Here is a 72,089-nt window from a genome sequence, read left to right as displayed (position 1 = left end):
ATGCAAGGGGTGGGCCAGTCTCCTAGGTCTTTAAAACCAGGTCCGGAGCCGGGAAAAGGCGTTCTGAGCTAGATTTAGATCCCTTGCATCTTTGGCGATGCCAAGGAGGGAAGATTTTCCCTTAGCCAGTTCCATGTAATCATGCTTGCCGTTTATTCTGTTGTAAATATGTGAATTCCTGTATAAAGTTTCAGTTTTCCTTCCTTCAGTCAAGTTTTGCCGGATCTCGTCTGTTATACCGTCTCGTCTCGGACGGTGGGGCACCCGGTGGTGGAGCCCGGTATACGAGTTATACGAAATCTCACCACGACCAAGAAGAACGAACCTATCTTTACTAATGACCACATACTTCAGTACGATTACGATTGTACGATTGTAATTGATTTGGTGGGCCTGACAACCCATGCGGTTTACAGAGCACAGAACAATTGTCCATTCATCCCTTTAAAGCGCTGCTTTACATCTCCTACCAACGCATAACTTTTTGTATAAATGAGCTATTTTGTATTGTAACGGCGCTGTTCTCTTTCATTCCAACACTCATTGTTTCGTAGGAAGGTTCTGGGCTTCCAACCTGGTAATTATCTTTTAACTCAAACTTGCAATATTATTTTGTGCCGAAAAATTGATGCAAAGATTCAATATAATAAATTTACAAACAATAACATTAATGATGACGTCATCATCAGAGGCAGCCTCGTTACCACCTAGCAAGTGCCTACCTCGATGACTTGACATCGGCGTCTTGTACACTCACGGTCACCAGGTTAACTGTGTTCCGCTACGTACTCGCCCAGTCACTTATTTTGTTAAAACCGGCTTCGGGCGGGAGTGCTTCTGGTTATTTACGGAGATGTCACTTGCGTTTACGTCTGACGCTGTCGTGAGCCTCCTTGTGAACGCGCTAATTTAGCCCACCCACTTCTCATCATTCTCAGGTCGTGCTCAGAAAGACTACGGCACGCATGAGCAGGGCTGTCAAGATATTTGCCTCACGCGCGTGCGAAAGAACAGATGAAGCGAATTCCGCACATCGTTTAGTACGATGCTGATGATATAAATTGCGAAAACAGCGATGTCTGCAGCTACAGGGATTCAGTACGAATCATTCCCGTAGAAAACCCGTTCTTCAATTGGTCGTCCTTGAGTAGCCGATTGTGACCTCATTGTTGCGGACGTTGAACTGACAACGTGGTATTCACACATATCCCCTTTAACAACTGACGCTGTGAAAAGCCGCTAAGCCTTCTTGCCAAAAAGTGGGACTTCGAATTGAGGAGGGGAGCAAATCGTCAATGTTTCAAGAGTACGAGGCAGAGGACGGTAATGAATAGTAGCTTTAAAAAATTGTTGCGTCCTCTTCTAGCATGTACCTTGTGATTTTCGGCAGCTTTAGATTCTTTCTTTGCTTTGCGGACACGTATGCCAAATCTCTTATTTGACGTCGTGTCGGTACGATTGCACTATCATGGTTGGTCACTTGGGCAGCATCATTGCACTGTATTTCGCTATTAGAAATAAGAGCAATGCCAGATTTGTTATTAAGGTAGTGCTTATGAAAAGTTTCTGTCACTAAATTGACTGTACTTGTTTTTCGTTTTGTGTTGCGCTGTCACTCACTCAAGCATTTCTCATAAACGGCTTACTTTCAGTGCCGATCGTCTCCAGTTAATTAAAAACAGAAATATTCTTTCTCACGAAAATAAGGAAAGTTTGCTGTCTTAAATTAAGGTTGAACAATGCCTATATTGCACTTTTTTTTTTGCTTGTGAAAGAGTTTTCGCGGGACACCTACCACGCTCTTCCTTCATAACCTACGCTTAGCTTTTCAACTCCATGTTTCCAACTTAATCTTTGTCGACTATATTTCTACTGCAAGCAGTCGAGAAAAATTTTACCTGTGCCCGTTTCTTGCGTGAACCAAGCGTTGCTCTCAAAAGTATTACCACCCTGTGCTCTCACTCTCCGCTTTTTCGCTGCTGGGTGCCACAATGCGCGCAGGAAACGCGATTGTCGTAGATTCTCTTGTCACAGTTAAGCGCACAGAACAACGGCTTTAGGTTTCCGCCAGAGTAAACACAGTGGCATTACTGCACCCTTACCAGCTACAGTGCTTGTCGCATCCACATTCCGCTAGGACGGAGCCTAGAAAGCGAGCGAATACGGCGAGCCCGGCTGGCCGAAGAGAAATGCCTGGGAAGCACGCGCGTACTTAGCCGCGTGCCGTTCTTACACTGCGAATGCAGCGTAGGCGCCATTTGCGCGCTCTGTATACGTGTGGAGGCCGAAACGAGCGGCGATTATCTTCGCGTTGCCAAGTCCCTGCCTCGACGAGAGCGAATTCGCTGCATGCTGCGGCTGTTACTCGAAGTTAAGAACAAGTGGGTTGGCCGTTTAGCGGCTGTTTTGAGCACAGGCGGTGCTCCGCAGAATTGCTGACTCTGCAATGTCGGTCGCTTTTATTTTTGCGGAGCCTGGTTAAAGTACACAAGGGTTTAGCAGCAACGTAAGTTTATATATTGAATTAAAATTGGAAGAAAGACTTATGTGGAAGAACGGGAGGGTAGTAAACGTGGTTTGCTTCAATTCGGCTTTGTAGGAGCTTATGAGAAAGAATTGTTTTTAGCTGTTTAATCGTTGGGACAGAATCTCGTTCTAAATTGAGCACCATATATAGTTTTTCTAGTACGTCATAACACTTTATTGTGGAGTGGTTTTGAGCAAAGACTCAATATTATTGAGCAAGCAAAAGCTTTAGAGGTAAATTCATGGTTTCTTCAGCATGACTGCGTCAGGGGTGCCACCCACAAGGTAGTAGATATAAGTTCTGTAAAGAATATTCTTTCAGGTATAACAGTTAAGCGCTGCATTGTATTCCGATACTTTAGCTTGGAGTGAGCATAACAATAATGCATTTTTTTTCAAACAACCTTATTCTGCGCGACATTGCGGAGTAAGAAATTCCGGCTCTGAGGGCGACTAAAACTGAAACGAAGCATCAGAACAGTGGCCGCATTTGCCCTCATTTCTACACATTACTTAGGGAGGCTAATTAAACGTGTCCAGTACCGAGACGCGCAGGTCGCTGCGGAGACGTGATGACGCGCTTCTCCACGCAACACGCCCTTCCTGCCTTCGATGGCTGACGTTTCAGGCAGTCGTTATCAGTGACGAATTCTTTAAGGGCCAAGCGCAGGATTCTTTTCCTAGTCATCGAGCTCCAATATGTGAAAAGCGCCGACAGCCAACAGCCAGGTTAGCATTTCTCTTCATTTCCCGGTAATGGAGCACGAATCATGACCGCACTAAAAACAGAAGAGTCGAAAGCGCTGAGGGAAAGACTCCGCACCACGCGCGCCCATCACAACAAGAATGCGGGCTTCCTCTGTGATTGAACGCGCCGCGCGGCAGCATAGCATTCGTGCCACGACTGCTCGTCGACTCCGCGTAAAGAATGATCGAAGTGTCTGGCGGCGGGTTATACATCGTCATTGCAGCCGGGCGTCGGTGTAGGAAGAAGGTGGTGGGAACACAGAGCTGCGAGAAGGGAACGAGCAGAGCCGTAGCGAGGGAGCAAAGCCACCGCTCGACGTGACGTGCTCTGGCGTCACGAATTACCTGCGTATAAGCTCGGCCACTCGCCCCCGAGCGGACGCTTTCCGAAGCGCCACCAGAATGAACGACACTCTCGCCGGACGTGATCGGAGCGCCAACGGAGTGAGTCGCATACCACCGGCACGCGAAATACGGGAGCGGAAAGAGATGAAGCCAGGGGTGCTCTGACCGCGTTTCCGGCGAGAAAGACCGAAAGCTGGCGCTGACGCACGATCTTGCGAACGGATGTTATTCATCTTGCGGGTCTTTTGGACGTCGGACGACGAACGGACCCTAGCGGACTTGCGTCCTCATGGGTTGGGGCCTCAGGTTGAACGGGTTTTGCAGCGGCGAATCGCGAAAGCGAAGGCATTCAATCTGCCCGTCAGTCCATTGCCGCGTTCCCTCCTTCGTCTATTCCTGCAAATTCTGTGCTCCTTTTGCACGTACGCTTTGTGTCAAAACGGCAACGAGAAGCAGCGACATGAGTAACGGCGTCTGAGTCGCTGATATAAAATGCAGCACCCGCATACTTGTGCGCTTCACGTACCATATCATTGTGATGGAAACGACGGTGCAGAAAACGCTTGAAATATATTCGCGCGAATTATGCCGAGCGAGAACATTCCCGACAACTTATAAGAACGCGAATAAGTGCCACGATTCATAAGTACATTACGCCTAAGAAGAGCTTATCTCTCACCGCGTCGTCCATAATGATGCACGTTGTTGCGTGGCCGAAATGCATCACGTTGCATCCATTGCATCTTAGTTCCTAATACGCTGCTAGATGCATTACTTTGCGCACGGACGACTACGTTTCGAGCTGTTCCTGCCGAAATAAAAGCTGCACTAATGTTCATCGCACTGTCTTGTACTAAACCAACCTCTCATAACCTTAGAGGAGGATGAGGAGAAGCTTTAATGAATACTGGAGAGGTCTGCCTGGTTGTAAGCCTAGCATGCTACTACAGCTCCTAACCGTGGTGTTTCGAATATGCTAATGACAGTGTTTAAAAAGGCTGTATGTATATTTTTAGGACAGACGGTGCTTACGGTGCTGAAAACTGCATTGCGCGTGTTTTTTGCACTCTGCATATCCCGCACTGGCGCGCCTATGAGTTTTGCTCAGCTGAATACGTGACACTGGCGTATTTCGGCAATTTTGAAAAGATGGTCCAATGAGTGCCGTTAAAAGTGTAATAAATGCAAATTTCGAGTGTGCTTCTTGCAGATTTCCAGGTTACTTGTTTGTGAATAATAATAATAACACGAAAAAAGCACAGGAGGAAGAAAAAGTACAGAAGCAAAATCAGAACAATTAAAATCAATTACATGTGGTTCACGACGATTCATCACGTGCATAGTGGAGCAAGCGCAGAACGTTATACATACACTTATTGACTGTCAACATTCTAAGCGAACAAGAAAGAGAAAACCTTTTTGCGCTAAGCGTAAAATTAAAACTTTGAACTTTCTTCTGATCTGCACACTTTGTACTCAAAAACAGTACAGTTTAATGCTGTTCCTAAATATCTCCGAAAAGAAAGCACGAATTTATACAACACGATTAAACCGACCAGCGGAGAGAATGTTCTATGGTGTACGCCTCTCACATGACAACAACAGCACATCCAGGAAGCGCTCCAGAGGTCCACTTTCCGAAGTGGTGGGCAGTCTTTTTGGAGCACACATGTTGATTTTCATTCCTATTGTGAATAATGCGATGCAAAAGTGTGTCGATCATAAAATTCGTCCATTGGCTGGGGGAAAGTTACGCCACCAGATCGTATAATTCCAACTGGCTGAAGGCAATTGACATCACCAAACCGAGTGTGAAATCACCAGAGCGGAAGTGACATCACTTCCAATAAAGGCATCAACATCTTCTAATGATAACTCATTACCAAAACATAACATGATTAGTTGTCCCTGTGAGTTTCTTTTGCAGGCTGCCAGCTTTAGATATCACTTTATCTTTGTATTCTATTTTGATATAACTGCAATCTTGTTCTGCCGTGGCTACTGACCTTGACCAGGGCCTTAGAATTATAATACTACACATCTTATGAGCATACCTGCAAACCTTAACTTAGCATGAACGTGACTGGGGCGACTGCCAGACGGCAGAGCGAAACATCTGGTTTAAATGTGGCAGCTGTTTTCAAAATCCAAGGAGGAAAAATAGTTGGTATTCATGGATCCTAAACGTTACAGGGACAAAGCAATGCTGCTGAAAACTCAATAAGTCTGCATCTTTGCGTGCTGTTACCAAGCTGAGAGGTGAATTCCTTTCTTGATTAATTTTTTTTTGTTCGAGATTTCATTGTCTTCGGGAGACACTGTTGAAGGGAAACAAATATACTATTTCACTAAGGTGTCTCAATATTTTGCATGTGTTGTTTATTAGCTCGACCAAATAAACTGACGTGCTTTTCTTTTTTCCCAGTGCTGATCTCATGGTCACGGTTTCTATTTCGGACACGGCGAGAGCATTTTGATGGAGACGAAATACACGAACGCTCGTGTGTTATCTGATTTCAGCGCATGGTAAAAAACCCCTCGGGGGGGGGCGTTCTAAATCTATCGGCAGGTCTCCACTACGGCGCTCCTCATAGCCCGTGTATGGTTTCGAGATGTTACGCCTCATCATTTACAATTATTTACAAATATATGGCATCAATATGAGTATGTTGAGTTAAGTGACCTGGGGTAGCACTTATGAAGGGTTAAAAATGGTTAGGCACAAGAAACAAGTGATGTCAAGGTCAAAAAGTAAATGCATAGTCCATTTTACGAATTTAATTACGCGTTGTTGTCATTTCATCATGTCCTTACGGTCTAACCTGATACAAAGTGATCACTTAGAAAGAAATCAAACAACGTTATTACGGCACTGGAGGATTTCCCCGTGTTTTCCCTGTTCCCGGCACACCTCTTTCTCCCGCTATCTCCGCGTACTTCGCCGTATTCACATTGAACATGGGACAGGTCTTACTTCCACGGAGTGGAGACAAGCTTACTCTGAGCGCGTTCTTAGGATTGGAACACGCGGATTTTGTTAGGACTAAGTATTCCTCGCAGTGAGGAAGGAACCTGTTTCGAGCAAAGGAAAAATTGAAACACTTGGCCCTAAATAAAAGGGCACTAAGCGACAAGTGAGAAGTGAAGAAATGAGAATAAAAGTGGCAGGATTTTAACGTAGTTAAACTGAGTAGACGTTCGAAAACATCTATTTAGCCTGGTTCGCTAAACCACTGGTTGGAAGTAGATAAAGACGACGATGTGCAATGCACAACGGGGGCGTGTTCTGCAGTTTAACACAATACGGAACCGGCTCAGGCGATGGCATTATGCTTTCGTGCAGTGGCCAGCGAAGCTGAACTGTTGGCGGCTACGCGGGTTCAAAACCTAGTCGCGGCAATAATTATTTCTGCGTGGGCTGTTCCTACGCTAGGTTTGGCCAAGGTCACCATCAAGGTAACCCTCCCATTGGCTACAGCTGGCGCGACGCTCCGCCGACCTTACCCGAGACTCCACTCATTGGTTGCAGCTAGCGCTGCGCCCCTCCGAACTGACCCAAGCTTTGCCGAGTTACTCCGAGCTTCGCACGAGGTTGAGACTGCGTTAAGTAGTGCTTTCGCACTCTCCGAGAGGACAGCGGGAATGCAAACAAGTGGAACGAGTACAGAAAGTGCGTAGTAAGTTTCCAGAAAGGAGACAGTGAAGGATCTTTGCCCTGAGCACTATAGAGAGCAAGTATGTATGAAAACGCATGCGCTGTACTGAATGGGTTTGCATTTATGGGTTTATGGGGGGTTTAACGTCCCAAAGCGACTCAGGCTATTAGGGACGCCGTAATGAAGGGCTCCGGGAATTTCCGCCAGCTGGGGTTTTTTAACATGCACTGACATCGCACAGGACACGGGCCTCTAGAATTTGTCCTCCATCGAAATTCCACCGTCGCGACCGGGATCGAACCTGCGTCTTTTGGGTCAGCAGCCGAGCGCCGTAGCCGCTGAGCCGCCGCGGCTGCTCGCTGTACTGAATGAGTGCAACAAATGTAAACACCTTTGAAGCCTTGATATCCGGATGCATAAGCCCATGCGCCTCATCATGTATTCAATAACATGCTGGGAAAGTTCACTAAGGGGGTCAAGTCAATGCCCTAACTCCAACGTGTTACTGTATAGGCGTAAGAAAATCAGAAATCAAATGGAATTGGGCAATATTGGCACTTATGCTAGCTTGCAGAAAATATAAAACAGCACCCAAAAAAAAGAAAGCTAGAAAAGGTGAGGCAAACAATTGAGACGTTGGTAAATTTTAAGCAGTGATTAACGCGCGAATTAATTTTTGTTATGGTTACCACCATTTGCAGCAAACTAACGAGCAATTCGCACCTGTTTACGCTTATCATGAAGCGAAGTGAAAGTTTGCTTAGCGATGCTTATGTTCTGTGTATTTCAGACTGCTAGACATCATATGCTGCGGCTATATTGTGTGCGCTGGCATGGAGGCAGGCATATCGATGTAATTTTGAAGCTGCTTTCCGAATGGATTTTTTTTTTCTTCCGTCAAGCAATTTGCATTTCTCGAGATAAGTCGGGGAACATTCTATGCCGATAGTGCACACCTGGTGCATATAAAACAATCTACAAATATACAACCCGCTATAGCGGCCTTTGGAGGACATAACCGGTTACGGCTTATTTTCTATTACTTTATCGTTTAATCAGAGCACTCAACTCTATTAAGCACGTTCTGAGAGCGAGCTTGCTAAAAGCGACAGCTCCCTATGGAAAAGGCACACGTTATACGCCTGAACGCAACTATCCGGCTCTCTTGTGTTTAAACGCAGTGCCCATCAAAAAAAAAATGAAAGAAGTAGAAAGCATGAAAAGGAATAAATCATCACGAAGGCTGCCTTTCTGGCGTTCCTGGCAGCGCAAGCAAATATCACGCAGCGGTACGCTCAAAGCAGCGTTTTCGTGTTTGCGCAGTGATTATGTACAAGATGCGAGCGCAGAAGGGGCATACGTCGGCTAATTTTCAAAAATCCACAAATCGGTCCGCCCGACGCGTTTGCGACGACTCTGATAACGCCTCTTTATGCTTTTGTTTTTTTTTGTCATTCTCTTAGCGTAGTATTCAGCTCTTTAGCGATGCCGCTGCGTTTGTCAACACAAGAAGCGGCGGCAGTGAACCTGCAACAGCGAGGAAACCTCGAGCATAATTCCAAAATCCACAAGGCCTGCGCAAGCCCACGACAAGGGAAGCGTGTTACTCTGCACATATACCGAAGATGCCCTAAGTGATGAAACGAAGCGCTCAGCATCGATGAAAACGGAGGGAAACAAAGTGGAGCGGGTGATATATGATGGCGGCGGTATCGGCGGACACCGGGCGAAAGTCATTTATGCGCCGCGCTTGATAACCTGTTTGTATCTAAGGCAATAACGTCCGGTTTGGACATCAAGGTGCGAGTACAAAATGCGCTTGTACACATCTAAAGAACAAGGAAATGCGGAGCATCCAGAGGAAGTGTAACAACAAAACAGCCTCTTCCGCGCTCTTTCGTACCGCTCATCTTTTTCGTTGCTCGTTCGCGAGCGAACGCGCAACGTTCTTGGCGATATCTAGCAACATTTATCAGCCGCCAAGGTGCCCCAGAGATACAGGCCATAGCCGCGGCACTTTTTGATCGATGTTCATGGGCGGTCGTCAGGCCTCACTCGCCGGTTCTTTTTGAGGTTGCTATTTTCTTGCTGTATTATCGTCTCGCAAGGAGTTCAAAAATTTCTCTCTCTGCCTTGAACCCTTCCCTTTCGTTTTTTTCTCCAGACGTGCCTGCGGCTATGGCGTTCTTGTCTTTGTTTTTTCTATCTCTGAGTCAAGCTTCATTTTCTTCCCGGATTCCTTCTTTAGTCGTTCTTAACCGTCGTATTCTTTTCTTTTCTCTCTCTCTCTCTTTTTATGCTTCACTGCCGCGAAAGCTCGACCCCAGTATAGCTGGTTGTCGTGATCGGCGCTCGTGAGGAACCTCGGCGTCGTTGCCGTAACCACCATCACCCTTTCCCTTTTTTTCCCCGTCATACTGTTGATCTTACGCCGATGCGAACCCAATATTAATGCTTCGCGCACCCGCCTTCCCGCTCCTTCCTCCGGAGGACATCGCCCTTCCTCGCATGGTAATCTCCGGCGTTCCTCCCCGAAGGCACGTTTCGCTCCGTGCGTCGTTCTCACAGACATTTGCCTGTGTCTTTGTTTTTTCTTACCGTTCTACGAGCGGCCTTTCCTCTCTCTATCATGCGCTGTTGTGGGATTTTCCACTTTACTTCCTCATGCTGTCACTATTCTCTACTCCGAGTGGTCTAGTTAAGTTTAGGTGAAAAATCAATTTATATATTCACCAGTGTTTACGAACGACGTGGTAACAAAACTTGCTGTCAGGGATTTATTTTTTTGCAAATGTCGGCAACTATGTTAGAGAAAAGATCACTCGACCTTTTATTCACTTTTTTTGTGCACCTTCAGGCTGGAATTGGTGGTTCTTTGGACACGAACGAAAATTAGGGCGCCGTCTTTTTTTTTTCATAGAGAACAAATTCATTCTACCTACTCAGATTACTCACATTACTAATTACGGTTCTTTGCATTTTTCCTTCGAATGAGGTCGTATTAGTTACCCACGACAAGGTCGCTAAATATTATTTTGAGATAACAAATGCATAGTATCGAAAACGCTTTTTTTGTTCTCTCACGTCAGCGCAAGTCGTCGCATGTGTCGAGATTTATCGGAGAGGCCTTTATGTACACTGCTTAGGCGTGGCACTGTCGCTGTCAGGTTTCATTTTGTTTAAAATGATACACGATTATTTGCCCTGAGGTGTGTTTTCATTTTATAGTTTTTGGCGACTTTTATTTTCGGTTTGACCCTTTCATGGGGTCTAATTAACGTCTTCAGGGCTAGTGCAATTTGCAGAACATAATAAATGGAAGATGAGCCCTTTAAATGGTGGCCAAACACTGCCGTACGCCGCTGATCGGGAATTAGAATTAAATAAAAATAAAAGCCCCAATTTTACCTTGTCGATAAGCATGTCATCGAAATGTTGAGGACATGCATTTCACCTTGTAAATTTAAAAACTGTTGTGTTGAAGATTTTGAATCTGTAACTTTCACTGCATACGTGCCAGTGCCACACGACATCTTCATTCGTTTTGTTATAACGACGTCCCTTCTTAGTGATTACGTAGGGCGTCATCAGAGTAAAGGTTATCAAGAAAGTAATTAGGTGCCCTAATGCACACAGGGATACTCTACTGCATTCCGTCTACCAGGGATACAAGAGCTCTACGCTAAACCTCGCATTTTTTGAACAGCGCCCAAAGTGGGAGGACAAAGAATGACTCTACCATTTTGGTTTCTCACCAGCGCCTCCGATCAGCGCAACTATTCCGTGGTTTCGCAATTCGTGCTTTTAAGAGGCGAACTGAATGGCGCCATATTGGGGTCCGTTTCACCATTCAGAAGCTTCGAGAAGTCACGTGATAAACTATTGGGGAGTGCGCTCAAACGGCTTCCTGTTCGCAGGGTCTAATTACGTGAGTCTAACCACGTGCGTGACCGACGCTGTTCGCGCGGGCAGCGCTTGTCACGCTCCAAAGGCCGAAAGATCGCGGCGTCGTCCCAGCGCTGGGCATCAGGAGCAGCACTGATCACGTGGGTGGTGCTGGTCACGTCATAGGCTTCAAAAACGACGCCGATAGGGAGACTCTACCAATAAATGTGCGGAGCCCATTCGGACGGTTCCACGTTCACGGTGTCGCTGCGGTCGCACGAGATAGGTCAAGTGATGTTTCTTTACCTGAGACGCACGAGTGACGTCAAGGCCACGTGCAGTAATACGCCACCATCGAACGCCTGTCGAGCCAGGAATCGGTGTCTAACAGCTTCTCTGTAAAAGAAAGAATTTAAAGAACTTTAAGCTGCCTGGTATAGTTGACGCTTGAAAAGATTTGCGCGGAGCTGTCTCAAGGACATGTTGCAACAATTAGTTTAGAATGCTTGGTCTTTCTAGACGCGCAGCCTTAGCTTAGAGAGTAAACAATAGATTCCTGTCTTTACAAGAAACTACTCGCGTTCGTAAGCTCATTTAGTGATGTCGGTATCTTCACTTCGCACAGTCATAGCACTGGTTTTATTAGAACTACTGCTCCCTTTAGGAGCTCTGTCTTTGCAATCCGAGACAGAATAATAATTCTTGTATTAACTATCCTAGGTGCATGTTCATTGATTCTGAAGTTATCCTCAATAATGGAAAATTTTGGGCACCATCCTAACGCCAGAATTTTGTCTACACTGAAAGAAAACAATGTCTGAAAGAGCGAGCGTTCCCTGACAATAATCGTTAACATTAAAATAATAAGAAACGCACCTTCGCCTGATTTTCCTATAAGATCCAGTCAACGCTGCTGCCTTCGTTTGGTCACGCGTTTGATACTCTTATAATGCTATATCAAGGAACGCCTCATGTTCCGCAGATTTTATCTGCGACAGAGTGTGTTCCTTTGTGATTCGTCTACTTGCGCTTGCGTTTATTTCTACTGGATATGTGCGCTAAGAACGACGGACTTGACAGCATCGGAAATTGGCACGCACAACGCGGAAAGTTCGTGGTCTCACTCGATAAGGAGCACCTGCCTGTCGGTGGATTGTGTATGTCGCCAAGGAATGGCATTTAGTCCTAACCATGAGCGGCTTGGTGTGAGGAGCGGAAAGAAATGTAATTTCCGCAGCTGTCGGGTTTTAAATATTCTGGCGTCGAAAGGAGAGAATGAGTACATAAACCCATGCGCGTATGAAAGACACACTGAAGTAGAGATGTATTTCTGGTGCTACTCTTTGCCGTCAACGAAAATTGATAAGATACCTGTGAACGCTTGAATCCGTCTCTAAAGGCTAAAAAATGTTAATCGCTTCTCTGAAGTAGTTTTTTTCGTGATGCCTGTTTGCAAAGCTGTGCAAATTGAACGGAAGCAAATCGCTTATATTTTTTTAACGATTTTTTATAGCGGTAATATCTTGGTTATGAATGAATCTATAACCCATTACCTCCAAGCTTGTCGTTCATTGTATTTGTGGCTTTGCAGTTTTATTCATTTTTTTTATTTTAACTTTAATTCGCACGCTTCAGTTTAGTGCGATCTGTGCAAGGAAAAAAAGAAGGTTATGACCGTGTGACTGCTAATGCAGACATAAATTTTTGTGGTTTCGAGACGGGGCTTAGCAGACATGTGCTGTATGGAGAAAGGAGGTTCGACGTAATCTTAAATTTGAATCTGTGTTCAAACATGAAACGAAGTACATGGCTCTGGGGCCTTGGTAAAATCAGGTTGGAAGAAATTAGGTTGCTCGTGTGATTTCCGCTGTACGTACGAGAAGCCCGCACGAGATACCACGTGCAAGCGATACACGCAAACAGAACATTCACGCTAAACTGCAGTTATTAAAAGCCCACTTTTTACCCCAAAACGTCTTCTTAGGTTTGGAGCACGCATTAGTGCAAAAGTCGAAGTATATCCTTTTCTTGTCAACAGGTATATATTCACAATGCTTAGTACGCGCGAAAAGTAAAGGTCAGAATCAGCCATTGGCCACGTCTTTCCGGCTTCTGAGTTATCAATAGATATTGTTTTGCCAATGGTTTCTAGGCGCACAATATCCCATTTGGAGACCCATTTTGAGAGCGTCAAAATTCTTTCCAGACATGTAGACTTTTTGCTTGTTTCTGAATACTTAACCAAAAGAGGTAAGAAAGTCGCTGTTTGTGTGTGTTAGGTAAGTAAATAGACAAAGAGTCCTTTGCGAGAAGCTGTTTCGGAGAAGAGTGGTTCCTAATGCGGACCGCGAGATTGGGCGCGGCCCGAGCAGCGAAGTAGCCTCCATTCGCAAGAGATCAGAGAGGCCAAGACGGGGCTTTTGAGCGATGGCCGTGTCACCAACGCCTTGATGACGAACACAGCTCCACCCTTTTCGCATGAAGAAATTATAGACCCATCTCGGGGCTTGCCGACAAGACTCATGCAGCACCCATTCTTTAATAAAGTCTTTATTCTATTTGTTACAGCTGTCTTGTGGTTTCTTGTATTATGGAAGAACCTTCTCGACGCCGTAGTCGTCAATCCAAGATAGGTTAGGCACGTTTGCAACGGTTCATTGTAGATTTATCTAATTTGGTCTTCGTTCATCAAATGGGTGGTGTTTAATGTAGATCTCGAAACGCCCCGCCATGATCTATTGCCCCCACACGCTGATGTCTTAATGTTTTTGTTGTAGTAGGACCTGCCTTGAATTTCTTGTTAAAATGTTCATTGCACTGCTGTTCCAGCCCGTACTTGTTCAGCAACTTTAGGTATTTTCGGCCCTGTTGGCAAGGCATAAACGAAAAGAAACGCATTGACCAATTTTAATTATTTAAAAGTTGTTTCCTCTTTTTATTAGCATGCCGTATCTTGCGTCCTAAAAAGCAGGGACTCTAACTCAATTGGTGGCGGAGTGAGGCAATAAAAAAGAGGAAATTTATTGCTTCGCATGATTTATCGCGCGAGAATGCTGTTTAATGCGCAAATGTAATCACTTGTCTGTTGAAATTTACCTTTCCCAGATGAATTTTGCTCTTTTTTTTACTCCTTCTTGTTTCTGAGCTGTTGGGAACAAAACATACCGCATATTCAAAAACCAAGGAGCCACGATTTCTGCTCAAAATGGCAAGCTGAACCAGGAAAAATCAAAAGTGGGTACCTGCACGGCAGATGTGTCTCGGCTCTTATACACGAAACAAATTTGTGTGTTTTGCTTTTAAAATTAAATAGCGTTAGTGGCAGGATAGCTGTTAGTAATCTCTTTGTTTGTGATGTCATCTCATGTTCTGCTCTCCAATCTAGTAGACGTACGCAAAGGACCATGAAATCAGACAACGAAAACATTCGAATAATGAACAATCGAACCCTGGGAACGAAGACGCTTTTAGGCATACCCCAAAATTTGCTTGGCAGCATTGTAAAAACATTGTTCTCGCGTCCGCACACCTAAAATGGTCTCGAGGGCGTATGCTTCCTTCAGTACCGCATCGGGAAAAATCGTCATGCGAGGTTTTATTATTTACCCAGGTAATTCTGCACGGCTATTCCAAGTTAAATATGTGGGGAGTTGGCAGAGAGCTCGTACGTTCCATTGGCTTTAAGCATAATACGTGCAGGAGAGTTTTTGCCTGCCACCACGACAAACACGCAATGAAAGGCACCGCAGCCTCAATGAAAGCAATTAAGGAAACGTGAGCAGCTGGCCCGATACAGTGAAGTTCGACCAGCTGTCTGCAATTTCACAGTGACAGCTGTCACTACTTGATCTACCGAGATTTCGGCGTCGTCATCCGCTGAGAGGAGGAGAGATAGATGGAAGGAAAGGCGAGGAAATGGGGCACCGAAGAGATAGGAAGAAAGCGGCGAGGAAGAAAGAAAAAGATAGCAAAGTGTGGAGAGAGAGAGAGAGCAGCCGTTGGCGGCGTATGTTAAGTGCACGTTGGAGCGAAGCAAGCGGAGTGGTCTCCAGCCGCGATGTGATGACTTACCTTGCGTGAAGTAAAACCAATTCTGCGGCACGTACTTTTTCATAAGCCATGCAGGTAACACAGCTAACGGGCCCTTCTGTACGCACAAGCCGGGGGACGGAAACGAGATCATTAACAGAAGCACTGAGCCCTTCAGCACCATGCACGTTGAGTCATCGAGGCCGCCAGCATGAAGGGAAGAGACGACGGAATCCAAATGTAGGTGTCGCGAAAATGGAGCCAAGACGACGTAAAACTGAAGAACGAGCAGTGAATGCCACCGAAGCTCAAGAAAAGACAAAGACGAAACACGTTGATGACCAATCGTTGCAACGCCCCAGAAGAGCTTTCGCTTAATTTTAAGTTACGCTGCAATAACCTTTCCTGATCATTTTTCTTCCTTAATTCTTATTATCAAGCACCGGCCAGTTACAAATGGCGTCTTTTTTTTTTCATTGCAGCTTTGAGCAAGAGAAACGTTAACCGGCATAACGTTACTTGTACATCGACCAGTATAGGGCAAGCCGTACTCGCAGTACTTGATATTGCCGAAGGACAGAATAATTGAAAACTTCATTAAAATCTCCCTTGGACGCTAAAAATTCTAAAAAATAGACAGGTGCCGACAGGAGGAAAGGAATCTGGCCTTCCAGGTGAGGTCCTCTTTGCTGGTTCGGCTGTGGCAATCGTGCCTTTGTAACAGCATGAGGCCTTGCATTTTTAATAAACCCACAACTTTCTCCCAAAGCAATATAAAATAAGGCGCACAAAAATGTATAGAGACACGGAAAAAATGAAGCATCGCTTGAAACAAAAAACGGACTCAGGTCAAGAAAAGGGACTCGATATAAAGGCGCAGATCAGTACGCTCTGTCACGCGGATGTCTCCTCTTTTTCCCTTTATATTTATCTTCTATGGTATGGTTGTCCGTTCTATGGAAGCTCACTGCAATAAAACAGTCTGGACCGCCTGCCATCGATCTCGAGGTGGCGGGCCTGTCAGCAATACGGCTATTATTGGGACCGTTACGCCGGTGCCTGAACCCTGACTCTGGACGAAAGCACGAGACGGCTTGAGCGGACTGTCCCGGCTTTTATCCTCTCACGATGTCATTTTTTGTTCGGTGTCACGGAAATAACAGGTTTTGCTGAGCACCCCTTACTTGCTCTAACCGTCCGCCTGTGGAACAGTATCGCGTACCGACAGCTTGCTCTCCTCTTACACCCACTTTCTCCCCCTCTATTCACTCAGTGCACACCTCTCATTTTTCTCTATGTATTGACTACCCCGTAGAAAACGCTATAAGAGACTCAGCCAGGGGATCATTCTTGTTATCTCGGTAGGTTGCTGTTTGCTGTAGCGATGACCCATCTCTTAGACTGTTTTAGTCCTTTTTGGTGTCCGTCTGCATACTAAATGATAAAAGCGCGCATCGCGCCAAGCAGCTGACACGGTTGCTGCATTCGTGTCGTTCGCGATTACTCGACGATAATATATTACTTGTCAATTCTTTCCTTCCTGGTGTTTTTTTCTTGATGGCACGAAAGTGCCAAGTTAATAAGAGCCAATATTAAAGCTAATATGCCTAGAGGAAACGGGGGCCAATATGCCTTGCGCTATCTCGACCTGCTTTATGGTGACCACCGACGGCAACAAAAAATTCGGCCGTGGTGAACAATAAGGGTGCTTGAATGAAGGACCTCATTACCACGGTCTTCCAAACAATATTTTAATAGACTTTTTGGGGAGGCTAGGCATCTTTAGTGGACGAGGATGATTCCAGTATAAGGCCCAAATGTATCATCAGAATTTTTTTGTCCTCACAACGAGCGGCCTTTTCAGTATCGTAGTGCATCATTCCAGTTATGTCGAATATTTTGGTAATACGTTCTAATAACCGTTGCCATAATTTTTCCCAGCAGCTATCCTCTAAAATTGATCTTTCCGCCAGCGTTTCCATCCCTCATCTCTTTTAATTGGAACACATTCAAAACCGGGATAATACTGCAAGATCTCTCGAATCAGTGACGAGCATAAAGAAGTTCAAAGTAAAAGCTAAACCATGTTAGTATGTGCGCTTATCAGCACACGCAGCTATACAACGGACTCATAAAGCAGACTTGAGATCGCAAGCGGCAAGAAATTATTTAGAGGCTGGAAATCAGTGCTACCTTCCAATAAACATTGCATCTCAGCCTGTCTTGCTTGGAAGGCATTAGTTGGCAGTTTCTGCATAGAAGCAATGGTCATTTATTCAGTATTAAAGACACTGTAGCGGTAAGCATGAACTCAGGAATGGCAGCCAGTAGGCCTTTCTCATGTATAACCTTTGCTTGATTAGAGCCATGTAGCTCAAGCCATTCAGATAGAGAGCTAGACTTTCGTTTCAAAACCTTCTGAAACGTGGACATTCGGTGTATTCAATTTTCCTGCAGCCAAATGTTAATGAGTCCCGCTGGATGCCTCACTGTGTTTCTTAGAAAACATGAAATAGTGCCTAAATTTGTGTATCTTTCTTTTTACCGGGAGGGCCAATAAAATATGCATCCGTACTGATCTAATTACAATCGTGGAGTGAGAATTTTTGACCTAGTCGATAGACAGATTTAACCAAGTGAGATATTTCCACATGAAAACGAAGAGGGGGCTGGTGGCGACATAAGCGTCTCACATGTCAAGGCCTGTGTTCTCTGGAGTTTTAAGGCCGAGAAGCAAAGTATTAACGTTTGTTTACGGTACGGCTTATCATGACGTCGAGCATGACAAAGCAGGTGTTTGCATGAGATGGTGTACTTACAGTACTTCCAAGAATCCGTTAACATAAATAGCAAATATCTTCAAAAGAATCAATGTGCTGCTTGAATTTTTAGGACACCAAAATTCAGCGGCGTCATGGTGGTGCCTGAAGTCGCTTTACTGACTGGAACTCGAGCAACACTTATCCTCGCGTTCATATGCCACAAAGAGGTAAATAAATAAATCTTGCAAGTAGTTATTTGCCCAGGAGTGACTTGTTGTGTCTCCACCGAAAAAAAAATGTTTCTTCCTCTATTACTCGCAGTAATTACCGGAACTTGGTTAGAATAAATTAGTTCTGGTTCCTCTGACACATCTAACTACACACAGTCCACATGCAAGCAAACCTCTGTAAATGATTAAAATATTGTGAAATACATGAATCTCAGGGTCAGGCCTAGGCTGTGTTTGTGTTTATTCGCCGTTTCTGATTAAATTAAACTACAAAGAGCTAGTCAAGCAGGCATGAAATATTTTTAAACTGTGATAAAATGGGTCACATAAAACGACCACTCAGTCCATATACCACTCGCTTACAGCCCGAAAACGCACGAGAAACGCAAAGTCTAAGGTCGTCATCACCTCCTGTAGCCAATCCAGGAGTCCATGCATACATGTCCTGCGTTGCAGGTACCTCTGAGATAAATTAGTCGCAGTTTGCACTTTCTATTCATACACAGACCTTGTGCTGTGTTGCGATACTTTGAACACGTTGTCTCTTACACTTCTACAGCGTACGCATTTAGAAAGCTGAGCCGCGCAGAGGAAGCACGACACAAACGAGCGATATTTGTCAATTAGAAGACCAGTATTTGCTCCAATAGAATTAAATTACAACGATGTACGTACGCTTCCTGCCACTAAGGTTTTGCTAATATTTATGGTCGGCTTCATCTGAACCACCGCACCTTTTTTCGGCCGTTTTCCGGTTTCAACATAAAGGGAGAAAAGAGAAAAGAGGGCGTGGAAAAAAGCAATGGACAGTGTGTTATTAGATAGTCGATCTCAATATTGACGGAGAGAAAACGCCGTCAATACGCGACCTGCTTTGATATTTTTTAATCTGTTAAATTCTTATGAGCCTGCTGTATTGATCTCCTTTAGATTGCATCGAAGATAGACCTCGTTTAATCGCATGCCATGATAATGATTATGTGTAATATTGACAAATTTTCACTCCAGCCTTTTCACTCATTACCACATGTTCGCGTGCAAAAAAATGTAAATATTTAAAACATAGATGGCTCCAATTTCTTCTAGGGTAGAACTCAAACTATTGCTGTGTTCGCGCTGAAAAGGTAACATACGTTCTACTAGGTGTTTTGAAATTGCTTTTTCTGCTGTAATTGTCGCAGGAGGTTAGAACGGTAAATTTGGTAGCGCTTAAAGGATGCTAAATTAATCAATAGAACTATCCTTTACTTCAAGGCAATATTCGTTTAGTGAACATAGGAGGTAAACATTTACTGCCTTTTATCAAAGGAAGCCGAAGGCTTTTAGAGTACAAATTCAGACGCATGTATTGAGACGCTTACTGATTGGCATGAGTAATAAAGTCCTGTAATGGCGCAATAATTTATTTCCTTTTGTTAGCGGTCCGGACGTCGGGAATGAATGGCGTAGAATATTGCAGTTTTCACCGCTGACAAACCTACGGTGGAAACAGTCCATAGTGAAGACTAACAATTTATCAGTGGGGTGAAATGTTTATTTTTGCCGTGCCGAACATTCATGCGGATTTCTTTTGAGGTTTCCTCTTTGTGCACTATGCGATCTTCAGAAAAGCCCGTTTGCAGTTTATTTTGTTCCGTGCTTTTTTTTACCTTTGGTATACGTTCGCCTGTTGTAAATTAGAAACTTTTATTTTTGCAATTTGTTTGATTTAGTCTTTTTTATAGTTTTGTGCTTTCGTTACCACTCTTTTCTGTAATGTTTTTATGCAACTGAGGGTAAATGAAATACACTGAACTAAAATCAGTCACCGGACACAGCTTATCGCCGTCTACGCCTGTAAAGCGTGCTTTGTCTGTTAGGCTGTTGTGTTGTGCAGCAGAGCTATCCTCCCAAAACAAAATTGTGGCATGATATTTGGAACCCTATTGGCTCTATAAGGCGGCGCATTTTTTTAAAAAAAGAACACAGATTCGCTGCACAAATTGTTCTTGTTTTTAAGGCACTGCTCGTCTGAACTTTGCAAAAGACAACCAATATAGAAAATAAATCAATAAAAAAAGAGGAAGCGATGTTTTCGGTACTATCACATTCAAGAATTCTAAGCTTAACAAAGAAAACCATTTAACCTTCTCGAAGAAACGCAGCTAAATAGAATGAATCATTGTCATAATATGAAGCAGCGCTAGAGTAATTGGATTCTGAAAAAGAGGAATCGCCTGAGGGCTTCCGTTTGTGACCTACGTCCGCGACACAAGGGCACTCGGTACAAAGCCCATAAGTGCCGGCTGGTTTGTCGCAGCAGTAACCACTTCTACGTCACAAATGTTTGCAGCCCAGCTTTGTATTTCAACTTTTTTATCCAAGTTCCTTGTTTATCTCACTCATGCGTTTTTCTAAATGTGGTCCTGTTTCTCTATGGCGACAATAATGATTTTCTGTATCTTTACCGAGCGCTTGATATGCTTCCTGGATCATTTGCAAGGCTTTCAGAAAGACTGGAGACGAAGGGTTACCAAAAAAATCTAGTTTCGCACTCGCATGACCGGGAACTACCAAGCACTTCATAACAAAAAGTGTTTACAAATGCTTCGTGATAACATTGGCCTCATGGAAATGGGAGCGTAAAGGAGAGATGATAATTTCGTTTCATTGGTCGTAAAAGTCACAGAGGTTGGACAGAACGGCGCTGTACGGTTTGTTTATCATCTTTAGATGTATAATTTGCGCGCTGATGGTTTTCGGCTCCTCGAAGGCGGTGGTGATAAAAATGGCGTCCATGCTCGGCTTTGTTGCCATGTTTCTCGAGCTACAGCTCTGCTGTGCACGAATCGTGGCACACTTCGAGTCCTCAGCAATGACATAGAGTGCTCTTAATTCGAACAGTAAAAAAATATGACGGCGACAATATCTAGAACAGCGAATCTGAGCGGGTAAACAGAGTTGTTGTCGCATCTTATTTTTAAGCAGTTATGAGTGCATAAAAGTGCGCCTTCCTATTGCTATTATACAATATTGGTCTCGAATACTTTATGCAGTTGGGAATGTTATCAGAAAGCATGCACATTGTTTATAGGGAAGGCTCCTCGGTTCATTTTGATAGCCTACTCAGTGCCTCTATTCACGCAGCTTGATAAGATCCTTCATGAAAAAAAAGTGACTGGAAATATATATATATATATATATATATATATATATATATATATATATATATATATATATATATATATATATATATATATATATATATATATATATATATTCGCATTGCTTTGGCGCATACGTCAGAGATAATATGGCGCCTCATTAGGGACCAAATGAGTAGCATAAAAACCTAAGATCCAATGTAGCACATTTCATAATGCGCACTTCATTTAAAGTGAAAGACTGTGCGTTAAAGACGTTTGGTGTTTCTGGTATTTTAGACGTAAATTGAAGTGATCTGCTTAGTAACAAAGAAACGTTATTTTACGCCTGGCTGAAAGTTTACTTAAATTACACACGCGAAATGCGTGCTCATAAATTCCAAACTTTAATGCGTCCACTGTGGCCTGGAGAGATTCGATGTTACTTTGGCAGCCAAGAATATAATGTAAGTAATAAACAACAAGAACAAAATCCGCAAGGGTAAAAAAATTCTATTAAAGTTTAAATGCGGATAGCCGAGACCCTGGTAAGCGTACTTATCTTTATCAAGAATTTAAGGCACTGCTTTTCAGAGAAAATTCAATTAGGCGCCCGCAAGGTGCTAGAAACGGGCGATTGCACTCAAGAACGTCGTTTGCTTTTGGTTAGTTGCAGTTATAAACAATATTTCAAGAAGACTGTAGAACATTGTTTGTGTCAGAAGTTTGTTGCATGTTTACCGTTCTTTACAGATATCAGTTCATCGCTCATTTGTCCAAATCCAGAAGCGCTTTCTGCTGAGCATTGAACACGTTACACAGATATTGTTTATATCCTTCACTGCCCCTTTTCTTGCATTTTTTTATTTTCTCCATCCTACGTGGTGAAAGCTATAAAAAAAAAGCTTTCAGTTCTCAGCGGGTTACCAGTAAGCAAAAAAATACAAATGAAGATGTGAATGCAGACAAGTAACGCAGTAGCTCAGACTTTCCGAACCTGGGTAGTAGTTATTCAATGAGTGAGACAATGTCCGAGTTGGTCAGTAAGAAAAAACGCTCACCTTGGCACAGGAAGGGCAGAACTCGCTACAAGAAAATTAATAAAGGGCTCCAAGGGAGATCTGCGACCGGTAAACAGCGCTGTCAATATCAAGACACAGAGAAATCTAGCCAGCATGGGATTCTCTATCTAGTAATTGGGCTTCAGAAAGCTGCGCTGTCAAGACAGTGACTAATATCCGATACTGAAGACAGGAAGGCAAAAATAGTACACGATAAAGACTGATTGGATGTGTCATGCATCGTTCGAGCGTAGCGAGGGTTTGAGAAAAGTCAGGTAAGTAGGGTTAGGTGGCCGTGTAGATGCAGGCGGGGAATTCTGGCTGCCCCTCCGCACCCCTCGTTCCTAGGTCGAGAGAACTCAAAGTCATCGTTAGAGGTCTAGCGCTAACGGACATCGCTGACCTAGCCCCCTCCTTCTCTACACAGACTATATCGAGCTATTAGATCTCTATCACGGCATTGTGTCCCCGAAGTAGTTCCAGATTAGATCAGCGACTTGCTCATGCCTCTCATTTGTCGTTCTAGTAAGGATTCGCATGCTTTCTTGGTGACTAGGGCATAGTAGGCAGTGAGCTTGTGAATCAGCTTGCCGAAGAACCGCTCGGGTACTTGCGAACTTCTGACCAAGCAGGCTAGACCTTTACGCCATTTGTATCTATGAAAAATTCATCCACAACTGTGTCGACACATCGGCAAGGTGCGCCAAAATTTATGTTTCCCAAATTCCTCTCTAGCTCTCAGGCCAGGCTCTCAAGAAAAGTTTCTAACATCCTCCCTTCGTTGTCCCAGGAAAGGAGGCTTTGCTTGAGCAGGTATTGGTTATGATGGTCAGAACATGGTACTTTTTATTCTCAAGTGAACAGAGAGCGCGAGCAAAATATAGGCTGAGCCGTATCAGCGTAGCCAGAGGTGCTATCGACTGGAATGTCTCCCATAAAGATGACTAATGAATACTGGTTTCTCATTTCGGCATGATTAGGTTATCGTGATAATGGTTTGCAATGCTTACGACGAAACGTATCTTTTTTCGTGCACTGTGGAAGGTGTTAACGCTCTTTTCTTTTGGTTTTGCAGCGGCCGTTTTTTAGTGTTGCTTAACGCTCACGAAGAACGCGAACTTTCTTCAGAGGAGCTTGATAAGCTGGTATCTTATTGTAGCAAAAAATTATCTGATATAAGTTTATTGAGACTTTTTACACAAATTCATTAGATTGATGTTGTTTGGCATCACGCATCGAATCAGGATAATTTTTGGCGTACGAGCGAAAGCTTGATGTTTATTTTGTTATTACTCATGTCTTGCTACAGGTTGACACCAGCACTTTCTTATCACAGTGGAAATTTAATAGCGCCAAGAAAAGCCAGCCTTAAAGATCTGTACTCAGGCTTCTTTTTTTGCGAAGAAAATTCGGCATCCCGCTAGCCAATAACACTCCCTCAAAAAGAAGTGAATTTGCAGGCGTACAGTCTGCGTTGCCCTTGTGTAGAGCGCTCGGGTGGCGCACTTCCGTGAAAAGAAATCCAGGTCTTGTCACAACCTTTAAGTTCCAGGGACCACACTTTCGTGGAAGTAGCCTCAGATAGACCTGCTAACAAAGTAGACACGAGCACTTTGCCCAGAAATGAAGGCCTGCCCTCCAATTTCAGTTTTTGTTATCAGGTACGAACTGCTCCAGCGCTCTACACAAGGGGACGCGGACTGTACAATGCACTAATTAAACTTTGTTATCCTAAAACATTCCCCTCTTCTTGGTCGGAACCGGCACCTGAGCAGCTAATTGCAAAAAGCTGTGCCCTGCACTTTAACAGAAAAAAGCTTCCCATCCCCGCTGTCCCTGTGTTCCAAACGCCTCCCATTGCCAAAAGTACTACAGCTCATGAACGCGGATGTGCTCGTGTAATGACAGAGGGCGGGACGTGAGTCGCCTAATTATTCATACCCTCCTCCTCTCTCTCTCGGCACTCCATCTTAGGCGCAGTGTACCGTTAGCGGCTACACGCGGATGCATCTGGCGAGCTTGCAACAGCGCCCGCTGCAGACCTCGCGCCGCTTCAAAACTCATTGTTTAGCTTTTGTCACGAAACTGTTATGCCTTGTAGCTTTTTTTCCTAGACTGTGTGTAAGTGCGAAGAGCGCGCGCGGGTAGAGTGAAAATCGCGTGTCTGTACATTCCCAGCGAACGTGGATTAATGAACGCACCACGTGTTCCCTTCGGGTCGTTTACCTCGTGGCTCACGTGTACAAAGCGCGTTGAGCTGGCAGAAAATTTTTTAGATCTTTTAGATGCAGCACGTCTCCCGCTTGTGATGCTTAGGTAGATGCGGCCCATTTTCCGGGCACCTGCACTGAAAGAGACCGAGTCATTGTTGCTGCCTTCATTGTTTCATTTTGTGGACAACGGTTTGGATGGAAATGGGCGTGACGCGCACCGAGATAATGCGGCATGTGCCCGTGATGCATGCTTGGTCGCCAGACAAGCTCTCTCTTCAGTCGAACAAGAGCGATAAAAACAGCGCGCGTATGGTGGAAACCACAACTAAGCCGGCACTTTAGACGAACTAAGTTTGCGCGGTTATAGAAACAGTGTCCTATTTGTGCGATATTGTGGTGAAAGCCCGAAGCACAAGAATTTTTGTTGTGGGACTAGTCCGCCTTTGTAAAGCTCTGTGTTTGTAAAAGATGACAAGAATTCATTTGTTAAACTCTCCGTACCCTTTGATCTCCTACCCATTGCGCTCCTAAACTGCCGACCTTGGGGCCTAGAAAATTTTCTTCAAGGCTGTCAGCGCATTTGGATTCAAAAGCAAAAGAGCGTTGAGAACTTGAGAGGATGTAGCAAAGCGGAGAGCACAATTGTAAGTTTTAATAATTTGTCTGTTTCGAGAGGATCCTGGCAAGTTTGGAAAAAGAACAGCAAGTTTTTAATAGGCAACTATTGTTATCTCTGTGGCAGCGGCCGGTAGGCATCGTGAAAAAAAAATCACGCACTACCTATTTTTTTTCATAGTATAGAGGGCTTCAATGTCTATCTATCTTCAGGCCACTGCACTTGAAAACAATATTAAGCTCAAGGAGAGACGTGCCGAATAACCGCGATAATATGAAAAACAATAAAAAACAGCAGCGAATGCAGCTGCTGCTATTCTATGTTACCAAAACGTTCATCCTTTGTAAGGCGAAAGTTGGGCGCGTAATAGCAACACTCTACAGAATTAAAAATGAAAAGAAAAGAGCTGGAGTATAAGGTAAAGAACGCTGAGAACCTAAGTTTCAAGTAGGTTGCTTTAGATCCATGGAATCTGAAGTTAAGCCAAAGGAAAAAAATAACTTCATTTTCTAGGATCCAAACAGCATAACACTAACAAAAGTAAATGCAGCTCTTGTCAGCTCTTTTCACATCAAGGACCAGTGTACACACCAAAGGAAAACTGCCTTACGGAAATGCTTTTATATGTTTAACCTCGTGGCATTTCAACAAAGGTCGCCAGACGTGCTGAGGATTGCATAGATTATCTCTGAGGAAATAAAGAGAAAGAAGCTGCTTGCTTCGTTTGTCGAGGTGCGCTGCTCAAGGAAACGAACCACGCTATTGAGAACCTTTGGAAATAAAATACCCTAAACCCCTTGTGACCCTGCTACCCCCTCTATCCGGAAAGCTTTGCGCAACCTGTACAGCGGCAACCATCGCATTGCAAGCATTCTCGATGTGTTGGCAGTCAGTTTAGGGGTGCTTTCGAAATTGAGGTACACAGCAGTTACAAGCAAGGAAATAAAAAAAAATTAATAGCATGTTTACATTGACGAGTACATCACCGAATTCACTTGAATGTCTATTAAAATGCACGTGAGGACATCTCTGTCCAATCAAATGCTGTTTTGCTGTTTATCTACTGTTTCCCAAAGCCAATGCGCTAAAGGTCGACTGGCTCTTTAACTGCTTGTTAAAAGCCAAAGTTGTTGTGACGCGAGCTTACCGTAACAGGGAACAACGTCCCTGAACTTGAGATTACGATAATGAAAGTTAAAGCGTTTGCTGGACATTAAGCTGTAGAGAAAACTCGCATTCCATGGTTGCTTAACCAGTGTTCCACCTAGACAGGTGGAATATTTGCTTACAATACAGACGTGCAGATCTTTCAGGAAGCAAGAGTCAGTTCATGCAAGACTGCTTGCCAGTTTAGTCGCATAAAGACTACTTTGCGTTATGTGAAATCGTTTAGACTCAGAGTGTAAAAAATTATATAACAGAGTTATGAAGAGGGGAAAACTGAGAGTCATGGAATGCAAGGATCCTGCTGCTGTACGTGTCTCTTTAAATCGACGAAGTGGAATTATGTACAAGCACAACGAAACGACCGAGCAGTGCCATTAAAGGCGTACTCGTGCATACTCTGTTTCCGCGCCCAAGAGTATTCACTACGGGGCTATAATGTTGCTGTTCCAAGCGTTACCCAGCGAAGACGGATCTGCACAGCGTCACGACCGGCCCACCTCTTCCGGACAGCGTATAAACATTGGCTGCGCCTCAGCAAGGAAGAGGCCGCCCGAGGGAAGCCGGCAATCTCATCCTTTACCACCGCCTCCGACTTTTTATTTGCGTTCAGCCAAGGCTTTCATTACGACAGCGCTCGTGGCGCGCGTTGCGGCGTGATTCGATTACGCCCGCAAGCGCCCTCACTAGGCGGCGGGGACGACTTCGCCGCCTGCCCGCCACTACTCGAGTTTGCATACCCCGCATTCTCTCGCGACGCCCTTCGGAATCCGCGCTCCCGCAGAAAAGGAAACCGGCACAAAACACGCCAGGGGGCGCGAGACGAAGAGGGAAGTTCTCGCATGCTGCGCGCGTTCACTAAACGGCCGAGGCACACACGTGCGCAAGAAGGGGAGCTACACGGGGGAGACATGCACAACTTGCTCTTATTCGTGGTGCCTTCCCTGTTACTGATGGTACACACTCTCGCATCCGAACGCCTTCCTTCGGGCCTGGGCCGTCTAGATCTCCTTTTTTTTTTCGCGTCTTCTTTCTCGCGTTGGAAGAAGGAAGTGTTGGTCTCAAAGTGAGTGCGTCCTTCGCATGCAGGACAGGCGTCGACTGAGAGAAGCTGGTGCGCGATACAGTTGCGCCGCTTGCATCTGGGCGCGTCGGCCGCGGACTCGCACGCCCAGCAAGTGTTGCTGAGTGGAAAGCACGCTTCGTTAAACGGGTGAGGAAGCGTTCGCGACGGCGGAGTTGGGCTCGCAAGGAATGATTAGAGAAGCAGAGAAAGGGGGGGGGGGGGGGTGATTCTCCTGCGTGAACACATAATGCATGCAAAGCCTGCTTACGCAGGAACAACTTGTCATTCACGGCGTTCAGTATCATGCCGGGAGCGTTAGCAGGACCACAGAAAAAAAGGCGACGAATCAAGTTTTCAGAAAAGCCTAGTGCACTGAAAGGTTTGCTGAGAGAAGTGCACAGCAAGGTAAATAGATAGCAGAAGCGAGTAGGCTTGAAGAAGAGTGCGCTATAGGCATCCTTCCTTGCGTTTCTTGCACCTCGGGTCTGTGCGACGACGTGGAATGTAGCACTGTAGATAACCTTTCTTTTACAGCGACAGCAGTGAAAACACCTTCCGTGGGCTTTCAAGGCGCGATACCTTTATCGCAACAAATAAAGGGCCGGGACAGGCACTGAGCGGTTGTTTGATGGCCAGCTGGTTCGTGTTTTCAAGGAAAATTCCGCCTTCAAAATATGAACCGAATAGCCCACAAATAAATGATGTTGAAATCGCTGCTCTTCGTGCCGCTGTCGTAGTTGTAGAAGTAATAGCAGTTGTGGCAGTAGTAGAAGACGTAGCAGTATGATCAGCAGTAGTAGTAGTAGTGCTAGTAGTAGTAGTAGTAGTAGTAGTAGTAGTAGTAGTAGTAGGAGTAGTAGTAGTAGTAGTAGTAGTAGTAGTAGTAGTAGTAGTAGCAGTAGAAGTAGTAGTAGTAGCAGTAGTACTAGTACTAGTAGTAGTAGTAGTAGTAGCAGTAGTAGTAGTAGTAGTAGTAGTAGTAGTAGTATAGGTTTGCTTTGGTTTGGTTTATAGGGTTTAACGACCCAAAGCGACTCAGGCTATGAGGGACGCCGTAGTGAAGGGCTCCGGAAATTTTGACCATCTGCGGTTCTTTAACGTGCATTGAGTAGTAGTGGTAGTAGTAGTAGCAGTAGTAGTATTAGTGCTAGTAGTAGTAGTAGTAGTAGTAGTAGTAGTAGTAGTAGTAGTAGTAGTAGTAGTAGATAGTGGTGGAGGTAGATGTAACGGGAGGATGGTAACTACGGGCTGGAGAAGGAGAGGGAGGAAGGCTACCATGAAATCAGGAGGTATTGCGAGGGCGGAGAAACACTCAACCGGCGGCTGGAAGCCACGGGAACAACCCGGAGGGTGGTTACCAATAGGCGCATCTAGAGGAGAGACTCCGCGGTGGTGGCGCTGAGCGCTTGGAGCGGCTGGCTGGAGCGGAGCGCGAGCCGAAAAACGAGTATGTGTTAAAAAATAATCAGTGTGCTCTGTAATTATACGCATATGCACGTCGCTGCGAATTTTTTTACCCCAGGATGTCACGAAATGAAAATATTCTCAGCAGTTCTCACTGAATTTTGCCTTACATGGTAGTAGCCGTCCTGTGAGTTCATTTTTATCTTCACTCTACTCGTTAGAGGGAGGAGCGTGGCAGCACTGTGTCGTTGCATATTATAAACGTTTCCAACCATGACAGACTCAGTGTTGTTGTCTTAATTGTTAAAGGCCGTTTTCGGTGGCTTTTGCTTACGTTGCTGTTTTCTTTTTCTGGGGAAATATTTCGGAACTTCTGCAAACAACATTCCTGTCCTCCTTGCGTGCGTCACCAAAATCCTTATTCTTGAAGGTATTGGTGAGCGCTACCAAAATACAGAAAGGGACGAACATACAATCTTGTGTGTTCGTCCCTTTCCGTATTTTGGTAGCGCTCACCAATACCTTCAAGGATGCATTTCCAACTAGCCCCAGTTGTAGCTCTTCTGACCAAAATCCTTAACTTTCAATTCTGACTGAGAGTTTCAACAGCTGCCCATGGTCGAAACAGTGGCATCTATAGAAGGCGAGCTCCTTTTTTTCATTGTGGGTGCTTGTTCCCAGGCCCCTGAATTTTTGCATTGTGGTCTGTTTTAGTGGGTCTAAATATGCTTTTTACTGCGTGTCGAGTGGCTTTCTCTTCTCCGGAACACAGAAATACCTTCAAAGAAAAAAGTTTGCGCTCCTGGAAGTATCAGTAATGGAAGTTTGAAATTCTTGAGCGTAATGAGCGCACTAGTGAAGTTTCTCAACATACATGAGTAGTTGTGATTTTAACGTGTAGCATTTGCCTTCCTAAAAATCGCAGCATATGTTTGATTTATGAGTTAACATCCCAAAGCGACTCAGGCTATGAGGGACGCCGTAGTGAAGGACTCCGGAAATTTCGACCACCTGTGGTTCTTTAACGTCCACTGAAATCGCACAGTACACGGGCCTCTAGAATTTCACCTTTATCGAAGTGCGACCACCACGGCCAGAATCGAACCCTCGCCTTTCGCGACAGCACCCGAGCACCATATCCACGGAGCCACCATGGCGGGGAGGCAGCATATGTGCACACAGGAAATGTTCAGTTATAAACGAACAGAATTAGGCGAAGCAATAACGCAGCCTAAAAGTCACTGGTGTTACCTCTGTTCTGTGCTGCTTCTTTCTTTCACAAAGAGAATTTTCTAAGAACATGTTCAAGGTACAGCGATTTAGAAAAAGAAGCGCTGTTTTGGTAGTTTAGAGGATGAATTATTTCCATATTTAGGTGAGCGGAAATAATACTTCTGTTGAGCAAAGTGCCAGGCCCGATGAGCATATCGCTCATTCCACGGCAGCAAGAGGTCAGAGGAGCAGTGGTGGTGCAGCCACGTAAGTGTGTGTTTATGGTTTATGGTTAATTTGGGTTGACAGTCCAAAGCGACTCAAGCTATGAGGGAGGCTGTAGTAAAGGGCTGCAGATAATTTCGACCACCTGGGGTTCTTTGTTGGGCACTGACATCTCACAGTACACTGTCCTCTAGCAATTAGCCTCCATCGAAATGCGATCGCCACGGGCGGGATCGAACCCACGTCTCTCGGGTGTGCGACCGAACACCATAACCACTAAGCCACAGCGACGGCACAAGTGTGTGTAATTAGATGTAAGCCCTTCCAGAACACTAAATTTAAGAGTGCGTATAGGACTGGCTGTTGTTTCAAGCATTGTGGCTGATACCATGCACAGACAAAAACAAAAACATGCACTTTGGAATTGCGGGACTGAGTGCATTTTGTCAGATGACTCGCTTTGGAGTGATTCGTTGTTAAATTAATTGGTTTACTTAGTAAACAGGTAGGCGACATGAAATACTTTACCTGACGTTTGAGAGTACGTCTTCACAGGGTTCAATCTCATTACAAACGTTCAGAGCTTCATTAAAAAAAAAAACGGCTGAGTGCTCACTAATCTTTGGATCATGAAGCTGCCTGTTAGTAGGCAGAAGAAAAGATAGGCCATGAAATGCGAATTATATTACGAGAAAGCAAAACTAGCACACCCGAGACCACTAATACTGCAGCGGTCTTCACCATGATTTTGCAACAAAACCTGGTATATATCATTTTTGCTGCTCTCGAAGAATGGTACGCGCTAATGCAGGCTCGGAGATAAGCTGATAAGCGCCAGTGGCCGCAAACTGACAGCGCGTGAATTCGTTGTAGGCGTGCTGCCGCTGGCGCTTATCTGGACGCAGATCTTTCTGTAGGGGACATGATTCAGAAGGCGGGAGTTATTCCACGCTCGGGCTTGTGTGGGGATCGGCAAGGCTTTATTGCAACACCATTTCTTAATACCATCTGTTGCATGATTTCAAAAGCCAGAGCTCTTTTTTCGATAAGGAATGATGCCGTACGTGTAATAAAGAAATGTCTCTGTTATTTATTCGGCCTAACTAGAAAACGTCCGTAGGCTTTGTTGGCAACTTAATATTAAAATTGAGGATTTTCGTCCTCTCCTCTCTAACCGCATTGGCTGTTAGGCATTTCCGAGATAGGGCACATTCCGCTGTCGATCTAGCATAAGCACTGACAGCGTCTGTAACCGGAAGCTCAATGCAATCGTCAAGCCATGTCCCAACCTTCTTCCCGCGTCACACTCTGCCCTTCCGACATCAATCGCAGTTTGATGTGTGCCTTATGTTTTTGCTTCGTTCGCCTGAACCTGAAAATGATGTCAAGTCATTTGATTTGAGTCACGCGTAAGCGGCCTGCGATCGTCGCTGTTAGCAGACATCCATAGGAGGCAGAGTAAAATCTGGATTGCGAGCGCCATCAACTTATCTCTGACGCAGGCACTGCACTCTTCACCGGGCTCCGTTCAACGTTGCCTTAGATCCTCTGAGCCTACGTTTGGACTACGTTGCGACATCTACCGCAAAGAGCACTCAATCTTCATTGTTTTAATAGTGTATGGTCTCCCCTTTTTTTCTTTTTTTGGGCCTTAATTGCTTCACCTTTCATCCTGCTTTTTTCCCCTCTCAAAGTTTTCCGCTTGCCTGATTCAAGTACCAGTATGAAGCCAGTAATTTACTTTCCATTTCGTGGGCACTGACCTCCGGCTTTTTGAAGGTAGCTGGCGCTAACGTTCTGATGTTGCGTAGGCGTGCATACCTCTTGCGAACTGTCTGCGAGGTACGTTGTTCTGTAAAACAGAAAACGAAAAAGCATAAACAAAGAGAGCCATGTTGCGACTGCAGAACAATAAATTACCATCAGGCGGAAAGACAGAGCTCTTAGAAGGAAGCGCCTGTTTCAGTAAAGCAAAGAAAAAAAAAGAGTTTGCAGAGGCAAGAATTAAAAGCGAACTCTCTGCGGACGAGCGATTAGCGGGGTGAACGATGATGTCGTGGCATTGCCGCCCCGTTTCGCAAGGCTTCTGGAGCTATCAGGCGGCCAAAGCTGTTGCACGGTGGTTGGATCTCGGAGGTTTGACATTGAAACTTGTGTATATTGTAACAGTTTCTTCACGAAGAAAAGTTAAGGCAAGAACTGAAAGAAGCGAGAGCTTTTCGCTAATGAAACGCCGGTGCAGTGACGCGATCTGAGAGATTGATTGTGTCTCTGCATCGTCGTCCTGTGCCCCATGGTAATGCGAATTACGAAAGCTTTTGACTGAGGGTCTTGCCGCTGGCGTTTCTGACTGCCCAAGACTTGGTAGCAGCATCAAGAAGAGGTGGCACCAGACGAAACGTAAAAAGGCGCACATAGTATCCCGGTGTGCAAAAGATTCTATAGACTTTAAAGCTCGCTCTCATGAAAGACACGTGTAGTTGCTCAGAGATTTCGGAAAAATTTAATATACACAAAGCTGCGGCAGCGAAGCAGTTGACAGGAGTGCGGATGTGGCTCTACGAGTATACCGCATATTCCGCTGCACACACAGCTGCCAGGCGACCAATAAAATATCATTAGTTACTTATGAATCATAAAGTAACATGTGTTCAGAAAGCGTAGGTAGAACTATGCTTATAAAAGTATGGCTCCTCATTCTAGCGGAAACCAAGACAAAGGGTGCGAGGTGCAGAGAAAGCGTTAATGCTGACCTTACGTGCTGCGGAGATTTTTTATTACGGTACTGCGGAAATGTTTCTAGCAGCGGCTTGTCAACGCAAATAGGAAATGATGTGAACTGGCTAGTCACCAAAAACAGCATGTAATCACACAGCCGAAGGCGAGGGCTGCGCTTTGCCGTGTAGTATCCCAATTTCATCAACTAGTGGGGGCCGCAAGTGGAAAGCAAGTAAAGGAAGGGATGTGATAATTATCAAGCATGCTGGCTGTGACGCCCACATTGCGGACGAAAATGTGCTACTCGTAGGCTCGATGCGGAAAAGCTGGCACGAGATGGCGTTTAAAATACTCGCTATGCTTGCTTTCCTAGAAGGAAGCAAGAACGAGGAAAAAACCATGTACCTGCAGTGTCATACCTTCAAAGATAGGGTGCAGAAATTTATACCTACATATGCAGTTCCAATTTGTGCAGTAAGCGTTAAGTGTTCATATAGTTCTCTGGTTGTACATTAAAAGTGGTGTTTTAAACTGAATCTATTCCTCTATACTGGTTAACATCTACATTGGTCGCCTTTATACAGTTGTCATCCCGTTGTGAAGTTAGTATTTAACCCTTCTTTCTAACGCATTAATTAGACATAACTTGTATACCACAAATGTAGGCCAGATCTCAGAGTACAAGTGCGTGGTGCTGGAGCTAGTAATGAAAAATATACCAGAGCGTATACAAAGCTTTGCAAAACTTTTTTATTTCTTTATGCATACATATGGAACTTTTTGAGCATATTAGTAATAATTCCGAGATGAATCTAAAAAAATTCATTCTTAAATCTGCAAAAAATTGTTTCCTGATATAATGAATCTTGTGAAAAGGCTGCAGTGTTAAGATATATGGCAAAGGGCTATTTCAAAACTCATTGCGTTTCTACTGCCGTGCTGCTCGTAAAGATATTCTTCTATTATTTTCGCCAGAGCGCAAAATTTCTACCCAACTTTCGCGCTCCACTGTTCGTTGAATTAAATAAAGTGGGAAGTGTTTATACAAAAAATCTGAAATTTAAATGTTTGAAAAACAGGGTAAATCTTGACCTGCAGTATGGTTGAACGAGTGCAACAAACAAAAAAGCAAATGGGGTTTATAGTAGATAATTACGTTGGGAATAAATCTGTTCCGCAAAGCGAGTATCTAAGCAGAAAACAGTAACGAATAAATAGGCAAACTCTCATTGTTCGGAAGATTCCACCAATCAATTAGGAGTCGCCGCAGAAACATTTGTTTATAATACTTCATGGTAAATTTCAGCAAAAAAACTTAGTCACAGCATGCAAAACGACGCCTACCAGCGCATACAAGGATTAAAAGAAATTCATTTTTTAGCAATTCTTAAAAAATTCAAAGCATCATCCCTCCATCAAGCCGCTAGCTTTCATGTCCGTCCGGAAAACAACACTACAAATGCAGGAATATAAATGGCTAAATTTTTTTAATATCCCCCTAACACTATACCTAATTCTCACTGCGCCTCTTCTGTTCTTTCCGACATAGTTTTTCGACCACATTTATAAACCCTGATATCATTGAACTGCTGCATTTTTTTGTTTCTGAATTTCATTATGAATGTATTTTATACATGGTGCCTAATATGTTTTGTCCTTCATGTTTTAAACCTTCTTTCTACACTAATGCCAAGTAGGCCTCTGTACAAACCTGTATAATAAATAGAAAAATTCAAACCACACTTGTAAACAGCAGACATTTTACAGATTAGAACTGTTAAACTCTTCATTGCTCGGAGCAACCAACCAGGCTTAAAGGCCTCCGTTAGGCTTGTTTTGATTTCCTAAAATATGGTCTTTATGCAGTGAAAAACATTCTTCTCTAGCGTAACCGTCCCGCAGGCACCATTGGAAGACAGGAGCGCGACTACTGCGAAAAGCCTCAACTTTGCGGAACCTCGCGCCAACTATACGAAGAACAGCTTTTCTTTTTTGAAACTTGCGAGCTGGTTGCGTATATTTCCAAATAATAAACGCATTTTTGTCGACTTTCGAATCAAAATAAAAAGGGCGCTCTCAAACGTCTTAAGTTATACCAAGGCTGAGCAGTGTCGTCGGCAGTGATCACATAATAACAGCTGATTAGGGCAGGTATCCTCATAAAAAAAGCCCTGCCCTCTCATAATAAGCATCGCCACGGGACGCGCTTGCTTAAAGCAACCAAATCACCCGCAATGGCAGGTAAACAGTCCAGAGGAAATAATATTGTTCTAGAAATATCTGGAAGAAAAAAACTTTGGTAAGACATTGATAGGATTTTATGCCAGTATCGATTCTGCTACACCGGCTTGCACCAGACAACCACCAAAAAAAAAAGCGCCTAGGCCCGCTAAATCACGAAAAAAGTAAAGGCTCATAAAGCAGCCCTAGCAACTCCTGAAATCGTCAACCTTAAGCTGAAAGGAAATCAACAGGCAAAGGCACTTAAAAAACGTAAAATAATACTATATATCAAAAAAGGCTAACGCCCTTGCTGTCACCTGTTGTAAGTACATTGAAGGGCCGTGGGTTCGCTATGTGTAGTAGTAGATTGCGCCGAGCAACAACCGGAACACTAATGTGGCAATTTATCTTTCGTATTAATGCTTTCCTTTTGTGTAGCTGGATTCACAGAATCAGAGTTGCGGGAAATATTAGATTTAGGCCGTTTGGAGGTCCTCATAGTAAGCTCCAAAAAGGAATAAATGAAAAAAGCCGAAGGTTTAACGACGAAGCCGCAGAAGAAGCTAGTCAGAAAGATGAAGGCCATACCGCGCCATCACAGGCGGAAGAGGCTACCGTGACTCGAAGCCCGGATGAGAAATCTTTTCCGGAGCATTTCTCCGCTGGAGGCCACCGGACCGGAGACGCTCGAGATGCTGGAATGGTTTTTGTTGTGCTTTCTTTGAGCCTCTCTGCTTGAACATATCTTTGCCCGTGTTTTCAGTGGATGTTCTCACTGAAATCTACATCGGTCCTGTGTTCGAGAAAGGAAAAAGAAAGAAATAGATGTCTGAAACGTTTGCGTAACGCTCTGTTGTCTGTGCAAGATATAGATTGAAACGGTCGTTATATATTTGCTCATACGAGACATGGATGGTGATAACAAGATTACAACACAGCAACACTTAAATGCCTTAACAAGTCAGCGTTGGCATGTTCGCATGTATTTTTTTCTCTTGTTCTGCATTTGAAAATTGGTAACACTCTCGCCATCAGCGGGGTTTTGTGAAATAAAGGACACAATTTTCTAGAATTTTTACACAAGCCTTTCACAAAACATCAAAAAATTTTAATAACTGCAAGCATATTTTGAAATAGCATTTCGGAAAAAGCTTGTCACTGAAAAAGACCGTTTCAAGCGTACTTTTCATTAAAAACGCACTCTATTTCTAGACCATTCATATTCAAGAAAACGTGTACATAGGAAACATTTCTTTTAACGAGACCTAGTGGTTGAGCATCCACCTTGCATGCGGGAGGCGCGGGGTTCGATCCCCAGTGCCGCCGGGCACCCACCGGTGATACAATGGGTACAAGCTTTCCCCTGCCTGGTGCTCGGCTTGTTTTGGGTGAAATGCTTGGGAAATGGGTCTTTGACCCCACCTTGAGTTGAAGAAACAACCTTGCGCCATGGTGCTCTTTGGCCTCAGATGCCCTTGCGCCATTAAAATTCATCATCATCATCAAGACCGTAGTTCTGGTTTCCAGAACTTACTGCGCTGTCTTCTTCTTCTAACTCGCAAAGTATTGGCAGTTAAATAGAACAGCAAACTGGCATGCTCATTGCATTTTTCGGTGTAGTTTATCCACGCAAGTTGCGTGAAATTTACAAGTAATACGTTGGCGATACGCCAGTTCAGAAATATCTAGAGAGATATTATGTCAGTAGAATAGCTGTTCCTCCAAATTGCAAAAACACTACTTATATAAAAATATATCATCACGCAGTTGTCAGAGAATTATTTAGCATGAAGGCCGAGGCCAATGCTGGTGCAGAAATTGTGCTTTCAGTTCTGCCTCTTCGACTCTGAGGGGTTGTGGTTAGATTGCGCATTTCCGCCAGACTCAAGTCGGTTATGTGAGAGGCAATTTACTATCTCCTAACTACTCCTTTGATTTTTGAACACCCAGGCTAATTGATTCGAAGTGTGAAAACACAAATGTGCCCTAATTGTCTCTATATTGACTGAGATTCGAGCCGCACTATTTGAGAAAAAGCAGAGTGAAAAACCTTATAAAGAAGGACATGTGCAACCCTTATGGTCTCTGTCATGCACGGGTGGATAGCAGCTACTTTTTTTAGACCATGGTGTCGCAAGACCGAATACGACCGCACAGTGCAGACACGCTCGAAAAGTATCGTAATATTTTCTCTCTGTTGCGCTATTCCGAACACCTTGGCAAGGAAACTAAATTCTTGCAAGTTGTGCACATAACAGCTAGAGCATGAATGGCCGTTCTATAGAACAGCTGGGAGGTATTTGAAGAAGTCCACCTGGGAACGTATTGAAAAGTTTACAAAAAGAAGTAAATCTTGTTTTCAAGGAATAATCAAGCTGCAGTAGGCATTTAATTTACAAAGCCAACGGCGTCTGGATAGAGATCGCTTTACTCCCACGCTTTAGTGAACGATCAAATCGAGGGCCACTTGTCCTTTACAGTTGAGCAGATGGTACGAGCGTGAGGGAAAGGATTTAAGGACAGCTCGATTGGATCGCTACCGCGCGATAGCAGGACACTTTTGAAAGCCACCTCATCGCGCTCCGTTCTTCTACATCAATGCGAACAAATCGCAAGGCGGAGAATACGTGTTTCACCTAACGATCGAATACGCTTGTCTCGAGGCGTTCTGCAGAAAGCCCTTTGTCTGTTCGGAATGTCTGCACTACTTAATCATCGGCAGCATAGCGCCAATATCAGCATAGCTTTTGAGGTTCATGCAGCTGTAGTGTTTGGTTTATGGGGGTTTATCGTCCCGAAGCGACTCAGGCTATGAGGGACGCCGTAGTGAAGGGCTCCGAAATTTCGACCACCTGGGATTTTTTAACGTCCACTGCCATCGTACAGTACACGGGCCTCTAGAATTTCGCCTGCGGTGTTAGGAAAGAAGTTAAGGCTAGTTACGCAGGGAGGAACTTATATTTATGTTTTAAGATGTCGCCTTCCATTCGCGCACGGAAACGTTTATTTATCAGGATCTGTAGATTTTGATGGGCACAAGCCCTATTGAAACACTTGACAGACGCGTGGTTGCCTTTTCCTAATGTTCGCGCTTCAACGGACGCATCATTCAGCAGAACATCACTTTCAGTATTAATGGTAAAAGATCATGCCTTGTGAATGGCTCAGATGGCGAGAACTGACCCGAATTTGGTATGTTATTTTGATAATTAAAAGCCCCCCCCCCTCCTCCAAAGGAAAAAAAAGGAGCGCCTGGCCAGCAAGCTATCACAGGTTTAAGACAATCACGCGTTGTCGCCCGTTCTTCACTGACAGCTGCACTGCTCGACAATAAGACATCTAGCTGTCAACTGGCTGCACAAAGTTTGCCGACTAGCTGCCAGCTTAGGTGAACAATGATGTCTTAGGCTGTGGCCTGAGTGGGCCTTGGTTAAACCCTTCACATCACGTCTTAAAGAGTGTTTAGTTGCACTTCGTTCGGTCGCTCCCCTCTCCCTCTGCCCTCGTTTCTGTTTCACGACAATTGTGTGTGTGTACCACACTTCGCATATATGCAAATTAAGCATGTCGCCAGGTAGTGTCGCAGTACAGTCGCCACACTATTACAAAGCAGCCGCCAGGATTGTTACAATGAGCCCATAACAATCCATTCAAGAGCGGATACCTCCTCTCCTGAGAGACGTTAGAATAATCCTTAATTTCGGGCCTTTAATAGTGACTTGACTGTTGCCTTAAATCTCAGAAACAATCGATACTTTCGCTAATAGAAATCACTCTCAATTACGCATCGCGATGATCATTCTTGGCTTGTCGGTTCGGAATGATTAAGCGTTCATTTTTAGGCCTACCTCATATGCGAGAAGTATAATGCTTGTGTGCAAAGTGCTCTGGAGTAAAGTGGAGCTCCCATGAATACAATCTGTGCATGTCGTGTGTGATTTCTTCATTGATGCTCCACTGTTCTCAGAATTCTGGTATTCAGGTAGGTTTTTTTTTGTCCTCGGGGTCTTAGAGCAATTGTGCGGCACACATGCATTGAACCGAAGCTAGAAAGCAACTGCTCATCTTTCGCGTTCTTAGGTTAAAAAATCAGTTCCTAACGCAAGCTGACCAACTAATTAGAGCAGTTTTCTGTGCGCGTTTTCTTCGCTGCTTGGCTCTGTTTTTTTGTGCAAACTGCAGAGTTCAAGTTCTGCTCACGGCACACAAGTCAGGCATATTCGCTATCATGGCTCCAGGCACTTTAGTATTCATTTTGAATGCTTTAGCTCGGGAACGGCGACTAAAGTTCGCGAGCACTCGCGCGTCGCATTCGTTTCCCGGAAACACCGTCTTCCTTTTTTTCGTTTAACTCCGCTCTCACTTCGTGCTTCCTAAAGAATGCGAAGCCCGATGGGGCTGGCGAACTACTCAGAATCTAACTGCTTTGTACATAACTTTCTGCGGTTGCTGCTAGGCTGTTTGTTCACCGAGTTGGGCTATAGTTGGTGGTTAGGCTAAAGTTAGAGTTCAGAATAGCTGTTGTTGGAAAAGAGCCCTTAGATGGTGTAGTAAGTCGGGGCCGCGCTTTCAAAGTTTTAGGCCAGCATAGTGGACAAGTCGATAAAAATTATGGAGGCAAGGTGCAGCGATGAAACGACTGCAGAATGAGCATCTCTTTAATTATTTGAAAAAAAAAAAACCTTGCGCAATGAAGATATCGTAACTTTTGACGCTAGGCTTAGGTATGAAGATTTTGTCATTGACGGCCTCAGAGGTGGTATTTAGGCTCTCACACAACACAGATTACGCCTCTATCGCCGTGTGCACAGTTGGAGAGGCTTCGCAAAATATGTTCACTCCAGAGAGCTTGGACGCAGGCGGTTTTGTCCGGAAGTCGCGGGGTTCTGGGCCTCAATCCTCTGCCTCCTCTCCCGGTGCGCGGCGCGATTCTACAACTTCACCCAGCGTAGAGCGAGCCACCCCGTCAGCTCACATCAGCGAGATCCAATTTTACGTCGTGGCGGAAGAAATCGCTGCGGGATTCGTTCCAAACTCGCTTCGGGCACAGCGTGGTGGAAGCCGGGTTCTTTTGAACGTAACCGGAAACGGAGGGCGAAGCGGAAGCGCCAGAGCGGCACTGAAACCCTCTTCCCCCTCACCGACGAAACCCCGCTCATTTATTCCAGTCACCCCGTCCTGGTTCCTGCTCGTCCTCTTTTCACGCTGTGAGCCAATCCGAGGAAGGCTGCGCCATTCTTTTCCCTTTTCCCCCTCTCCACCATGCGCCGTCAAATTCAAACGCGCCTCATAGAACTCGTCCTCTATCAATTCGCTGCATCTACACCCCCTCCACTTCCCTTTCCCCCAGTCTCTTGTATCCTGTGCTAGGGAGAGGAAAGGTGCGTGCCAGCGCCAGTCATCTGGACGGATTCCTTCGCGTTACCCAGTGTCCCTTCCGTGCTCTCCTTGGATTCCTCGGTTTCCGGCCTGACATGCAATGCGAGGCGGCTTCGGAAAGACCGCTTTCAGCCTCACTGAACGATGACCCGCTGTTCGTGACTTGACGGTCTTCTATAACTCTTCCATGCGCTTTTGAACGCGGCTGTTTTTATTTAAAGCCTCTATAAGGTGCAATCCCGTGTGGTTAGCCCTTTTTAGTAAGTCGTATATTGCCGTGTACGCCGACACGAAGAGTGTGGGAGGAGGATCGAACACGCTATTAGTTCGCTAGCAAATTGATTAATGGTTCTCCTGATCTTATGCCCCAGCTGCGCATAACGTTTAAGTTGGAGTCGTTCTTGTGGATGTGGAAATAGACAAGCAAGAAACAATCACTTTAATTTGCTGAGTCATGCACAAGATTGCGGCACTAGCTTTTTCTATTGGCTATGGCACTAGATGCGTCCGAAAGGCTAGTGCTGTTCGAAAAAGAGCCACATGTAATTGGCGACAAAAGGTGGACACGATGTCGACCTACTACCTGAAACAATCAAAAACAGCCGTTTCGTGTAATTAATACTGAAAGGTAAGTTGCTTAGGGGGTATTTGGAATCCCATTCGTCGATTGCAAACTTAGGCAGTAAAACCACTCTGACTGCCCTCTGCCCAAGTTTAAGGATGCCAACAGCGCAATGAGGTGGCAACGGTAGTATTTAGGAACTCTTTTATGCCTCTTTGTAGTGTCCCCCATTCTGGTATCCCTTGGAGCCGCGAATGTTGCTCTGTCCTACGCGGGCTGTATGAAGCAGATTTTTTGCAGACAAATATACGTGCCTTGTAAAGAGTAGTTCTGCGGGCTGTCTTTTCTACACTGTCTTCTCCCATTGACTGATGGCAGCTGAAAATATCTAGGTCAATACTCACGTGGAGCTGTTTTCTACTAGCTTGGCTTTCTTCTCCGCATCTGCGTATGGACCGTTTCCAACACAGATTAAGCTCTAGAAGGTTGCACTTTCTCAAAGCGCACCGCAGTTATATACTTCAGTCGTCTTTACACTGCCGACAAATAAAGCGCAGCGGCTTTGCAGCCGGAGTGTTAAAACTACGAAAGTAGTAGTGAGCGAGCTGATCAGGAAAACGAAGTACAACCTTAATGTTTCTTTTCCTTCAAACACATACTCAGGCCAGTGAAAAACACAAAGCCTTCCTGTTAGGTCTATTATACAGAAAATCACATGATACTCAGAGAAAGAATAAATATATTTTTGTTTGTGCCCGCTCTACACCTGATTGGATTCTTGTACCTGATTGTACCTCAATTCAATTCTTGGGAGCAGGCTGCCAAGACACGCGATTGCGATTTGCTCACTGAAAAAAAATCAATGTGCTTGATTTCGCTAAAATTAGGTTGAGCACAAGGCACATCCACACTTGCTAAGCCAATCACTGAGGGATAAGTGTGCTTTAAAGCAGACGCTTTCTATTTAAAGATTGTTCCAGAGTTGCCTCAGATATCACCGTTGCGCACCGAAGAAAGCTTTTCTTCGAAATTAGGTACAAATAGCAAATCAGCGCGCCACAAATGTAAAGGGCCGCTGCAGAATCTGAGTGCGGAAGCTCTGTAAGTAAAGAATGGGAGATAAGAATTACTTCGCCCAAATATGGCGCGCTTACACCAAAGTTGAGCGAAAATAGAGCTTTCCATAAATAAATAGTTTCGCGAAAAAATGGATGATTTTGTTTACTTACTTCCTTTAAAGATCTTTTCGTAAAAGGAATTGTCAAGTGTTTAGAGCTTTAACTCGTCAGATAATATCGTCACGGGATAAGCGGCTCAAAATTTACCGAATGCTTCGGACCGTATAATGGGCTCATCGAAGCGAAATAAAGAGCTCATCCTAATCCCATCCAGCCTTCTTCACTCAAGCCTGAAAGCAGCCTTGTGCTACCCTAAGCAACAACCTTCTCGTTGAAATGCTGGCACACGTCTCCGGTCCGTCGCCAGGGCTCCTTATTTTTTTGTCCATTTCGAGAACGATGTGATGGCGAAAAAATCCTGGTCCGCTCACCTTGAAGAGGAAAACGCTCAAGGCTCCACCGATATTCGAATCGAGAGGAACACATCAAAGCACGAAGAGAAAGGGCATATGCTAGGCACGTAGGCGCATGGCTCGCTGTATGAAGATAGAATTCGCCTCGGGGAAACATCGTTGCAGCCCACGTGCTGATGCGTGCTTTATGCGATCGAAGAACAAGCAATAACAAACAAGTGTTTGAAGGAGCAATAGAGGACAATGCTTCGCATTCCGTGCCTCGAGATAGAAATTGAGGCACCTCTGGATCCAACAGATGCCATGAACAGTGCCTTCTTGTTCGCCCTTCTTTGCCAGTGCTTTACACTCAAGGCTTACTTTCTGTTTATGCAGGCACATGCTTCCAAAAAATATAAATATTGATTCTAGCGTATACAGCGCGCGCAGAACTGATGGAACGCATCTGCAGTTATTCCTTTTTGTACGCGGTTGCTGCGCTCAAAATCGCACGAGGCGGCCATCGAAAACTGAATTTGTGCATGAGTCCAGTGGGCAACAGACTGTCGTCTTTCTCGACACCTCGCATGACATCGCGGCGGACCAGCGCACCTTTTATGGCCCCTCTCGAACATGACAGTCTGCATCCTTGAGGAATATGGCCAGGCAGAAGAGCGTAGCAGCTGCCACCATTATTAAATCCCTGCTTTTTTTCTGATGCTGGCGCTGTTGCCTCACCTCGCCATTGAAAGTCAGAATTCATATGCTGTTGGGGATCTTGCTTCACCTCACTGAAGGGGAAGACTAATTCTTCGCGTAGTCGTCGTTAGTACTTGTGTTCGCGGTGACAGTGGCGAAATTCTTTCCGGCATGACCGCTGGTGATCCATCTTGGTGCGTCATGGTAGTGAGCGACTGTATGATGGCAAGCTTATGAGCCTTGAACACAAGCCACGCGGCGCTGACCCACTCGCCCGAGGTAACGCCACAGTTTTGTCCGTGCCCTTGGGTAAACGCTCACGACGCAGACGACACGAAAGCGGTGCAACTTTCCACTGAGAACGAACGATGAAAAAAAGGTGCTGTAGATTGTAAACACCTCCAAACCAAGGAAAAATTGTGATCACTCAAACATAGTTTCGCATAGACTTGTAGAGTTCTAAAAATTCTTCCTGTGTTTCTCTCCCTTTTCATGCATTCCGCTCTGATGGTGCAGACAAAGGTAAGTTGATTTGTTATGTCAGCGCTTTTATGTTGATATTTGGCGGCTGATGCAGGTAACTGCTGTTTCAGACGTGTGCTAGAAGGGAGATGGGTAATAACATCAAATAACACTCCCAGAACAACCTGAAAGAGGCGCTGGTGCTGCGGGCTATACGTACAGTTTTTGTCAAAAAAATACAACCCATGGGTTTTCTTAATAACATTAGGGTCCCTGAATATTCAAGGGGAGTCGCGCTGCAGGGCGCAGAATCAGACACCTTGGGCTGTATACTTTTGACAAAGACTGCACATATGAATCACAGAATCTTCCTGGTAACGTTCTTTCTTTATGTCTTGTGCCTAGAGTCATATCCCTGTGTGATATACACAGATGTCGGCCTACTTTACGTATGGCAATGTATGGCACGTATGGCAATGTAGTCCTCAATATTCTATTATCATAGGCTGAAAAAAAAAATCTAGGGCAGTGACACTGATTAGACGCCAGTAGTCTGCAGTAAGTGTACCTTGGACATATTTTGCTTCAAATGGTTGAGTCGCGTGCTAAAAAAAGTTTTGCAATTTTTCCAATATGTAGAAATTACGCGTATTTTCTTATTTACATAATAGCTGATATACAATAGAGGCCTTTGGAAGTTTAAGTATTGTGGCGATCTCAGAGGAGGGCCATAAGTAATCATTTGCGACCTGAAAGTAAGTTCCCTTTGCGATTGCATTCATTGTTTGTTTCAACTGAAATACACGACTGATAAACATTACAAGCACCATTGCGAACTAAGAATGAACAAAAGACATGTCGCACATTTTTCACTGAAAAGCGCAGAACACATGGTAGTATCAAATGTAGGCGCCGAGTTATAATTTTTTCTATTCATGCATAAAAGTCGATAGGAGTTATCGCTGGCGAACAGTCAAGTTAATATAGCAGCTATCCAAATATGTTTGCTAAGTAAATATAGAGACGTTTGGCACCGTAGGCACTGGCCACTAAATAAACCATTGCTCTTCCTTTAAGTGCGAAATTTTTGTCATTCATTGTCATGCAGCTTCACTGTGAATTTGGTATTTACTGTGTCCGCAACAGGAGTACACTCAGCCAGTTTATTTGCTTTGTCTTAAATTTTAACATGTGTTAACCGGTGGGCCATGCTCGTTTCTTGGGAGAATGGTAATTGCTCCAAACAAAAATACGCCTGGATATGAGTTCGTGCGAAGAAGCTAAAAATAAAAAATGGAGAATAAAATAACAAAGACGGTAAAAAAAAATTGAAGTTTTTCGACGTGGAGGCAGCAGTTTACGAAGTGATATGAAATAAAAATATGGACGAAATATAGAAAAGTCACAAGGTGACGTTAAGTTACACGAGCATACCAGCGAACGAAAGGGATGTCTGAGGAAAGCGTCGCGGGTCAGCGACCGGGCTCTCAACACAAACGAGCACGGGTCAGAAACAGGCCTGTGTTTACGCGGAAGAACCTGAGCTCACCCGTCGCTCCCCAGATAATCGCGTAAGCCCGCCTGCGCGATGTTTCAGCCCCTCTAACACTTCCGCCGTCGCACTAGGCACCCGAGCTGTGGTAATGCGTTCGTTGGGCTTAGGGACCCTTTTTTTTGTTATCTCTGTGGAAATACATGAACGGTAAGCTAAGCTTTCTTCCGGAAAATTATTTGAGGAGCAGCGGCAGTTCCTTTTTTTTTCACAACAAACTAGCTTGTTAGATTGCCAGAAACCGTGGCCGTGTGACGTCTTTACCGCAATAAGCGAACACTGCTGTCTCTAAGAATATTCAGGCAGAAGGAAAGTCTGCTGCTTTGGTGTATTTGTGAAAATTGTTCGTAGTGCTGTCAGTCTAAACATTCCACATAGCTGATCATCGTTGCAAGCAAAGAAATGTGACTGAGTGGCTCAAATATAGACAGGGTAATAATGAAGCTCTGAACAAAAATCTACCCGCCATGCGAACTGGTTTGATAATGAAGTATGTAAGCGAACTATAGAAATTAGCGCAAAACCGCTAATTTTCGTCTTGTCCTTCCTCCCATCTACCTCTTGTTTTTGTGCTGGTTAAGGTATCTGAAGTGAAAGAATGGAGTAGGGAGTACAATGGCGGCCATACAAACGCCACATGTAACAGCGCAATGCACAATTGCAAGACGGGTACGGAGTGTCCAGCAATCGGCTACTCTATTACATTGAGACCATGTGCTTACAAGGAACACGGAAAGAAACGGCATGCTTTCATAGGTCCGAAGTAATTTTTTATTCCGAGCGGTACTCGAACCCACATCCGTTCGAAGCGATTATCCCGAACAGCTGGCCCCTAGAACATTTCTGCTTTGAGGCTCTCTATTTCTCTCTTTTTTTTTTTGCCGCGATGCTGCGAATGATGCATCTAAGTGATTTTTGTACTGAAGAACTATGTCTACGGGCTCGCCGGCTAGTCTCCTGTAACCAGCTGATGTATCTGTACGATTACAATGCCAGCAAGCATTGGGTGAAACTCTAATGGGGCGAAAGTTTTAAAGGAAAAGCGTTACTAGCCTAGTCGAGCCAAGGTCATCGGTGCGCAACATTTGACCTTCAAGTAGAGGAGTGGAGGCGTGTCAGCCCAGCGGGGTACTACGTGACTCGCCGCCGCCGCAGCCGCTGCGCCGACTTCCGCCTCACCAGCTGTGTCCACGTGACTTACCACGTGACGCATCGTTCGCTTGAAAGGGAGACGGCGCCACTCTCGCGTACATACGGTGCATACCCACTGCCGCCTCGCAGTTTCTCGTTATGTATGAAGCGAGTCGGCCGGGACCGTCTACGCCGTTGGGACGCGTTCTCGTAGACGACGGGCTGAGTCTGATCATCCGGCTTACGTTGCCAGTCATGCTCAGTTTTAGCTAGAGGCAGGGAAGTTAAACGGGCCAAGCCATCGGCGGAGACCGAAGAAGAACGGGAGCTTAGACTGGCTCCACGGCGGTTGAAGGATGCCGAAAGGCGGCAGCTTTGGAGGCAGCCGATGCAGCTCCTGCCTCCGCCACGAATTCGGCGACGGTCGAAGAGGTTGAGTCTAACTTGGCTTAGAAACACAGCATAACCACGCATGACAAAGCTTTCGCTTGCCTAACCGGGCTTAGTCCGGCTAAGCCGCAGCCATTTTCTACACCGGTGTCGAGGAACACGCGATTGCTTTCCGAAAATGAGCCGTCCTACCATCTAGAAAGATCCAATTCAAAGTCGGAGATTTGCATCACATATGGCCCGCCCAACAGCTCGCATGGAACCACGTAAGAAGTGCGAGTCCTCAAAATCTCTCATTGCTGTCAGTTTAGAACATCTTGCATATCACTTGGAGGGTGGCGAGATCTTTTACATCACTCTTTTTTCTTTCTTAAAATTACTATTAGAGTTATTATGTAATCTGCTTTGGTTCATTCAGGTCATTTTCATTCAGAAAAAATAAGACCTCTTTAGGTTTGAATAAAGTAGCTGTGAGGTTATATTGCATCGTTTGAAGTCACTTAGGAGTTCATTCCCTGTGCACTTTTCTCAACAGCATTACAGGAATATAAAGTTACTTGGGATGAGAAAATGCTTGTAATGGGTAATGATTACGCGGCTTAACAATATATACCTATACTTTTTGCTGAATGTGCGCAGCTCTAAAAATCTAAGCATCAATTTTTGGTCCGTGCAACTTGATAGTTATTAGTGTTTCTCCAGCTCGTTTTCTTTCTTTGAAATTGGAGGGGGATGGCTTGGAGCAGTTTGTGAAATGGTTTATACTTTAATAGCCTTTTTGGTATGCTTCATAAAACTGACTTCATTTCCTCTTCTTCTATTAGAGAGGCAAACAGGTTTTCTCAGCCTTGAAATGATTGTGCTTATTAAATCAAAGACAACATATTCGCAAGATACGATAGAGCTTTCCGAGTGCTAATGAGCTTCATTAAAATTCTATCTGATTGAGGTAAGCATCGACATCAAAGATACAGGCTAAGCTTGGCGCATGATAGCCTCAGATGCTTATGTGCCACTAAAGCCAACAAACCCGGAAGACACAGACCTCACTGCAAAGGATTTTTCCTTATTTATGCCACAAGCTATCTGCTTACGTATGTCATTTTCCTCTCAATCCCTCTTCTCCTTTAACTTCATATCCCTCCCAATTGCTTTCCCCCATTGAAGGGCCGGAAACCGGTTTCTCACCGCCTTTCCTTATTCTCCTCCTTGCTACCTGTTCTTCTACTGCCACGGGACCTCTTGGAACCTCTTGGAGCCGTGAAATTTACAGAGCCGGCTTCAATGTTTCTGCCTTGGAATTGTTATATGCACAGTCTAAGTTGTGTACATAGGGGTCCAAATTACAAGTACTTGATGCGAACCGTGTTGCGACGACACTTCCTTGGAGGCAAAATGTTTGCACCACTCTGAAATGTTTACGTGAAATTGGAAGCGTAGGCCTAGGCCTGTGGCTCCTTCGTCGTGTCAGTGGGGGATTAGAGTTGTAGCGCCGCTGACTATTTCTTGCTGCTCCCGCGACAGTGCGCTCCCTCAGGATGCGGACGCTGCCCTTAGCAATCTTGTAACCTGCGTGCGATCGAGTAGATTGCATTTGTGTCGCGCTCTTGCCTCCATCTGTTTGAACTTTTCTGTGTGTACAAGCGTGTTGTGCGCTCTCCTAATCATGTTCTCCTCAGGAAGTCTAACTGGGCGAGGTGATTCGGCTGTCCATGTCGTTGCTTCTAGAATTTTGTCACTTTTGTTTTCCCCGGCTGCTGGACATCGGGCTCCAGCGGCTTAGATTATTTTCAGTGTTTTGTATCACGAGGCCATTTCGGGTCTGTTTGCTTTTGCCACTTTTCACGTGGGCGCGAGCGAACTCGGCTTCCATCCCCAGCGCTCTGGGCAAGCTTTCACTTCCGCTCTGTGCCTGATTGTTCGAACTTCACGCCATCTTGAGCTTCATGGTTAGTTACCGCAGTATCGAAACGAAAGTTAACCTAACAATCTAGTTCCCAGTAAGTAGTGTGGTGGAAGACGGAGTAATGTTTAGGCTGTTTCAGGTGTCTGACCCCGTGATATTTCTTGCCTTGCACGGAAGAAGAGGTGATGCCTTTTTGTGTTTCTTTGTTCTGCCCTGCTAGTGTGATGGGCGATCTGAACACACCCTCGCTACTGAAGTGGCATTATTCGGTTCATCCGATTAACTTTATTGGTCTAAACGTGTACTTCTTGTTTCTTTCGTGCACTTGAGTGTTTGATTTTTCGTGACTTAAACTGAGCGCAAATGTCCTTAGTGCTGAGCAGTTGTGCAAAAGACAAGGTGTCTTTTTGTTCTACAGTAAATATTTTGTTTGAATCTGCGCCAGCTGGGCAATGGTCTTGATGAATACTTCTAATATATATGTTTGATATGTTGCTTTCTTGTTTCCTTGTGTGCATATTTTTAGTACACGCTCTTTTTGTGAACATTATTTTTGCATTTTTATCAAAGACAGTATTGACGCCGAGAGAGTATAATACATTGAAAATGAGGCCATTTTATGGGGATTGTTATCACAGCTCGCAAAGATGTCTGAAACGATAACCTGCTTAACATCCGGGAACCTGAAGTTCCAAATCTCCTTTCTGAAATTTTCCTTATGCAGTACTTTACCTCTTTGTAATATTTAGGAGCAAAATAAACGAAAGCTTTTTCTCAACTTACCAAACTAGGCCAATGAAACATACCCGCTGATTCACTGAAAACAAAGGGATGTACTGTGAGAAATCTTACCGCTTGTAAACGAAGTTATTAATGTTGATAAATATAAGGGTAGGATTTAAGAGTTAGTCATGCCGGTATGATGTCTCCGATTCAAAATATGTATGATAGGTAGCCGCAGACGAAGTACTTTTTACTTTGATAAATATTTACGAAAAGAGTAACTTAGCAAACCGGAAGAATTTGTAGCATTAATGGTAGTGAGCAACCCTAACTGCGAAAATGAGAAAAACAAATAACTTCTGATTGCATCGAATTAAACAGCTGCAGCCTTCTTGCTGTCCCAGCAAGTATCACGTGGTGCTTTTATATCTAATCACGGTGCCGATGACAGTGAAAGGTTAGTTGTGAATATGACGCAGTGTATAACGTCACGGTGTGTCGCATCAAGACAGAGACCACGCCGCTGTGGCAACGGAATTCAATTGAAAGTGGCACTGACAAAAAGAAGAATTTGTACCCAGGTATATGGACAGAAGGCATTCTTCGTGCACCGACACACGTTCTTTTTCCTTTTCTTTTTTTTTTCATTTGTCAGCCGCTGCGGTCTCCGTTTCGCTGCCCAAGGAACTTTGGTTATATGTCTTAAAAAAAAGCACAAACTGTGAGCGGCTTCGTGTTTCTCCAGTGCTTGAAAACCTTTGCATTTATAATTTTGTTGATCAAAGTGCGAAGTGTGGGGAAAAGGTTGGGTGACGTTTCCGCGGCGTGACCGGAAAAAGAAAAGAAAAAGGTTTTGAGAAGACCGAGAAGCTGTCCTATCGACCGCAAGCATTCCCACTCGTCACTGTAGGCAACCGAGAGAAAAGCAAGGAAAAGAGGTCTATGTTAGCAAGGACACTGCCTACTTTCTTTCTGACTTCTTTTTTTCAAGAGCGCCTGTCTGTGTTGACTGACCTGCTGAGGTTGTGCTAGGGTGAAAAACAAAGAAAGAGTATCGGGCGGTGTCAGCACCACCAGTGTTCACGCTTGTTTGGTCCGCCATTGTAGACACCTCACGTTTCTGAACACTTCGAGATTTTTCCTTGCGTTACTCGGTCGCATTTGCTTTGGTAGTTTTGTGGTAGGGTGAGGACGCGGCGTTCCCCGACGTTGTCGGTTCTTTTGAGGTTTGGTTCATTTCATGCGTGTGATTGGTTGTCTCACGTACGTTACACATCTACTGCGTCAATTCACTTTTCATTCTCTTCAAAATAAAATTGCGCAAAATATAGCGTTATCAGTTTAAAAGTTAAAGCTGCTGCTGCAATATCAAGCTAACAATTACAGTCAAAAGAGCTACAACTGGGGCTAGTTGGAAATGCATTCTTGAAGGTATTGGTGAGCGCTACCAAAATACGGAAAGGGACGAACACACAAGACAAGCGCTTTCTAACAACTGCTTATTATCTGAAGGAGCATGCCTATATACACATATTAACGTCAAGTCATACACAGAAGAGGGAAGAGCACACGACGCTGACAAGAGCGATATGAAGGAAAAATATATAATAGTAAAATATCAACACGTGCCTTTACAACAGCCGAAGATTCCTATTCCTGAGGATTGCTCCTTCAGATATCAAACAGTTGTTAGAAAGCGCTTGTCTTGTGTGTTCGTCCCTTTCCGTATTTTGGTAGCGCCCACCAATACCTTCAAGAACAATTACATGCCAGCATTGAGAGGCATGCTTGGGATCTCAAATACATTATCTTTCTACACCCATTCTGTACTTCGAGCGCAGGCATTTAAAGAAGTTGAAGATCTATGTCTAACTGAAGATAGTTTTGTTGGCGGTGTTAAGACAAAAATCAAGTTCACTATAAGAACTTCATATATTGAAAAAGAAAACGGTGATATCAGGTCGTTTATCTCATCTGCCTTTTAGGGTGTCTGTACGGTTTTATAAAATATCTTGAGTTGTTCGACATCTTGAAACAGACTCCGCTAAGGTGTTCAGCGTACTTAGTCTTAGCCAAGGTCTTGTGTTAAGGTTTGATTTGACCGTACTTTGTAAGGTATAAGTTTCCGTACTACTCGTGTTTATTTCTTTCTGGCTAAGTTTCCTGTCACTGGCGGCAGCTGCAATCAACGAAAGGGAAAAGGAATGAACCAAAAAATCAAGCCGCTGGAAAATGTGGCCTCAGCTGCACGTTAATAAGTTGCACCGGTGAGTGCCTGTGCGTGTTCATTGTGCATTTATGGTTGACCGTCTGGCATTGTGTTCTGCCCACCAGATCTTTTGTTAGTAAACAAATTTAAAGATAAAAGTCGAACGAAGATTTATAATGTGAGCAAATGAAAACACAACCGCTGTAAGTTTGAAAAACCAAAAGTTTTCACGTGAGGACTACGCGGTTTTCTGGTATTACCAGGCATTGAGAATCAGTGAAGACATTGTTACAAGGCGTAGCTTCTACAACATTTGTCCGTAAAGTTTAGAGATTGATTTATTTTCTTGTCTAGAAATGATCCCCCAAAACAAATGTTGGTGCGTTTGTGTAGCGCACATTTTTCGGGCTAACCTGAGCTATTTATGTTAATTGCTGTGGCAGCCGCAAGACGGCACTACATGTAGATAAATACGTTGTCACGAGCCGTCTGCACAATGTATTGTGAGTGAATGTGGAGAGATGGACGTCCACCTCGAACGGCGTATAAGCATAAAATTCTGTGTGAAGCTTGGCAAGACAGCCACACAGACGTATGAGCTCCTTCGTGACGCTTACGGCAACGAGACGTTATCGCGGGCGCGAGTTTTCGAGTGGCACAAGAGGTTCGTTTCGGGGAGAACGTCGGTGGAAGACGACACAGGGCCGGGGCGCCCTTTAACCTCACAGAATAAAAACCTGGCTGGTACAGTGAAATCGAACAGCAACACCGCACCATTACAGTCCGCGTGCTATCAGATGCGCTCGACATTAGTAAGACAACATGGCACCAAATTTTTGAGTGAGCACTTGGGGAAACGAAAGCTGAATGCGAGACTTGTGCCTCACTCCCTCTCACAGGACCAGAAGGACACGCGGGCATCAGTGAGCGCTGATTTGCTCTCCAAGGCAGAGATGGATGCTGCATTCATCGACAGCATCATTGCTGAAGACGGAACATGGCTTTTTCAATACGATCCTCAAACAAAGAGGCGGAGCGCGAATGGTGGTCCACAAGCTCTCCGGCGTCGGGAAAGGGGCGGCGACAGAAGACCAAAACAAAGACGATGCTGATAGTTTTTTTTCAATGCCAGAGGTGTCATACACTACGAGGTCGTCCCACAAGGGCCGACGTTGAATCAGGAGTTTTACATCCGCGTGATACAACACGAGCGTGATGCACTGCGACGCTGTCGCCCTGACTTATGGGCATCTGGACAATAGAGCCTTCTCCACGATAACGGGAGGCCGCACACTGCTCTCAGCGTGACACAATTTCTCGCCAAGCACAACAATACTTCCCATCCGCAATACTGGCCTGACTTTTCCCCATGCGATTTTTTTCTCTTTCTTTTTGTGAAGAGAGCCCTAAAAAATTGCTGGATGGAGAGCGTGGAGGCCATTCAAGACTCCACGACAAAAGAGCTGACAACCCTGCCAAAATAAGCGCTTTAAAACTGTTTCCAAGACCTCAGGAAGCATTGGAAGCCGTATGTAGACTGCAAGGGAGACTATTTCGAAGAGGTGCTGCACAAATGATTTCAATGTTAAGCGCATTTGTTTTAATGCTCTCAGTCTCAGAACTTTACGGACAAAGGTTGTATTTTAATGCTCTTTAGAACAGCTTTTCCAAGCATCCGTTCCCTCCTTATTTTCTTAGCAACGTACTGTAACAGAATAAACACATGCAGTAGCCACGGCGTCTCGCAATCAGGAATGGCCAAGTCATATAGCGGAAAATTGCGCTTTCACAGGATTTGCTTTGAAGAAAGCAATTATCCTACGCATGCGACATTGTTTCATCTATTGCATTCATATGCAGGGTGTTTCTCTTAAGAACTTCCGCAAGTTTTAAAAATAGGCTTTAACTTTTAACTATTACAGTTAAGCTACCTAATTGTCAAAACACATGAGCTTTCGAGAAGGTTCTAGGCAAAGCAACCTCTTCGTGCATGTAACTCGTCGAAATAGCCAAAATTTGTTGGGCCACTGCGCTGAGGGTAACCGCGCTTTCGAGATTCTAAAAACTTATATCGATATTACTCACGGTGGACTACACGCCTCTCCATAATTAAGGAGCCTAACAGTAATAGTAAAAACCAAACTATTCATAATTAGTTAACGAGCAAGCTAGCATTAGCTGGCTGGTATTAGCTGCATTATTATGTGCTGCACCACTGTCCTTGATATGCCGAAAAGCATTCTTCTAGCTCAAGAAGGTTTTTTTTTTTTTTAAACTGTGTAAAATCATAGGTGAAACACCCTGTATAGGTACACACAGCAGTCACAAATAGAAGGTATGTATTCGGGCGCGTTTATTCGTTGCCTTTCGGGCTCAAAAATGTTGCAAGGCTCCATGCGCCTTCTCAGAAGTTTGCGGCGTTAGTGACATCTTGGGCAATTCTGGTTTTTAAATATAGCGATAAAAATTCGGCACTGGAAAAAAGCAGCGTAAGAGCAACACTAGAGACGTTCGACCTTTCAAAGGAGCAAGAGTGTTCCTCGCAAACTTTGGTAAGTGTGAGTTGCAAGGGCATAATTTGATTTAGGCTATCAAAACTCGATTACTCGACAAACACAGGACTCATCTGTCACGCGGATGTCCGGTTTCGTGCTGAAACACAGGCAAATGCGTAAATTTCTTTTTATTCCCTGTTAAAGCAGAACAGGACGTCCATCACTTTGTACTTGAACTTGAGAAATTCGCCGCGTTTTTGGTAGTTTCTGCTGTGCAAGACAGAGCACTTGAACTTAGTTATCTCCGGAGAGCACTTCTTACGTGCGGAGTCCTGCCGGAACCATTTGTAAATATTTTTCATCTCCGCTGTGTCTCCCAAGCAGCTCTTCCGGAAATGTTTTCTTTTGCTGCACCCGCCGGAGCAAGAAGACGAAGCGCTGGTAATTGGATGAGGCTGTTATTCAGAAACAGTACATTTGTGTGCTTTAAGAAGTTTCAAAACATGCAATAATTATTTCTGCAAGATTAAAAGGAAGGTAATGAAAGAGATGCAGCTGACCCACGATTATCTAATTATGATGCGACATTCTTTCAGCAGTAAAGCATGCCACGAGGGAAAATCAAGTGAACACAACAAAACCAAAGGTTAAAATTGAGCGCGCATCTTGTGCAAAGAAAAATTGAGAGTAAAACGGACTTATGTTTTTAATAGTTAAGTGCTGAAAAGTGGATTGTAATGCCTCTGGCCGCCGCCAGTGGAATATAGTCAGCATTCAGTGTATGCTTCAAAGGATATGCATAATCTCTATCAAGATATTTTCATTAAGATCTATACAAATAAGCTTTCGCCAATAAGCAGTGTGACCATCCAATCAAAAGGTGCATCAGCTGGCAAATGTAAAAAAAAAATCTCAGCTACAGCATTACAGTTGACAGGCACGCAAGGGTGGAACAGAAGAAAGAAGAGAAAGTGGAATGACAGAGAGAGAAAAACGGAAGGACGGAAAGGCAGAAAAGTTAACCAGGCGACGTTGATTAGGCTACTCTACGCGTGGGGAGGGGAACATAGTGAAAAAAGGGAAGAAAGAGCGGCAACGAAATGAGTTTTTCACGTGTCCAACGACCACTATGACAAGGGAACAAAGGGCGCACACTTAAATGTAAAAATTTATAGTCGGGAAATCAAACCCCAGACTTTAAGAATTTCAGGAGCGCCTTCACCGATGTCCTTTGTGATGAAGGCTTTGTCCAAGGCCCCAGAACCTTGGTTTCTGTAAGAGTACGAGAGTCCAAGCTGCGGAGTGTAGCAGCCACGAAGGCACGCTCTCGCTCAAAACGAGGGCAGTCACTGAGTAAGTGCCTGATCGTTTCATCGTAACCGCACTGCTCACACATTCGGAGAAAAAAAGTGGCGGTGGTTTAGCTCTGGTTAAACCTGAAGTGACGCGATAGCTACAGCTGGCCGAGTGTAACTCGCTCAGTCGAGATGCAAAGTCAGACTTGACACGGCACATGCGCACAGCTGTGGCAGCTCGGTTTCGCCGGTGCGCCGCGCCGCCGGCAGCACCAGGTGCTCCGCACCACGTACTGGTCACGTGACCAACCAGGTGACGAACCATGTGATCAACCACGGCGCCATGCCGCCGGCAGCTGCTCCGCACCACGTGACCAACCACGTGACTGCATGGCGGCGCAGCCACGGAGTGGCGATGCCGCCACGCTGAAGGTTTGAAATGCTACCGTAATGTAGCTATCGCTACAAAAAGGAGAGAATAATGATCCGGAGCGATGACGACATTAGGCGTTAAGCTGCTCACACGAGCCGCTCAAGGCACAACGCGTCCACCTGATTACACGCATGCGTAAGCACACATCACACGCACTGCCTTATGACTCAGACAGGGGTGTGCAAGGAAATGTCACGCGTAGTATTTAACGAACGATACCAGATTGCACGCGCACATCGCATAAACTTGTCTGAGTGACAAGCTTCCCGGCCCATCAGGCACAATAATTCAAATACAGCCTTTATTGGCGCTGTGCTCAGTTTGTTTACCTTGAGATTCCCAAGAAAGCTTTCTCAGAAATGAGGCAAGGATCCTGCGCCCAAGCTTCAATATCTCGATGCGTCTTCCGCCTTACGAGGGCACTCACTGAGGATGTGAAATTTGACCTACAGCATAAAGCAGAGACAGCATTAAGGGCGCTTTCAGGTCCAATCTTTTGAACGGCAGAATCAGAAAATCACCACGGAAGCTTGATGGGCGCGCATGCACAACAGCTCAGGTCGCATGATACTATAGGTGTTACTGATGTTAGCAGAAAACCAAAATCAAGTTAAATATAAGTTCATTCCCCTTCTGCTGTCGGTTCCTGCACAGTATTCTTGCTTTTACTCATATTCGTCGTTGAGTGCAACCAAAGCCCTTTTAAAATTCCTTATCAGCAGGGCCCTCACACCCATCTTGCGGGAATCCCATGTGTGTACGTGTGCACGCCAGTTTTGCGAATCTTTCTTGTTCGTAGCATTTTTATGTCTCTCATCTGACGCAATCTGGCAGGTTGATTGCCAGTTTAGCTTCCGGTGATCATGCAAGAGTGCGCTCTCCACCTCCGATTGCTGTTGCACCTACTAACCACGCTAAATGTTACCGCTTGGCACGACAGCTAAATATTCGAGAATTGTACAGCTGTTTTAAGTGTACAGCTTTGTGAATGGGAATCGTCATGCTCGACTGTTCCGTAACTGATGGTAAGGCTTAGCTGATTATCTACACGTGAGATAGTTTGCTCTACTGAAGGTAGTAAGCAATTTTTTGGTGAAGCAATACATCTGCTCCTACTCAGACAGCCTTTCTAATCGATGTCATCCAAACAGAATAATATTTCTGACGCGAATATTGCAAAAGAGCACGAGCAGTGTTTTGCACTTATAATTAACATTTTAAGGTTATGTATAGAAAATAGCAGCTTCTTGGGTAAAGTGCGAAATAATAACTGGAATCTTCGTGATTACAGCGCAATCATTAGGGGAAGTAAGCCTTCTGACGAAAGGATGTCTTGCCTTGAGATGGGAATGAAAGCAGAAGTCCTTCGTAAAAAAAATAGCGCAAAAGAATCTTTGAACTGTATTTTTTAGTTCCCAGATGAGCCTTTTCTTCATTCAGAAACGTATTCAGGCGCAGCTAACAACACTGAGGTTCTTGAATACAGGTTTCCTCCGCTTTGAAATTTGGGCACCTTTATATGAAACATTCTACTTCCTTCCTGAACCTGTCATAAAAGAGCCAAATGGGCGGTGAAGTTGGCAGGGAAGTCCTCAGAAATTGAGACAGGTTGCCTATTTTAGAATGCGAGGCCGCTAACTTATTTAGCTTCGCAGTTCTCGTTTAGCCAACTTACCAAGAGCGTTCGTTATCGCTTCACGTAAAATTACTATTAAGCATAGGTCGATATGCCGCTTTATATGCCTTCCGAAAGTTCCTGAATTTAATCAATAGATCAAGATGTTCCTTCCACAGGAGCACTGAAAAAAAAGAGGTGACAACAATATTTCACTTTTTTCTGTGCGCTGTGCTTTGTCGAGTGCGCCAAAGTGTCGTGCCTTGCGCTACAACATTGTGTGTATTGCTACGTTGGAATTTCGACGGCCTATGGAGGATTTTGCGGATTTAATAGAGCAGATAGAATATCTCACGAAGATAGCGCATGCGCTGAAGGTGCATCGAATTTGACCGTGAAGTTAATACAAATAAAATCTTGGACCTTACATATTTGCGCTGGCTTATAATCTACAAAAAATTATTGCAGTCGTTCGCAGTTTAAGCCAAGAAGTTTAAACCAAGAAGAGGTAACCAAGCCTGCAATTTCAAGCTTAGAAGGAGAAAACTTATAAGCAGTTACCACTAAAAAGTAGTTGCAGTGACAGTTCAAGGATACAATCTATCTTTCAAGGATGAATGAGCTGTAATACAGGTGGCTTTTTACTGCCCGTGCATTTCAGAACAAAGCGTAAGGGATTGTTTGGCTCCGTCAGCGTCATCATTGAACACGCTACACGTTATATTATTTAGTTGTAACCGCCCAACCAAACGGAGCGTGGCTTTAACGCGAGACGATGCGGAGGGGCGGGATTACTGTTTGATGTGATAATGCGCACTAAATCATTTATCCACCACAAGAACGCATCGCTTTTGAAACGAACCACTGAGTTAAATGCGTGCTATGCGTTCGGGAGCAGCGATCGCGGCGCAATTTCAGCCCCCCCCCCCCCCCCCCCCCAACCTCCATTTCGCGCGCCATTTGGCTCGCCATTTTGCGCGCCCTTCTGTTTAACCTGAAAGAACTTGCCGCCGAAGCTGGCAAACAAACTGCGCGCTGCACAGGATGCCGCCACTCCGATGCTCACCGGAGCCTCAGTATCGGCGGGAAGGGCGGAGCCGCTCTCAGGAATATTTTCGTAAAACATGGACCCACCATTGTTCGTGATTACAAACAGGTCATAATCCAAAAACGCATTCTACCCGTCATCGCAGCGTTTCAGGCACCCGGAACGCATTAGCGAGAAGCAAGGCATTCGCTCCGGCTTTGTGATCAAGTTGGAAGAAATATGATACCCATAAGGTTTGTTGACCGCCGGCGGCCATTATACGAGGAACTTTAAAACAGGAAAGTGTACTAGAGTCAACATTGGACCTGCGGCTTCCGAGCGTGAGCGCTTCTGCGCATGCGCAATGCCAGTGCGAGAGAAGACAAACCCTTTAGCCGCGGTGGAGTGAGCTGCACGCCATCTAGCGTGCCAGCGCACGTAACAAGTGGAGAGTAATGGAAGCGCGTCAGCGCGCCTGTGTTCGGGACGGCCGATCAGTTAGCGCTATCTCTACGCCAACCGCGGGGCGCCGCGAAATGAGATTTTTCATGCGGCCCGGAACAAAATGACGATGAGGGGGAGATGGAGAGAGAGAGGCTGTCTGAGAGCTCACCACCTCCTAATATATGCGATATGCGGAACCCCAATATTTCGACTCGAGGAGTGGTGCAGCTTATTTTTCTTCTTTCGTGTCGGCGGGCTACGCCCTCAGTTCGTTGCACTGCTCTACAGCGCATCGTTCCTCCAGTGTGTGACCCAGATTCAAAGGCGGATATTTTCGAAAATTGCAACACTTTTTTTTCCTTATGTGCGTTCTTTGATCCATTTTCAAAACCGCTTTTTGATTTATAGCTTATTGCCAAAAACGAGGCAATTATAGCGTCACGTCCTCGCCATTACTCAAAGGGTGGCGTTACGTCGTTTATAATTGGGTACATTGAAGTAATTTCGTGTGTTAGCAAGTAGCACCTTGCAAGATCAGTAAATTTTGCAGTGCAGCTGTTAGCTTGACGATGAGTCGCGCATGGACGTGTGTAGTAATTTCAATAAAAAATTAGGTAATCGATCAGCTGTCTGGCGCTTTACTTTCTATAAGCCGACTGTAGCAAAAACCTATGTTTTATATGCCTGACAGGTTTCGCTAAAGCACTGTTTACGCTTTTACTACCCTTGAATTGCTTAATTTAACTGAAAAGATAGCGCCAATATGAAGCTTTTCACCGGAATTTAATTTTGTTATTTAACCCCTCCGTTCGAAGTAGAGAGCTTTACGCTGCAAATTTAATTCATGCTCCACGAAATAAAACGACGTGAAACACTTCTTTCCTAACGATTCTTTGTTGTGACTATAATTTATATTTTAATGCGAAATGATAATATGGCTCATCATGAATGAAACCCGGCGTTGTCCAGCAGCCGTGGGGCAAAAACCCCAATGACGTCATCGTGTTGTCGCATCACTCCAGCAGTAGATCATAATATAGTAATGGGTGGTCATAGACAAGAGCAGACAGTGGTAGTTAGTGACAATGATAATTATAATATTAGTGGTAGTTTTGGAAAGATAAGGGGCGTTACTAAATAAGAATGAGGGTCATTAATGACAAAAAGAATGAAAAAGGTTGATATATTGCTTATATTAGTGCACTATCAGTTGCACAAGTGTCTATGAGTAAAAAGAAATCTCCGATACAGTATTCGCTCTTCACACCAACTTTTATGAGCAATTGGAACGACTTGCAATCGAGTTGAGGAGAACTGAGGAGATTCCCGTGCTACTAAGTTCATTTTTCGGTGCCGTGTTCAGTGCAACCGGGCAGCTGTTAAGAGAATCTTATTCCGTTTCGTTCTCTTTGATATTTGCTTCTTTTCAAAATAACAAAGTATGTAGAGCTGATTTTAAACGTCTAGAAGGCGGATGTTGCGTGAATTCAATGAATGACGCGAGTGGGCAAAAATGTCAGGGAAACAATTGACAGAACTTCCCGTGAAATCTCCAGGGACCACTCGACTACAGTGATTCTTTCATAATAGACGTTCGGGGAGATTTAACCATCAAATGAATTCGCTTTCCGACATAAAATTCAATGGAACCACCAGCTTTTTGAGAGTACGCGGTTTCGTTCCCCTTTTTGTGCGTTATCATATAACCGCCAGTCTCAAATCTCGTCGATGTTTGTGTGTACGAAGCCTCTGGCAGGTAGCAACCTGCCCGTCGGGTTGTGGTCAACTTGCCAGCAGTGTTCACACCCAACTATTCAAAACACTTTATGGCAAAGCACTCTATGTCCGCGTATGGATTTAGAACCCGCGGCGGCGCGAGCAGATCAGCTGCGCTGACCATTGCATTATACCAGTCCGTCATAGCCGTAGTCCAACATCCCGCATATTCAACTGCCAATCTCTTGCGCTATGCTTTGAATGCTATCGTCATTATCAACCTAAATCCTTCAGCAAAGGATTGAAACACACCACCACCGAATCGTCCTCTTACACCGTGCCTCGAACCAAAATCAATACCATAGTGAAAACCGCAAAGCGAGCGCACCTAATTTGCATTCAGCCCACCCACGCTAAGTGGTCCTTCATTTTGTTCTATTTTTTAGTTTTCATTTTCAAAGGGCCTGAGTACGCGCAGCTATTTCGCGCCTTATAGGAAACGAACGGATGTTGCGTGAATAGATAGTGGAAGCTTGGAAGAGGGGGTTCGGTAGGTGACGAAAGTGTGACGAAAACGTACCTGACAATTCAGTGCTAAAAACCCGGGGGGAAACTGGTCTGCAGGGCTGCTTACTACACGTTCGACTGCGCCTGCTTATCCCATCGCGCTTACCCAGCTAACCTTTCCAAAGAAGCACTGGCAAGAGAGAGAAAGAGAGTAGCGAAGGGAAGCAGTGCGCAGAGATGGGCAAGGTGTTGGCTTGGAGGCGCGCAGGCAACGCGATTCGCACCTGCGATCGAATTCACTTAGTCGGGCGAGACAGGAAACGCCGGATGAGAGTAAGGGGGAGGAGAGGGCGTTTGCATAGAAGGGGGCGTGCTCAGGAGAGGTGGCGATGGCGAGTAATCGCAGGTTAGGCCTTATCTCGCGAGCGCACCAAATGAGACGGAAAAATGAATCGCGATCTTCCTCCCATGGCACGCGGTTTCTTTGCGCTCGCCCAACCAACGGGCCAGCCCCCGCCGTACGCTAGCCGTCCCGCGTTCTTCTCTGCGGCTTTCGCGCATGAATAGCGCCCGACAAGTACCAATTTGGGATTCGCGTTCCTTTCTGTTCCCCCACTTTCGCCTGGCATCCTTTTCGCAAAGGGAGCCACATCTGGCAATCGGCACTCGAATCCCAAAACGAAATCAAACGTGCACGTATTTTTGTGTTTGTACCCACCATTTTTATGCGTATTCAACTCTAAGTGCGTTAACTTTGCAGTGTTGGTTAATCTTAGATAATTTGGGAGTTCACAAAAAGAAAAAAAAAAGGGGGGGGGGATTACCAATACCATTTGCTGGACACCAGCTGAGCATGCTGAATGAACAGCAGGCTCTGGTTAAAGCTGGAAGTTAGAGGTCGAGCTTGTCGCAGAATATTTGACCGGTATCGTTGCACACAGATGAAATGCGAGGCGTGACTCTTAGGTTGTTATTCATGCATTAAGACGGCGTGGTAAAACATGTTGAATGTCCTGAACATAAAAACTATGGCTATGAGGGACGTCATACTAGAAGTCTCCTGATTTATTTCGAACGCTTGAGGTTCTCGAACGTGCAGTGATGTCGCAGAGTGCTCGGGTGTTTTACCATAATTTCTTGCGGGGCGTCTGTTACACTAGTACGTTCAGGTTCTGTGTGCAAAATAAGAAAGATGGTTTTAAATGTTCTGAAAATACATGGGAAGGAACAAGGAAATATAAACTCTGCCTGTAGCAACAAAGGCTAGTTTTTAGTTCTCTTTTTTGCATTCTCAAACAAAAAATTTACGGCTTGAACTGAACAAGGTATACTTCCTCTTTAGCCTCTGTTAGTGCACCAGCACTAAAACCCCCTAATCTCAAATTTCACGTATGCTTGTTTGTCCGAAGTCTTTTTCCGTTACCTTGCTGGTGCTCGGGAAGAGCACCTGCCATCGCAGGGAAGTAGGACATCGCTTAACCACTTCGCCAGGTTTCTTATGAGGACTCGCAGTAATCCATGAATGTAAAGTAGTGAATACCCCATTGCGCATATAGGGGCATAAACCCGTTAACACTATCACGTGATACCCTCAAAGCGAAGCTTAAGTTCGATTTCGTCGACCTTCCAACCCAGCCAAACTCAAACTCAAAGGGAAACATAAGTGAAAACCAAAATGCTGGTGCACCTAATTTGCATTTGGCCTGCCTATTCTAAATCGACCGTTTTTTTTTCTGCATCACCTTCTTTCTTAGGTTGATATGGTTCCTCCAGATGGCGTTGCAGGCTTTCGCATTCTGTCAAGAAAGGACGCTGCCTGCGCAAAAACGCCTACTCAGATCCAGATCATGCCAAAAACGTCCTCGTGTACGCCGCACGCGAGAGGTCATAGGGCTGTACAAAATAAATGACCATATCTCTTTGCACCCCTACGAGAAGCATGTCGACTGTTAGCCTGAACTTTACGTCATCATGACGAGAGATGGCAGTGGCATCCTTCGTCAGTGCACTTGGCATATGTTGATGATGCGCGTTGCTAAACGACGCTCTAGTTGCAGTGAATGATAATTCTGGGCCTCCGTGCCACGAACAAGAGCAAAAAAAAAAAAGTCCTATCTGCATTACAGCTTCAAGTTTTACCTTTTCTTTGCAGCGGAAACAAGACACGTGAAGATCACGGGCAAGCTTTTCCTTTGCTTAGAGGGGCGTGAATGAAAAACGAACGCGCCGTTCGCTCGACGGAACGCAAAGATCTGGACGGGAATAATCGCGCTACGACTCGAGGCGCACAGAAAGGGGAAAAGCGGGGGAGGGGGAGAAAGGAAGGAAAGAAGGAAGAACGAATGATGAAGAGTAAGGGAAAGAGGCGCGAAGCTGGTAGAGATGCTAATGACGACCAGTGGAAAAGAAGAATGCCAGACGATCCGTGATAGAGGAAGGTATTTTGCTTAGGCAGTGACAAATCTGCCCTTTCCCGGGCTGATACCTCCATTGCACAAGCGACGGCCTCAGAGCGGGAACGGGGTCGGCACGAGGCTTCCGAATATACTTTGTTGAGAGAAAAAAAGAATAGAATGAAGATAGGAAGGTCGTGCAAAGAAAGAGGGGAGGGAGTGGTGAACAGAGCACGTGGGGAGACGAATACGGACTATTTTCACGTCGCTGCTTCGAGAAAGTCCCAGCCATTTGTTACGTTCGGACTGTACGTCTTCTTTTCGACTGCAAAGAAGAAATGAAGAATAAATCCGCGTATCAAGATATTGTGAAACGTTTTTGTCATATTTTAAAGCTGGGGAGCTCACCTTTCCCGCCGGCATCGCCGTTCCTCTGTTTGCCTTGCCATCTTCCCAATCTGGCGCGCCGCTTGCCCGTATTTTATCATCATCTGGGTCATCTCGGCCTCGGGGTTTCTAGCCTTTTCTCCTTCTTTTCACTCGCTTCTTTTCTTCTGTCAGTCTAGCAATTTTCTAGGGGCACACGCTCGCTACTATTCCGCTGTTGTCGTTCGCGTCGTTTTTTCTTTGCACTTCTTTGCGTTCCCAGCGTTTTGATCAGCACCGGCTGCTGGTGAAACCTCTCGCACACGAACCCGAAAGGCACCCCTCACAGCCGAACAGACCTTTCAAGCTCGGGAGAATATCGCCGGCATTTTACCCCAGCAACTACAGGCAGGTAGCAGTTTGGCTTGCAAGTATACAGTATGAAACCTTGGAGTGCTTGCGCTGCGCTTGGGTCTCTTGTGTTGTTTTTCGTGTTCATTTCTCGTGAGAAGTACTCTTTTTCTTTATGGCCGAGAGCGAGAGAAAAGAAAATCGAAGTGTATTGTCGCTCATGTGAAACCAAGTGAATGGCGAAAAGAAAGAAGCAAGATGGCGAAGCATAGAAAACCTCCGTTTTTCAGAACATACCGTCCCAAACTATCCCTAAAGGAGGCTGACACCTGAAAAGCCGCCCTGCTGACACGTCCGTCGTATGAAGCGAAGAGTTTATTTTTTACCTTGCGTATGAAAGCAGCGGTCAGAAAAGAGAGAACGGGAGAGAAAATGAGAAAAATGAGAGAAAAAATTTCCGCAAACCCACCGGAAGCAAACATCTGCAGATAGATGCGTAACGTATATATCTCTCGGTGATAGCATTAATACGCTTCATGTTTCCAGTGAATTAGTGCGAAAAAATTCTTTTTTCCTTCATTATTACGATGCAAAAATTTTCAGAAATGCAAATTCGCAGTCTAGCTTTTGATATATCATATCATCATTTTATAAAAAAAAGGTACGCGCTCACTATAGCCTGTATTTAAGCGTTGTAAGAAGCAAGAATTCAAAGTACTATACAAACGAGGACATATTTAGATATGATTGGCTGCTAAGGGCGAGAGAAGATCTTTGTTGAGTAAAGTATGCGATAGTTCTTATTAGTTTATTCATTTCATAATATTTGTTTTCTCTTCGTTGCTGAGGTTGAGTGCCTACGTGAAAGAGAAGCACAACTTGAGATTCTCGAAGGCAACCAGTAAGATTTCTTATGCCACCTTGTTAAAGTACCAAACCATCATGCGCCCACCAAGATAGGTACGAGTTTCTGTGGACAGGGGGCACAACTTGTCAGCCACAGGTGTAGCACCCAAAACTACCCCTTTTTGAGCTGGCCTCTTGCGAGCTGCACGTGCGTCGACTGCCCTAAGTGCGACGCCAGCACGTTTATTTTTGGCCGGCGCCAGATCAATACACCACCTTCTTAACGTTGCGGCGAAGGTATCTCAAGTAGCAGCGTCTCCTCTAGTTGCCTCTGCAGGTGAATGCTTCGTGCGAAATCAATGGTAAAGCAAAGCCAGGGCATTCACGTTCGCTCTTGCACCTTTACGTGGCTCCTTTATTTCGATGAATCAAGCGAAGTTGCTCCACTAGTCATAAAGAGCAGAGACTTGCACTACTAAAGTTTCTTGGGCCCCGTACGGTATGCCTGGGGCAGCCGTTGTTATACGCATGCAAGCATTTATCGGTAAAAGTGTTTTTTTTCTAATACCCACATAAACCTAACAGAACTAAACCAAGCTAGTTTTGGAGCCAAGGTTAGAGCAAAGTTACCGCATTAATAAACTTCGATTTATATTTCATTCTTTTCCAAAACACACAGTGGCAACCGCTCAAGTGGTTCATGTCTAGCCATGTCGCCTTTGAGAGTTCTTTTCTGTTTTTTTTTTGCTTAAATAGAGTTAGACGTTTGGAAAGAAATTTTAGGCCCTTAATTTGTGCGCAAACTTCTCGCTCCAACATTTAAGTTTCAAACGACACTGCGTTCCCGCAAATAGACTCATATGCACGCCAGAAAGCTGGCAAAGAAAAATCCCTCTAGCACAAAGTTACCGGAAGTAAGTTGTTTTAGGCTTACGGTTGTAGCCCAGTAGTTCCCTGCTGAACTTAAGCTAAAAAAGTTCGCAGACGTCGACAGGAATTAGAATTTCCTTTTTTAATATCCAGGCGAAGCACATCGTATTACAGTTAAAAAATAAGGCTCTAATCTTCTTTAAGTGCATCGTGAAAACATCACCTGCTTAACTCTTACGGCACGCAGCGAAATTAGGTATAAAAAAATGGCTAGGTTCATATTGAAAAGCCTATATTTGGGAGAAAAGGTCGATGAAATATACTTAAGAAAGTGAAGGTCAGGCTTCTAGATCTTGTCTTGATTGCCAGCAAGCGTATGTAAACGTATCATATTGCGCAAAAATGCCCCCCATAAAAACTACCTATGTTTCACAAATGAGTTTACATTTTCGGACATCTCATTCGACTTATTTGTATTATAGAAAACTGTAATTTTAGGTGCTAGCATTTTCAGCCATTATCCAGTGTTTATTTCGTTTAATTGATGTGAAAATGGTGCTATTTAAAATGGGGTTTGTTTTTTATTCAGTGAGTTCGTCATCGTGAGTTTTTCAACTTCTTTCAGTTTATTCATTCGATAGTACCTGCTTTATTATTTTCCATACCACTGGAAATGCATATTTTTGTCAAAACGGTTTTCGTCTCGACGATGTTGGCCAAGAACTTCAATCAGCAAAAAAAAAAAAATCAAACGTTTTCTTTTTTTTTTGCCTGCTCGAAATAAAAAATCGCCGAGCCAAAGAATAAAATACACACACCCGCGACGTAGGAAGGAGACGTAAACACGTCGCTGTTTCTTTTTTCACAACGTGATTTGCTTGCGGACAAGAATTTAGGATTGCAGTGGTTTGCCTGAAGCAACAAATGCGCAGTAACAAAAAGTATCGGGAGTGGTAAGGAGACTAGAAAGGTCCTCGCTAGCAAATGAAGTTCTCACTCACCTCGCCGAGAGTGAAGACCGAACGAGTTTACGGAGGAAGGAAAGAAGATGCAAAGGAATTCCCTTGGCGCGAGTCTCGATGCGTGGTGCACACCGAAACAAACAACCCGGCACACCGTTCGAAACGCGCCTCCGCGTCACAACTCGGGCTGTGCAACGCGACCATGGTGGAGTGCTTTTAGCGACGGAGCATCGAAAGAAGATTGAGGGGGAGGGCAGGAAAATCAAAGGAAAGCAGGTTGGAAGGAGCCGCTCGAAAGAGAGCTTGCAGCGCAAGAAAGAGGAACTTTGTCGCGATAACAGGCGACCCAAGCGTGGCAGCGTACCGTACAACATACGATCGACGCGCTCTGCCCAAAAGAACAATGTCGAGGCGGTGGAGGAAAGGCTTACGGGGAAGCGAACAACCGCACTGCTTAGGGGTGCGAGGAGGAGGCGACGCGACCGAAACAAGGGGTGATTTTGGTTGCTTCCAATGCAGCCGGGCGCGGCTTTCTCTTCTCTCTTGTGCACTGGTGCCGTAGAGAATCATCGATCGGGGGGAACTTTCCTCCTTCTCCGTTACATCGGTGATTCTTTGTTTCGCTCCCTACTGATCACGCTCTGTTGGCGCAGGGAATTAAAAGCAAAACACGCCCCAGCTATGTCTACATTTCTTCCCCTCTCTCTCTTATCAACACGTATTTGGGACCTCTCGCTGCATTCGCCGCTAGATTTAGTTGTTTTCCTTCGCTCTAATGAACCATCGACGCAACTCAGTCTACTGATCGTAGACGGAACAGTACAATGTAAGACATATGTTCAACAGCGAACACGAAACACAAATCCCCTACGCACTGCAAGAGCATGCAGGTGTCTCCAATAAGCTTAGTTATTGAGATAGGAAAAGTAGGCAAAGCTTTTAATATAGAATAAGAATGTTAACACGACGATGGCACGCTTGTATCTTTGAGCAACTCTACAGGAAAAACGGCTGGAAAAATCACGGATACTCTCCTCAATGAAATGCGACAGCTATATAGAGATTGGGATAACGAGGACACCCGACCGGAAAGCCCGTCGAAGCAGAGGTCGAGCTTTCACAGCCCGCGGTTTATGCACTAGAAGACCAACTCTCCCAACAGCTGTGTGCTAATAACAGTTGCTGAACATCTGAAAGAATCAGAGTATAAAAATCTGGTGCAATCACGAAGCCAAAGTTTGGAGGCTAGAAACTGTCACTCAATCAGCAGGATATGAAGGAAGTTCACAGCACTGCCTAAAAAATTAGTACTTCGGAAAAGAAATGGTGGCAAGGCATCAAACATCGCTGTCAGCGAAGCTCACAGCCAGCGCCGCCATCTCTTAAACTCAGTGATGCAGCAGCGGGGAAAAGCCGGGTTTTAAGGCGGAGTTTCGAAGAAGTTGCGAACAGATAGCTGTAAACTAACCTCCGCTTCTCTCACCGCTTCTCGCTGGTCTCTTTAGGCGTCGCTGTTCCCTACGTCGCCGAAGTCGGTTGTCCCACTCGTGGAGTCAATCTCACTTCCCTCTAAAGAATCTTCAACGATTTGCGCTGCTGTGCCACTCCAGACAGAGTGAGATAGTGGCGCTTATCTTCACAGCTACATCCAAAGAGACTCCATTTAAACCAAGAATATTGTCGACGCTATCAGTCTCTCGACAAATGTGCACTTTTAGCTCGATCTTTTAGTTTTAGTTCTTTCTTAACCCAGTGGCAAGCAATCAAATTCTACTCAATCATTGTTTGGAATTTCAAGCAGGCGTGAGACAAAGAAATTAGCCATCATTTTTGAAAACTTTTACACTGTTCTCTACATTCTTGATACCTACTTATTCTTCATTTCGTGTTTTTCTTCTTAATAAGTGCCTTGTTTCGTTCATTTTATGAACTCAGAGCAATGCTAGCGGGAAAAACTACATGCAAAAGAAACTTTAAGAAGCATCAAAGAGTTGCTGCCAGTCGAACGGCTTTCTAGTTTGACCTAATTTATGTATACGCTTCTGCACATACCTGGTGCAAATGATAAAGATATCCGTAAAACTTTCCGAACATTCAGCTTATATAGGAGAGAGTTTTGTTTGCACTTATTATAACAAAAGGTGTGTACCTGCTTTGTCTGTTGTTTCATTTTTTCTGTCGTAAACTGTAGCACAAAAGCTTGTTTAAGATGTCATAACAACTATTCCAAGTAGAAGCCTTAATGCGTACAACAATTTCTTGCACGTTTTAACGGCTGACGCACCAGACTATTTAGACTTGCTGGTAAATCTTGAATAGCATTGACACAGGAGATATCGTAGTTGCTACCGGAGTGCTAAACGCCTATGTTTTCGGAACCAAAGAGTGCATCCTTTTAGAAGCTGTTGAAATCGATATCCCGCCTTGCTGTGTTAAACAATGTTTTCATAGCTGTTTTTTTTTTCGTTTAGATATCCGCAAAACACTCGATTGAGCAGAAATTTCAAGCGAAATTTTTATCCGTTTCACATCTTTCTACATTCCCGGATGTCACCACTGAACGAATGTAATCAAGCGTGTGACAACATAAGGAGAGAACTCGAAAATGCGGTTACTGTGCAAAAACGCCCGGACTGCATTCCTTTACCGTAATTTGTCGCACCAGGCACGTGACAGACAGAAGAACACAGAAAAAAAAAGTGAGAACATGGCACGCGTATTCTTTCATTCTTTATGCAGTATTTAAACTGCGGCCAAATACAGCGAGGTTTTAAAAAAAAGAAACTGCAATTTGACACTATCAAAAGGAAATGGAGCGAATGTAAAAGAAAGGCTGCAAGATACGCGCAGAAAGCGTACAAAATCTAGCGAACAAGTTCGAACAAATGCGTGTAGTGTGGTTGGGGCAGGGTGGATAGCCTTTCTTATCGCGCCAGTATGGCCTAAAAGAGCGGCGCGCAATGCGGCTGCCAAAGCCGCTGAAAACGCTTCATGGTGGGACCGAAAATAAACTTAAACTACAAGAAAAAAAGCGCAGCTGTAAAAATGAACACGCAGTTTTTCCTTTTCTTTGGCGCAGGAGAAATCGACTGACAGGATAGTAGGAGCAAAGAGATATAGAAGACGCCTGGGCGAGGAAACTGCTGTGGCTCATCTATCTCGGCGGTTTTTCTCTTGCGAGCCGGAACCGTAGCGAATGATGGCAGTGTGTGCCGAAGGTAGGGAGGGGGGGGGAAGTGGAGGGGGTGGAGGGTGCTCACAGGAGTGAACGTCAGGTCATCGGAAGAGGTGCGAAGCACGCGAGCTTTGCCATAGAGTGGAGAAAAAAGAGGACGGCGCCAGTGTATGTTGTGCATATTTTATCTTTATTTTTAGCTCAGCCCCCACCCCAACCCACTCTCTTTCCCCGCAGGCAAAAGATGATTCGAACCGTGATAAGGAAGCGCTATTTTCAGGGGTGGCTCCCCACTTTGTCTTCGTGCTTCGTCGTCGCGTTTTCTTTTTCTTTTCATATCTTTACTTGCATTCTCTCGCTCCGCATACACCGGCTCGATACGCCGTGGTTCGTGAGCGGGCATGTCCATAAATGCCTGTTTGTTTTTCCTTTGCTACTCACACCGTCATTCGCTATCTCTGCCAGCGGCGAGAGGCTCGGTGATTACTAGGAGTGTCGTTGGTGCGCACCTTTCTTTTTCTTACTCGCTCTCTAACTTTAGTGCAACAAACCACTGGATCGAAGACGCGAGGAAGATGTAACTCAGGACAACAGGAGCAGGGTACATTATTCTTGTTGATTGTAGGTTAAAACCACCTGACTTGAGGCTGCCTTGTTGATAACAAGTTGATCATGCCCGACTCCCTTGAAATGAGCAAAAATCCAGGCCCTTTAGTCATTCTTATCATTTTTATACTTATATTCCGTCCGAAATTCCTCAATAGCAAGAATAATGCTCATAACGCAGGTCTCAGCGTTGAAAAGTTAGCATTTGATACCTCCTAGCTTTACGCTATGACAGGCTTGACACCCTTACTTACCACCCTTGACGCCCTTACTTTGCAAAACTAGACTAACTGCAATTTTCTCAGTTACCCCTCTTCTGTCTTCTCCCTATTAGTGATGCAATAGAAGACAGTAAGTTCGTCAACTTGCACCTCATAAGCGCAGTGGAGATTGCAGCAGAAACAAAGTGTTGCATAATGAATCGACTGGGGGCCGGGTGTCAACTTCACCGCATTTGCAGGGTTGTTGTGGTAGAGCCTCTTTACAGCTTGAAAGTGTACGTAAGAAGCGGTCTCGAAGAAAAACATGGAGCTTTCAGCGATGAATGTTGGGAAGTTTCTGGAGCAACTTTCGCCTGTGCAGGATTGGTTCCGAGTGGCTTTTCGGGCGAGTTGTTTTGCCGTGACGGAACGTATAGCGCTAAGAAGCCAGGACGAACAATGAAAGAGACACCACGAGCGCTAACTTTCAGCTGAAGTTTATTCATTGCATGTGAAGTTCTTATGCAGGCTGAATATCGCAGAAATACTACCAGGCTATCATGACGTGAGTCACCACATAACACGCACTTACTTTTTATTTACATCATCAAGGAATTCAATTTCCCTCTATGAGAGCGAAATAGATGCTGCACTAACACATTTATCTTTCAGTTTTTGTATCTGTCTGGCTTCTACAATCTCACGTGTTAGTTGCTGTTTATATTTACTGATGATTTTACATTCTTTGAAAACTGGATGGCACTGGATTTCAAGCCAGTGGGGTGCCCCCTCTGTCCTCTTTTAGAGTCATCACATACTTTTTGGGCATACTTGATAAACTAATACGCGAATAAACATTTTCACTTTCTACTCAGTCTTGAGCTGAGGAGTACAGCGCAGTAGCAACAAACACTACGAGAGAAAATTACGCAAACACAGGTGCTGACTAACAACTGCATTTGTTGCCATGATCTGGCTTTTTCTTATAGAAACCATGCGCGTGAGAGCACAAGGAATGAAAAAAAGCTTATTAATCTATGGTATGATCATCTCACCCTCTC

The sequence above is a fragment of the Amblyomma americanum genome, chromosome 6 (genome assembly GCF_052857255.1).
Source record: "Amblyomma americanum isolate KBUSLIRL-KWMA chromosome 6, ASM5285725v1, whole genome shotgun sequence".
In the NCBI taxonomy this organism is placed as follows: Eukaryota; Metazoa; Arthropoda; class Arachnida; order Ixodida; family Ixodidae; genus Amblyomma; species Amblyomma americanum.
The sequence above is the reverse complement of the archived record's forward strand: the minus strand, read 5'-3'. Positions refer to the sequence as shown.